General features: G+C 39.2%; 1 protein-coding gene across 9 annotated transcripts; it reads left to right on the top strand.

The window, feature by feature from the left end:
* Nucleotides 1-5,584: 5,584 nt before the first annotated feature.
* FASTKD1 (FAST kinase domains 1) lies at nucleotides 5,585-49,877 on the top strand. 9 transcript variants are annotated; one of them, XM_016949985.4, is made up of 15 exons: nucleotides 5,585-6,530; nucleotides 7,351-7,869; nucleotides 10,272-10,340; nucleotides 16,189-16,314; nucleotides 18,875-19,273; nucleotides 22,363-22,473; nucleotides 24,404-24,535; nucleotides 32,944-33,430; nucleotides 34,821-34,935; nucleotides 39,455-39,583; nucleotides 41,493-41,621; nucleotides 42,293-42,406; nucleotides 48,137-48,275; nucleotides 48,925-49,039; nucleotides 49,700-49,877. In XM_016949985.4, exons 2-15 carry the CDS (start codon nucleotides 7,493-7,495, stop codon nucleotides 49,799-49,801), a joined length of 2,544 nt encoding a protein of 847 aa, XP_016805474.2. In that variant the 5' UTR covers nucleotides 5,585-6,530; nucleotides 7,351-7,492; the 3' UTR covers nucleotides 49,802-49,877. The 9 variants fall into 9 exon arrangements, 8 of the variants coding, with proteins under 8 accessions (XP_016805474.2, XP_016805473.2, XP_016805479.2 ...); XM_016949984.4 differs by having other exon boundaries at nucleotides 5,595-5,842; XR_010150128.1 differs by having other exon boundaries at nucleotides 5,599-5,842; nucleotides 41,909-42,406.
* The last annotated feature ends 1,659 nt before the right edge of the window (nucleotides 49,878-51,536 follow it).

The following is a 51,536-nucleotide window of genomic DNA, read 5'->3' as shown; positions in this document are numbered from 1 at the left end:
GGGATGTAAATGAAATCTCAGTAAAGCTGTTTAAAAAAAAAAAGTGTGGGCTGCCAACTGTCAGGAAGTGAGCATCCAGAAGCTAGACGTGTCCCAGCTGCCCAATTGCGTTTGCTGCATTGGCATCATTTGCTACAGGCATGAGGTTGGGTGCAGGCGGTTGTCTGAGCTCTGAGGCATGGACCACTGGACAGACTGACTGATAATGGTGGACTCCCACAGGCTCTGCCAATCATGCAGTCACCGCCGTGGAGCCCAACTCTGTTGGCGTTCTGGCCATGACTTTCAAGATTTTTTTTCCTTTTTGCGGGGTTTATGGTTAATATTTCTGTGGGGTTACATTTTTCCTGTAGATTACTTCTCCAAAGTCTGATGTTAATGTCCCGTGAAGACAGTGCCTTTTAGTGGCCATTATTGCAGTGGTCGGGCTTCACCTGGTGTTGGTAATTTATGTCTTCATAGTGTGGAAGGAGGGCTTGCCTCAGTGGTGGGAAAACAAAACTGAATAGAGCAGCTTTTCCTTTGGAGTGGCAAACGTGGGGGGTAGGCAAGTACCTAAAGGGTTTTTCTTTTTGTCTCTTGTTCACATTAAATGTGATTTACCTCCCACCCCCTGAAAGGTGGATGGGGAGGACAATTAAGTATTTACTGCAGCTAAGATTTTAGAAAAAATGAGGGTGGGAAGGGTGACATTTTTCAACCATCTGTTAAGTGCCAAGTGCTTTTTGTTAATGACATATTTTTGACTAAGGATCATGTTTGACTGATGTAATTTTTTTTTTTTGAGACAGAGTCTCACTCTGTTGCCCAGGCTGAAGTGCAGTGGTGCAATCTCGGCTCACTGCAACCTCCGCCTCCCAGGTTCAAGCGATTCTTCTGCCTTAGCCTCCTGAGTAGCTGGGACTACAGGTGCGTGTCACCACTCCCGGCTAATTTTTTTTTTTTTTTTTTTGTATTTTTCAGTAGAGACAGGGTTTTGCCGTGTTGGCCAGGCTGGTCTAGAACTCCCAACCTCAGGTGATCTGCCTGCTTCAGCCTCCCAAACTGCTGGGATTACAGGTGTGAGCCACGGTTCCTGGCCTGGCTGATGTAAATATTAATGCCAAAATTGGAAGCTAAGATGAAAGTAACACTAATTAGTAGGAGTAGAATTTATTTCATATTAAAATGTATTGTGGTGTAATTTTTTTGTTGTCGTTGTTGAGACAGAGTCTTGCTCTGTCGCCCAGGCTGGAGTGCAATGGCGCCATCTCGGCTCACTGCAACCTCCACCTCCTGGGTTCAAGTGATTCTTCTGCTTCAGCCTCCTGAGTAGCTGGGACTTCAGGCATGCACTACCATGCCCAGCTAATTTTTGTATTTTTTTTTAGTAGAGATGGGGTTTCACCATATTGACCAGGCTGGTCTCAAACTCCTGGCCTCATGATCCATCCACCTCAGCCTCCCAAAGTGCTGGGATTACAGGCGTGAGCCACCACACCCAGCCTGTGTTGTAATTTTTATGGCTTGGCTAAAGCAACAGTTTTCAGAGTGCACCCTCCTTGGTGCTACTCACAGAGATGTGATGTGCTGTTGCTGCTTTCTAACTCTGCCTACTTTGTGACCTCTTAAGACGATGAAGTTGATAAAGTAAACCAGTATCAGTGGCTAAGTCTAGAAGACCTAGAAAACATAGGAATAGGTCCTGAACCTATTGCTCTTGCGATTGCACTGCAGACATCAAGAAGCAGGTGGCTATTTCCACACATTGAGATCTATAATTCGCAATCCCGAAGATGATGGAAAAAATACCCCTTGGTGCATTGCAGAGATGCTACAAATCACCAAGCAAGCTGTGGGATTGGTTGTACCTTTAATTGAGAAAAAAAACTTGAGAAGAAGAGCAATAAAACTCACGAGGACATCATTGGTATCAGATCTCAAAACCACGGCTCTTTGGTTGAGGGAAACAATTTTTTAATGAGTAAATGTTCATCTCCAAACCAAAAAGTGAAGTAGACCGTATTCCCCAATGTAAATATTGGCAACCTAAGAAAGCTAGGAAATTTTACAAGACTTGAAACGAAAGTTAACTTTTCTTTTTTTCTTTTTTCTTTTTTTTTTTTAAGACCCAGCTATCAGAGACTCTCTATGTCTTAGCAGGCTCGTGATAAAGGAAGTCAAATGACCAATCAAGTTTTTAGTGAAGAAATCCAGTCAGGCCAGGTGCAGTGGCTCACGCCTGTCATCCCAGCACTTTGAGAGGCCAAGGCTGGGGGATCACTTGAGGTCAGGAGTTTGAGACCAGCTTGACCAACATGGTGAAACACCTTCTCTACTAAAAATACAAAAATTAGCTGGGCATGGTGGTGCATGCCTGTAGTCCCAGCTACTTGGGAGGCTGAGGCAGAAGAATTGCTTGAACCCAGGAGGTGGAGATTGCAGTGTGCTGAGATTGGGCCACTGCCCTCCAGGCTGGGTGACAGACTGAGACTCCGTCTCGAAAAAACAAACAAACAACTATTTTAGTTTTGATGGCTTAACCATTCATTCCCTATGTCTTCATGGTTAATTGAAGGTTACTGACAGTAGACAAAAAATGTATTCTCATTTGACTCTAATTTTTCCCATATTCTACTTGAACAAATTTAAAATGTTCTGCTGCCTATACACCCCGAAATCTAGGAGTATTAAGACTAGTCAGTCATAAAATAAACCTGATACATCAGATGAATGCCAGCACCTATTCAATTTCATTTTGCTCTGTTTTCAGAAATGTCAGAATAAATATATATTGGTTACTGGACATTCTAGAAGGAAGTCTTCAAGTTTTAATTTTTTTCCAGTGTGAGCATGCCTCAACATTTTGCATAGACTGTCAGAACTATTGAAAATTTAGGCTGGGCAAGGTGGTTCATGCCTCTAATCCCAAGCACTTTGGGAGGCTGAGGTGGGTGGATTGCTTGGGCCCAGGAGTTGGAGACCACCCTGGGCAACGTGGGGAAACCCTGTCGCTACCAAAACTACAAAAAGTTAGCCAGCCATGGTGGTGTGCACCTGTAGTCCCAGCTACTCGGGTGGTTGAAGCAGGAGAATCGCTTATACCCAAGAGGCGGAGGTTGTAGTGAGCGGAGATTGCACTACTGCACTCCAACCTGGGAGACAGTGAGACCCTGTCTCAAAAAAGAAAAGACAAGAAAATTGTGCTAAAACTGGTTTTATGACAATAACCATGACCACATAAACCAAGAGTCTCCTCTGTAACCCACACAATAAGAAAGTTGCCCCCTCTCCCTCTCCCTCTCCCCATGGTCTCCCTCTCCCCACGGTCTCCCTCTCCCTCTCTTTCCACGGTCCCCCTCTGATGCCGAGCCGAAGCTGGACTGTGCTGCTGCCATCTCGGCTCACTGCAACCTCCCTGCCTGATTCTCCTGCCTCAGCCTGCCGAGTGCCTGCGCGCTGCCACGCCTGACTGGTTTTCCTATATTTTTGGTGGAGACGGGGTTTCGCTGTGTTGGCGGGGCTGGTCTCCAGCTCCTAACCGCGAGTGATCCGCCAGCCTCGGCCTCCCGAGGTGCCGGGATTGCAGACGGAGTCTCGTTCACTCAGTGCTCAATGGTGCCCAGGCTGGACTGCAGTGGCGTGATCTTGGCTCCCTACAACCTCCACCTCCCAGCCGCCTGCCTTGGCCTCCCAAAGTGCCGAGATTGCAGCCTGTGCCCGGCCGCCACCCCGTCTGGGAAGTGAGGAGCGTCTCTGCCTGGCCGCCCATCGTCTGGGATGTGAGGAGCCCCTCTGCCCGGCTGCCCAGTCTGGAAAGTGAGGAGCGTCTCTGCCCGGCCGCCATCCCATCTAGGAAGTGAGGAGCGTCTCTGCCCGGCCGCACATCGTATGAGATGTGGGGAGCGCCTCTGCCCCACCGCCCCGTCTGGGATGTGAGGAGCACCTCTGCCCGGCCGCGACCCCGTCTGGGAGGTGAGGACCGTCTCTGCCCGGCCGCCCCGTCTGAGAAGTGAGGAGACCCTCCCCCCAGCAGCTGCCCCGTCTGAGAAGTGAGGAGCCCCTCCGCCCAGCAGCCGCCCCGTCAGGGAAGTGAGGAGCGTCTCCACCCGGCAGCCACCCTCTCCGGGAGGGAGGTGGGGGTCAGCCCCCGCCAGGCCAGCCGCCCCGCCCGGGAGGGAGGTGGGGGGGTCAGCCCCCCGCCCAGTCAGCCGCCCCGCCCGGGAGGGAGGTGGGGGGGTCAGCCCCCCGCCCGGCCAGCCGCCCCGTCCGGGAGGGAGGTGGGGGGGGTCAGCACCCTGCCCGGCCAGCCGCCCCGCCCGGGAGGGAGGTGGGGGGTCAGCCCCCCGCCCCGCCAGCCGCCCCGTCCAGGAGGGAGGTGGGGGGGTCAGCCCCCCGCCCGGCCAGCTGCCCTGTCCGGGAGGTGAGGGGCACCTCTGCCCGGCCACCCCTACTGGGAAGTGAGGAGCCCCTCTGCCCGGCCGCCACCCCGTCTGGGAGGTGTACCCAACAGCTCATTGAGAACGGGCCATGATGACAATGGCGGTTTTATGGAATAGAAAAGGGGGAAAGGTGGGGAAAAGATTGAGAAATCGGAAGGTTGCTGTGTCTGTGTAGAAAGAAGTAGACATGGGAGACTTTTCATTTTGTTCTGTACTAAGAAAAATTCTTATCCTGTTGATCTATGACCTTACCCCCAACCCCGTGCTGTCTGAAACATGTGCTGTGTCCACTCAGGGTTAAATGGATTAAGGGCGGTGCAAGATGTGCTTTGTTAAACAGATGCTTGAAGGCAGCATGCTCGTTAAGAGTCATCACCACTCCCTAATCTCAAGTACCCAGGGACACAAACACTGCGGAAGGCCGCAGGGTCCTCTGCCTAGGAAAACCAGAGACCTTTGTTCACTTGTTTATCTGCTGACCTTCCCTCCACTATTGTCCTACGACCCTGCCAAATCCCCCTCTGCGAGAAACACCCAAGAATGATCAATAAAAAAAATAAATAAATAAAATAAAAAAAAAAGAAAGTTGCACAGCATATTCCAACAAATATCAGTTTGGTACCTTTAGAGCCTTACTTTGTTGTAGTGATTATCAGCTGAAAATTATGTCTGTTGTAACTTTGGTAAGCATTCCACTTTGGTTATTTATTAGTGGTATTTTTTTTTAAGTGTCAAGTGTCAAATCTTGGGACTATTAAAATACCATGGTAAGTAAAAAAAAAATATGATCTGAGAACTGGTACCTATCCACGACATAAGTGCAGAAACTGAGAGTAAGAGTTTGCATACTTTCAAAGCTACTCGACAGAGTTATTTCGTATACGCTAAAAAATAATAAGAAAAATCTGTACGTGTCTTTTCCATGTTTACATTTTAAAATTTCATTTTCCTAAGTATATTTTTGTGTATATTATAAAAGTAGTAGACTTCCAAGGACTAGGAGAACAACCTTAGATAGTAGAGAATCACCTAAACGACCTATATCTTCTTCAACAGCTTAAGCTATGTACTGCGCTAGAGCCTCCCTCAATGAGGAACTACAATGCCCAGAATTCCCCCAAAATGCGTGAGCGACGTCCATTTCACCCACCTCGCCGCGACCCACCCTGGGATATGTAGTGCGTGACTTCCGCAGTGCACGCTGTGCCTGCCGGGCATTTTTTCCTGGTTTGGGGGCAAGGTCTCATGGGAAAGGTCATGTTTCTCGAAGAAAGGTTCTAAACCCTGGGATATGAGGGTTGGGCGAGACATCTGAGCCTGTTGCGTTCCGTGTTGGTACCAGGAATAACCCTGACTTCTGAGCTTTCATAACCCCAGGATCCTCCAGAAAATTTGCGGCGCGCTGAGGGAAAACCTTGCTGGCAAGTCGGGACCGTGTGGCAGCGGCTATTTTTCTTTTCCCACCCAGCACGTTTTCGGGCTGGGGACATAGGGTTCAGTTGAGATACGGAGGCTCCCTTCGGGATATTGGGTTCTCTGAAGTGCAGATGGACTAGGGCAGGGCTGAGACCCCATTCATTCACTCATTTGTTCAGCTCTCCTTTATGCCCGGCGCAGAAGATACCCCTTAGGGTCCCAAGGCCCCTCCTGTAGTTAAGTTCCTTCCTTAAGGTCATTCAGCTGGGGCAAAGCTGGGGACTCGACACCTTTCTATGCTAACCATTGAGCTGCCTCCACTTTGAGCAGCTCAGTGGATGAATATAGTATCTTGAGGATACCTTTGATTTGTGCAGGGTTTTCTTGTGCAGGGTTTTCTTGTGCAGGTGTGTGACCCAGGTCAGCTTAGGTCAGGATGCTGTACTGCTTGCCACAAAATAGCCTGTACTGTCGCGTCGTTTTTTCTTGTGAACAGACTGTTTGGCATAGCCGTAGAGAGGGGTCTGAGACATGCATTTAGTGATACAGCGTTGATTTGTTTGTGTAATGAAGCTGTTCAAGTGGAAAGAACTGAGTTGTAGTCCCTGCTTCACTAGTACTAGAAGAATTTTTTAAACCTTTTTGAACCTGTTTTGCCTTATCTGTAAAATGGAAATAATATCAACCTGGAAGGTTAGCTGAGAGAATTTAATGAGATAATGTGTTTCAAACGTTCTTTGTAAATGGTAACATGTTGCAGAAATATTAGATTATATGGCTTTAGTCCCCGCTTTTCTAACCATTACTTCTCAATTATAAATGTAAACATTTATAGCATATTTTTAAAACAAATTATTCTTTTTTCATAATTATCTTTAGTTCTTTTATTGTTTCAGCATGACTTGAAACATTACTTAATTTCTTAGTATTTCTTGATTGGTGCTTTAATTGTGTCGTTCATTGGTTAAAACCTATCCAAGGCCGGTAATGATTAAATTATATGACTTCTTTTATTTATTTATTTTCTAAAGAAAGGAATTATTTGAGCTCTTTAAGGGCACAAGAAAAAGGGGCAAGAAATTATCCTGAAAGCAAATAAACCAGAGACCATACTTCTGAAAAATTAAAAAAAAAGTATATATATATGTATGTATAAATATATATGGCTCTGAATTAATGCCTACACTTTTTAGAAACTTCGAAGGTGATTATTTATTTTAAACAATTTTCCTCTTTTTCGAAAAGACAGCTCTGAGTTTGTGGGCTTTTTTTTTCCTTTTATGGTAAATTTGAAAACTTTATGTAAATGTCAGATTTAAAACACTTAAAATGGGGTGCAGAAAGAAGCCCCTTTTTCTGGACATTTATTTTTGGATCAAATTCTGCTATCTGGTTTAGACTAAGAAAAAGTCTTTAGTTAATGCAGAAAAAATGTATTACTTTAATTTGAATTTTGGAATCATTTTGATATTAATGATGTAAGCATAACCATGTTAAACCAATTCTTTTATAGAAGCTGTACATTGGAATGGGTTTACAGTCATTGTAATGGAAGCAAAATACATGAAGGAAAAACTGTTATTTGTATCCCTGCTTATTGCACCTGACGACTAGTTGCAGATGGTTTTGTTTACCTAAGAAAACTTGTGATATAAATGAAAAAAACACCTGTTTTCCTAGAGTCATTGGTTACAAATATGCTTCGTCTAAGAGCTATTTGTCCATTCTCCTGGAGAGTGTTTCAATTTCGACCCATCAGTTGTGAACCACTAATTATTCAGATGAATAAGTGTACAGATGAGGAGCAAATGTTTGATTTTATTGAAAGAAACAAAGCCATACTTTCAGAAAAGCAAGTGGGATGTGCATTTGATATGCTTTGGAAGCTTCAAAAGCAGAAGACCAGCCTGTTAAAAAATGCTGAGTATGTCAGAGACCATCCTCAATTTCTTACTCTTCATAATTTAGCTACAAATAAATTCAAATTAATGAATGACGATACCCTGGTGAATGTGTTATACGTCACACAACAGTAAGTAATTTACTTTTATATTTTGTGGAATGATTATATAGTTTACATTTTAATTTTCTAAAAATCTCTTTATTTTCATTTTATTTATTTTTTTTGAGGAGTCTCTGTCGCCCAGGCTGGAGTGCAGTGGCATGATCTCGGCTCACTGCAAGCTCTGCCTCCCAGGTTCACGCCATTCTCCTGCCTCAGCCTTCCGAGTCAATGGGACTACAGGCGCCTGCCACCACGCCCGGCTAATGTTTTTGTATTTTTAGTAGAGACAGGGTTTCACCATGTTAGCCAGGATGGTCTTGATCTCCTGACCTTGTGATCCGCATGTCTCGGCCTCCCAAAATGCTGGGATTACAGGCGTGAGCCACTGTGCCAGGTCTAAAAATCTCTTCAAAATGAAAAATAATTTTTTTCACCAGTAGTTTTCCTGATAATCTAATTTTTTTGTTTTGTTTTGTTTTGAGGCGGAGTCTTGCTCTGTCACCAGGCTGGAGTACAGTGGCACAATCTTGGCTCACTGCAACCTCCGCCTCCCAGGTTCAAGCAATTCTCCTTTAACAACTGTAATACTATTGTTAACTGTGGGCATTTGAAATTGGATTATTGTGGAGTTTTGTGAAAATGTGGTTGGCTGCAGATGAGGATATAGTAGGTAAGCAGTTAGATTTAAGATTAATGCCAGTCGGGTGTGGTGACTCACACTTGTAATCCCAGCACTTTGGGAGGCTGACGTGGGTGGATCACCTGAGGTCAGGAGTTCAAGACCAGCCTGGCCAACATGGTGAAACCCTGCCTCTACTAAAAATACAAAAATTAGCTGGGCGTGATGGCAGGCACCTGGAATCCCAGCTACTCTGGAGGATGAGGCAGGAGAATCTCTTGAATTCACGTGGTAGAGGTTGCAGTGAGCACAGATCATGCTACTCTACTCCATTCTGGGCGACAGAGCGAGACGCTGTCTCCAAAAAAAAAAAAAAAAAAAAAAAAAAGTAATGCCTAATAACAATCAGCAATTAGTAAATTTTGTCTGTGATAACTTGTTTGCAATCTCGTTATTGTAATTAAATGGATGGCAGATATGTTTTCTAGGGGGTATTGGTACAATAGGTTGTTTCTCAATAATAGCCCTTAAAAGGAAAAAGAAATAAAATGATTTTGTAGATTCATTTATATTTGATAACAATGTTATACAAATTATGTGGATGGTTGATAGGTGTTACGTAAAAAAGGGCTTCCTTGGTGTCAATGGAAAAACTCAGAGATAAATGTTAAGAAATATTACATTCCAGTTTTGGGATTTGTGAAGAAAAAATGAAGAGAGCAAAGAAAAAAGGAAAAAAAATAAAAAGAAATATGTTGTTTGCAAGGAAATCCAGCCTTCAAAAGAACTGGGTTCCCTGAATGAAGACTTCAGCAGTTGTACAAGGGGGAAAAACAAAAAAGTTACACCTAATCTGTTTATTAGTCTCATTGATGAAAAAGAGCAGTTTTCTCACATGATGACCCAACCTTCAAAGGTTATTTAAATGGCTGTAAATATCAGCATTACGTAAGTTAGAGACGTGTAAGTTGTTTTTGTAAGAGAATTAGCATTTATAGGAAAGGGGCTTAGGGCTTATATTGGGGATTGATGTTAAACTGAAAAAGGATGATTCCATGTTTTTTGGTGGTCTTTCTCAGGTTACAAAGTTGTTTTCTCTGAGGTACTTGAAGGGGATGCTTAAAGTTATGTGAATAAGGTGATTGATGACTATTAGCTTTTTAATTTTTTTACAAACATTTTCTTATAAAAATATTTTATTTATTTATTTATGAGGTGGAGTCTCACTCTGTCACCGAGGCTGGAGTGCAGTGGTGCAGTCTCGGCTCTCTGCAACCTCTACCTCCAGGGTTCAAGCAATTCTCCTGCCGTAGCCTCCTGAGTAGCTGGGATTAAAGGCACATGCCACCACGCCCAGCTAATTTTTGTATTTTTAGTAGAGACGGGGTTTCACCATGTTGCCCAGGCTGGTCTCGAACTCCTGACCTTAAGTGATCCGCCCGCCTCAGCCTCCTAAAGTGCTGGGATTACAGGTGTGAGCCACCATGCCTGATCAAAAGTATTTAAATCAGAAAAAAGACATATTATATGTACTTTTAACATAAATATATTGTTGAACATTATCAATGGTCAGTAGCATGGGTATTGAAATAAGCAGATAAAAGGGTGAGAGGGCATGGGATAAAGTATAGATGTTTATTAGGCTGTACCAAAAAATCAGAATATTGAAATAAGAGTGGACCAGAAATAAGGACTGCCTATATAAGAGGAAAATAACTTGAGTTTCACTTTTGCATTATAATTCGTATTGCATATGTTTTTAATGATTTTAAAATGATTATGTATGGAGGATTCTTTCTTTTTTATTAAGGTTTGCTGGTGAGGCCCATGACCCGCTAGTTGAAGCACTAGTTACAGAAGCATGGAGAAGGCTAGAAAGGCAAGTACCCTGGGTTCATCTTGAAGGTCAGGGTTATTCTTTTCAGGGCTAACAGAGTGAAATCTTGAAGGAAAAGAACAGGGAACTGATGCCTGTCAAGCTTCACTGAAAAAAATGTATTTAAACTCAGTTTAGTTTTAAAGTTTTTGATTGTGTAATGTGTTGTTGTTGTTTTTTTTTTTTTTGAGATGGAGTCTCACTCTGTCGCCCAGGCTGGAGTGCAGTGGCATGGTCTCAGCTCACTGCAACCTCTGCCTCCTGGGTTCAAGCAATTCTCTGCCTCAGCCTCCTAAGTAGCTGGCATTATAGGCACCCACCATGACACAGGGCTAATTGTTTGTATTTTTAGTAGAGATGGGGTTTCACCATCTTGGCCAGGCTGGTCTTGAACTCCTGACCTTGTGATCCACCTGCCTCAGCCTCCCAGAGTACTGGGATTATAGGCGTGAGCCACCGCTCCCAGCCATGTCTTTTCTTTTTTCTTTTCTTTTCTTTCGTTCTTTTTTTTCCTCTCTTTTTCTGTCTCCTTTTTTTTTTTTTTTTTTTAATGGACAGGGTCTTGTCATGTTGCCCAGGCTGGTTTTGAACTCTTGGGCTCAAGCAATACTTCCTCCTTGGCCTCACAAAGTGCTGGGGTTATATGCATGAGCCACCATGCCTGGCTGTGTATTCTTTAAGAGAGAAAAGAAAGTATTTCATATTTTTCCTCTTTAAGAGTGGGGAATAGTATACTTTTCCACACATGTAATTAGTTGAAATATAAATAAGATAGAGTCACAGCTATTCATGAACTGGCCTTTTTGAACCTTCTTTTCTAGAAGAATACTTCAGAAAGGAAAGATTCTTGATTAATTGGCTATCAATAAAAACCTAGAAGTGCAGGAGCCAGGAAAGGAGAAAAAAAGAGACCCTAGTTTAGTAGAGAGGAAGGCCATTTAACACTGTTTAGGAGCATCTGTAGCTACTTGTCTGTTACTCCATTTTTATGGAGAGGCAATGACCAGAGCTTATAGGTGACTTAGAAGCTTTTTAAAGAAAGTGAGTTTCAGGTCCACTGCTGTGGACAGTATTAATTCAGATATATTTCCTATATTGTACACAGCTCTATTTTCAGCATGTTGCCTTACTTGATAATCATTCAGAAAAATGGGAAATCTTGTGAGTACAGAGAAATTTATTCTCTAATTATATATCAGAAGCTCTTTATTTATAAAAGGGCTGAGATAATAGCAGACTCATTTTGGGAAATCTTCATCTATTTCTGAAAACTTTGAATTTTTTAATCTAGGAACTCTGGATGATTATAGTCTATTGTTAGTGGAATAAGGCAAATGTTAGGGAGGAAAGAAAAAAATCAGGGTGAGGAAGAGATAGGAGGATATTAAAAACTACAGAGCAACTCTCCCTCTAAATCAAATAGAAACCAGACAGGAAAGTCTTGACTAAGATGAAGGAGAAACAACAGGCTATTTATTTGTAGACAGAGAGGAGCGACCATTCTGATTTTTAAAATATTTTTAACATATTGCCTCTTAAAGCTTAAACTATAATAAATACTTATATATTGGTAAACTCTGTAGGCCTTTATTACATGGGCTGGATTAAATTAAGGGACAGAACAGTTCTCCAGATTTAGAAATTCTGTATTAATCTACTAAGTTGTGATTTTAAGTTAATCTTATTAGCTAAACCCATCTGTCTTCTTTTATACTCTCTACCTATAACTATATTGAGGGTAAGCAGAGTAATCTTATTCCTTTTGCTAACAGTACAAATTATCTATTTACTGGATCTTTGGGGTTAGATTTGTTGATAATAGGTCACAACATTTTATTTCTCTTCAAAGCAAGGATACGTTATGTGTATTATGCAGCTTGAACAAATCACTTGTAAAATAGGTGGTCTTTTGTGTTTTACAATTACTGTATTAATTAAATTACATGTATGATTGTATTTTATAGTGAATCAAGCATTTCTTTTAAATTTTTCTTTATTTCAAAATAACTCAGAAGTACAATGATCTTGCTAAAATATCTATAAACTTATTTATTTATTTATTTTTTGAGACAGAGTCTCGCTCTGTTGCCCAGGCGGGAGCATAGTGGTGTGATCTCAGCTCACTGCAAGCTCTGCCTTCTGGGTTCAAGTGATTGTCCTGCCTCAACCTCCCAAGTAGCTGGGACTACAGGCACCTGCCACCACACCTAGCTAATTTTTGTATTTTTAGTAGAGACAGGGTTTCACCATATTGGCCAGGCTGGCCTCAAACTCCTGACCTCGTGATCTGCCCACCTTGGCCTCCCAAAGTGCTGGGATTACAGGTGTGAGCCACTGTGCCCAGCCTGTTTTATAAATATAATTTGTAATGATTTAAATGGGGTAGATTATTCTGGATTAGTACTATATGATGAATCATGGCAAGGATAATTAACATGTATTTGAAATCCATATATATTTTTTTCTTTTGGGATAGGGTCTGGCTCTGTTACCCAGGGTGGAGTACAGTGGTACAACCAGGGCTCACTGCAGCCTCAGACTTCCAGGCTCAAGCCATCGTCCTATCTCAGCCTCCCAAGTTTCTGGGACCACAGGTGGATGCCACCACGCCCAGCTAATTTTTATATTTTTAGTAGAGATGGGATTTCGCCATGTTGCCAGGTTGGTCTTGAACTCCTGGGCTCAAGGAATCCTCCTACCTTGGCCTCCCAAGAAATCCAAATTTTTTTAAAAAAACTTTTTATTATAGAATATTTTTAACATTTACAAAAGGAGAAAGAGTAGTACAACGAATTCCCATGTACCCATCCTCCAGCTTCAACAGTTGTCAACACATAGCCAGTCTTGTTTTATCTATATCCCCTCCCACTCTCAGTATACTTCAGTATATTTTAAATAATATCATTTCATCTTTAAATACCTCAGTATGTTTCTCTAAGGACTTTTAAAAAATATAGAACCAGCTGGGCATGGTGGCACACGCTTGTAGTTTCAGCTACTCAGAAGGCTGAGGTGGCACAGTAAAGGATACAATCAACAAAGTGAAGCGAGAGTACACAGAAGGGTAGAAAATATTGGCAAACTACCCATCTGACAAGGGATTAATAACCAGAATATATAAGGAGCTCAAACAACTCTAATTAGGAAAAAGTCTAATAATCCAATCAAAAAATGGGCAAAAGATTTGAGTAGAGATTTCTCAAAAGACCCGTGCAAATGGCAAACAGGCATATGAAAAGGTGCAACATCAGAAAAATGCAAATCAAAACTACAATGAGACATCAGCTCACCACAGTTAAAATGGCTTATATCCAAAAGACATGCCATAACAAATGCTGGCAAGGATGTGGAGAAAAGGGAACCCTGCACACTGTTTTTGGGAATGTAAATTAGTATAAGCTCTATGGAGAACGGTTTGGAGGTTCCCCCAAAAACTAAAAATTGAGCTAGCATGTGATCCAGTAATCCCACTGCCTGGGTATATACCCAAAAGACAGGAAATCAATATATTGAAGAGATATCTGTACTCTTACGTTTATTGCAGCACTGTATACAATAGCTAAGATTTGAAAGCAACATAAGTGTCCATCAACAGATGAATGGATAAAGAAAATGTGGTGGCTGGGTGCGGTGGCTCACGCCTGTAATCCCAGCACTTTGGGAGGCCAAGGCGGGCGGATCAAGAGGTCAGGAGATCGAGACCATCCTGGCTAACAAGGTGAAACTCCGTTTCTACTAAAAATACAAAAAATTAGTTGGGTGTGGTGGCGGGCGCCTATAGTCCCAGCTACTCGTGAGGCTGAAGCAGGAGAATGGCGTGAACTCGGGAGGCGGAGCTTACAGTGAGCCGAGATCGCGCCACTGCACTCCAGCCTGGGTGACAGAGCGAGACTCCCTCTCAAAAAAAAAAAAAGACAAAAAAAAAAAAAAAAAAAAAAAGCCGGGTGTGGTGGCTCACGCCTGTAATCCCAGCACTTTCGGAGGCCGAGGCGGACTGATTACCTGAGGTCAGGAGTTCGAGACCAGCCTCAACATGGAGAAACCCTGTCTCTACTAAAAATACAAAATTAGCTGGGCGTGGTGGTGCATGCCTGTAATCCCAGCTACTCGGGAGGCTGAGGCAGGAGAATTGTTTGAACCTGGGAGGCGGAGGTTGCAGTGAACCGAGATCGCGCCATTGCACTCCAGCCTGGGGCAACAAGAGCGAAACTCCGTCTCAAAAAAAAAAAAAAAAAGAAAAGAAAAATGTGGTATATATACACAATGGGGTAATATTCAGCCGTTAAAAAAAATGATATCCTGTCATTTGCAACATGGGTGGAACTGGAGATTATTATGTTAAGTGAAATAAGCCAGGCACAGAAAGATAAACGTCGCATGCTTTCACTCATTTGTGGGAGCTAAAAATCAAAACAATTGAACTAATGGACGTAGAGAGCAGAACGATGGTTACCAGAGGCTGGGAAGGGTAACGGGCGATTGTGGGGGAGGTGGGGATGGTTAATGGGTAAAAAAAAAAATAAAATGAATAAGACCTACTATTTGACAGCACAACAGGGTGATTATAGTCAATAATAACTTAATTATACATTTTAAAGTAACTTAGAACGTAATTGGATCGTTTGTAACTCAGAGGATAAATGCCTGAGGGAATGGATACTCCATTTTTCATGATGTGTTTATTTTGCGTTGCATGCTTGTATCAAAATATCTCATGTACCCCATAAATATATGTACCTACTATGTACCCACAAAAAAATTTTTTTTTTAATTTTAATAAAAATGCTGAGGTTGGAGGATCACTTGAGCCTAGATGTTCAAGTCCAGCCTGGGCAACATAGTGAGACACTGTGTCTTAAAAACATAATAAAATTGATAAAGTTAAATTTAAATTTTCGATATTACCTAGTACCTTGTCTGTGTTCAAATTTTGTTGATTGTCTTATAAAGGTCTTTTTATAGGCAGTTTATTTAAATCAGTTTCTGAGTAAGGTTCGCAATTACTGTGTCTCTTAAATTTTTTTGTTTCTTTTTAAGTAAACTTTACAGAAAAATAATGTATAAAAATTATACTAGTCATAAGCATACAGCATGATGAATTTTAATATACTGATCACTGCTATGTAATAGCACCAAGATAAGGAAACAACATCATTAGTTCTTTTCATGTTCTCTTCTAGTCCTCTCACCCAAAAAGGATCTTGACCTCTAACACCATAAATTGTTTCTATAGAAATGGAATCCTATAGTATGTACCCTTATAGTTTAGTTTGCTCAGTATGTTTTAAGGATTTATCCATTATGTTGTATGATTCCATAATTTTATTCTATTGTATGAATATGTGCAGTTTATCCATTGTACTCTTGATGGACATTCGGGTTTTTTGCAGGGTTTTGCTATTACATATGTGTTGCTGTGAATTTTCTTATGCTTGTTTTTTAGTGAATTCAAAGTCATAAAATCTGTAACAGTTCCTTTTTCCTCTCTTTTGTCTTGCCATTTTCTTGTGGAAGAAATTGGATCATTTCTCCTATTAAAAAAATTCATAGCACTGTTGTAGTAGCAGCCATTATATTTGTTAATATGCAACCTTGAGTCAAAATTGTTCTGTCATCTAAAAAAATTAAGTAAATCATTCAAATAATTTTTAGTGATTTTCCCCCTTTCAAAACCTTTCTACAGTATCTGACTTTTTAACTGTTGCCATGTTACTTTTATAATAATAACATTTTAGAAAAAAAAATTTTATGTAATTTACTATTTTGATTGCTTTTAATTTTATAACTATGTATTAGGTGTTTTAAGTGAAAGTAAATACTAATGTTCTCCTTTGTATATTTCCTTTAATAGGTTTGATATTAAACTGCTCTCAGAATTTTCCTCTTGCCTAGCAGATCAGCATTTGTATTTTAGTCCATTAATGGGAAAAATAGCTGATATTGTTCATAGGAACTTGGAAACCACACAGGACTTAAGGTAAATTTATTTAGGGAATCTTGTGTTGTGGTGGAAATATCCTGGGCTTTGGATGTGGATGCAGTCAGATTTGCTACTCTTAGTTTATGTGACTTAAGGGTAATTTACTTAAGCTCTTGGAAGTTCGTTATCCTCATCTGCAAAAGAGGGATAGTAATAGCTACTTTGCAATATTGCTGTGGGGATTAGACATAAGGTACATAAAGTGTAATACAATATTGTTGAGGTCTGTGGAGGATCTGAGTTTTTACCTATTTGCAAGCTAAGTTTGCCTGCCACATTTTCCTACGTGTGCCGTAGGAAGGCCTGAGACTCCGAGGTCAGAGACAGAGGACTTTGTTTTTTATAGCAATAGCAGTAGCAGAGTACCAGAATTTTCTTGTGTTGATTCCCTGAGCTCTCGTTCCCATAATGGGTTGTGATCCAGGAGAGGAGCTCTGAGCTTAGGAAACCTGAATCTTTTATAATAAAGCATGCCTACTCTGCTCCAACAGGAGACATTATCTCTATTCTCCTAGGCTGTTTGCTATGCAAACATCCTTGAAAAGATAGTTCTGAACAAAGGCAGTCAGAAACCCACTGAAAATGGCCTCTGAATAAGTATCTAGAACATAGAAGTTTCTCAGTAATGGATAGTAGATATTATTATTATATCATGAAGTAAACCCAAGAAGTATTTAAATTAAGTATGAATTCACTGGCCAGGCATGGTGGATCACACCTGTAATCCCAGCACTTTGGGAGGCCGAAGTGGGTGGATCACTTAATGTCAGGAGTTCGAGACCAGCCTGGCCAACATGGCAAAAATCCCATCTCTACAAAAAATACGAAATTAGCTGGGCATGGTGGTGGGCGCCTGTAATCCCAGCTACTCGGGAGGCTGAGGCACAGGAATTACTTGAACCTGGGAGGTGGAGGTTGCAGTGAGCTGAGATTGTGCCACTGCACTCCAGCCTGGGCAACAGAGCAAGACTCTGTCTCAAAACAACAATAACAAAAAACAAAAAAAACCCAGCAACAAAACTTGAAACAACAACAACAAAATCCAAAAAAACCCCAAAAATAAATTAATAAATAATTAATTTACAATAAATTAATAAATAATTTATAATAAATTAATAAATAATTGAGTTACAATAAATTAATAAATAATTTATAATAAATAATCAATTTACTATAAATTAATAAATAATCAATTTACTATAAATTAATAAATAATCAATTTACTATAAATTAATAAATAATTAATTTACTATAAATTAATAAATAATTAATTTACTATAAATTAATTATTAATTTACTATAAATTAATAATTAATTTACTATAAATTAATAATTAATTTACTACAAATTAATTAATTTACTACAAATTAATAATTAATTTACTACAAATTAATAAATAATTTACTATAAATTAATAAATAATTTACTATAAATTAATAAATAATTTACTATAAATTAATAAATAATTTACTATAAATTAATAAATAATTTACAATAAATTAAATAATTTACAATAAATTAATAAATAATTTACAATAAATTAATAAATAATTTACAATAAATTAATAAATAAATAATCGATTTATAATAGATTAATAAATAATTAATTTATAATAGATTAATAATTAATTTATAATAGATTAATAATTTATAATGGATTAATTTATAATTAATTTATAAACAAATTCACAAATTTTACATACAATTATGTCTTTTTTATTCTTTCCATCTGGGAATACTTTCTTTTCAGTTTCATAAAGGAGAGTTAATAATTACATTTGCTGAATGTCAAGGAACTATTAATTTGAAACTAACATTTAAGGAGTTTCTCTGGTTTTCATACCAGTGGTTTGAGGGTTTGTTTTGTTTTTAACATAAGATTACTTACTGTCAATGCTAACCTTCATAATCCAGTACTATGATTGTCTTTGGCATTTCAGATACAGCTTTTTCTCTCATATTTACAAAGTGATTAGCACTTTGGTAAAATTAAATTATAGTAGTTTCCTGCTTTTCTTGCCCCACTCCACCCTACTTCCCTGCCTTTTTTTTTTTTTCTTTTGAGATGGAGTCTCCCTCTGTTTCCCTGACTGGAGTGCAATGATGCAACCTCTGCCTCCTGGGTTCAAGCGATTTTCCTGCCTCAGCCTCCTGAGTAGCTGGGATTACAGGTGCTCGCCACCACGTCCAGCTAATTTTTATATTTTTAGTGGAGATGGGGTTTCACCATGTTGCCAGGCTGGTCTCGAACTCCTGACCACAAGTGATCTGCCCACCTCGGCCTCCCAAAGTTCTGGGATTACAGGCATGAGCCACCATGCCCAGCCCCCTGCCTTTTTAAAAAAAAAAATACACTTATGTGGCTGGGTGCAGTGGCTCATGCCTGTAATCCCAGCACTTTGGGAGGCTGAGGTGGGAGGATTGCTTAAGCCCAGGAGTTTGAGACCAGCCCTGGCAACATAGCAAGACTCTGTTTCTACAAAAAAAAAAAAAAAAAAAAAAAGAATTGATCATTCTTAATTGATGTAAAAATCTTTGCATCTTTTTTCTTTTTCAGTTCCTTGTCTGTCTTGATGGTCAACATATCTTCTTTAATATCACGACATTTTCAACAACAACTGGTGAACAAAACAGAACTTCTTTTTGACACCATAGATTCTTCTGAGGTCAACGTTGCAAAAAGCATAGCAAAGTTTCTTCGAAATGTTAGATATCGTTATCAACCACTATTAGAAAGATGTAATAATGTATTTTTAAGTAATGTGGACCACCTTGATTTGGATTCCATCAGTAAAATACTTAGTGTATACAAATTTCTACAATTTAATAGTTTTGAATTTATTATAATGGCTAAAAAGAAGCTAACTGAAATGATTCCTCTGTGTAATCATCCTGCTAGCTTTGTAAAATTGTTTGTAGCATTGGGACCCATTGCAGGACCTGAAGAAAAGAAACAGTAAGTTCAGTTTAAAATGCATTACTTTTTTTGTTGTGAATACGTGGAGCCTTCAAGCTTAGGTCTCCTTGCAGCTCTGGAAGGTACAAATATCACCCTATTAGGTTGTGGAAGGGAAAATAATCTCTTATGCTCTGCTCCGTGATTCTTTTTCTGATTATTCTAATTTACATCTCAAACTCTTAGTCTGTTGCTGTGTTCTGAAAGGTAAACCTCTGATACTGGGCCAACATGAAAAAAAATGAGGGGAAACGCCATGTGTTTTTATTCTCCCTTTCGTGCTACGTGACTGGATTTACACACATAAGACTCCCCCACCCAGTGTAAGTCTGTGGAATATTTAGAATTATAGTAGTCATAGCAGAGGGCCATTTTATGCTTTGCTGTCTTCATCACAATAATCATCAAAGCATTTATTATGCACTGGGCATATGTTCCCATGTCAGGTTTGAGCAAATTTTGTGTGGCGCCTCTCATTTAGGAATTTCCAGTTTTGCTAGATATTGATGTAGGTAGTAATATTTGAAATATAATGATGAGCAAATATTAAATTAACATACAAATACGGTTAATAGATAAGAGTTTCTCTTCCTAGGCCATGTGACTGGATTTATACTAGACATAAACTTCCCCCACCCAGCATAATTGTATGAAATATTTAGAATTACAAGCTGGGCACGACGTTGCACGCCTTTAATCCCATCACTTTGGGAGGCCGAGGCAGGTGGATCCCTGGATCCCAGGAATTTGAGACCAGCCTAGGCAAGATGATGAAACCTTGTCTGTACAAAAAAATACAAAATTAGCCAGATGTGGTGGTGCCCACCTAGAGTCCCAGCTACTCATGAGGATCACCTGAGCCCAAGGAGGTTGAGCCTGCAGTGAACTGACATTGCGCCATTGAATTCCAGCCTGGGCACAGAATGAAACCTTGTCTCAAAAGAAAAAGTAAAAGAAAAAAATAAGAATTTTATATAATAGTCCTAACACATAAGTATGATTAGTAGATTCACTTAAGCAGGGGTTCCAAGACTTGCACAATAGGGGAATCTGTATCATTACTCTGTTAGGGAAAACTTTACGGAGAAAGTTTTATTTTTTAAGAGTACTTTGTGGCTGGGCGCGGTGGATCATGCCTGTAATCCCAGCACTTTGGGAGGCCAAGGCAGGTGGATCACCTGAGGTCGGGAGTTCAAGACCACCCAGACCAACATGGAGGAACCCCGTCTCTACTAAAAATACAAGATAAGTCGGGCATGATGGCAGTGCCTGTAGTCCCAGCTACTCGGGAGGCTGAGGCAGGAGAATCGCTTGAACCCGGGAGGTGCAGGTTGCAGTAAGCCAAGATCGCGCCATTACACTCCAGCCTGGGCAACAAGAGCGAAACTCTGACTCAAAAAAAAAAAAAAGTACTTTGAATTATATGAAAAAATTTAAGAGCACATCTTAAGACTATATCAAGATGGAAACAAGGTGATTATTAAAAAAAACTATTGGGGCCCAGCATGGTGGTTCACACCTGTAATCTGAGCACTTTGGGAGGCCAATGCTGGCAGATCACTTGAAGTCGGGAGTTTGAGACCAGCCTGGCCAACATGGTGAAACCCCGACTCTACTAAAAATACAAAAAAAAAGGGCCGGGTGTGGTGGCTCATGCCTGTTATCCCAGCACCTTGGGAGGCTGAGGCGGTTGGATCACTTGAGGTCAGGAGTTCGAGACCAGCCTGGCCAACATGGTGAAACCCCGTTTCTAGTAAAAATATAGAAAATTAGCCGGGCGTGGTGGTGGGCACCTGTAATCTCAGCTACTTGGGAGGCTGAGGCAGGAGAATCGCTTGAACCTGGGAGACTGAGGTTGCAGTGAGCCAGGATTGCGCCATTGCACTCCAGCCTGGGCACCAGGAGCGAAACTCTGTCTCAAAAAACAAACAAAAAAATAAAAAAATAATTAGCCGGGAGTGATGGCAGGTGCAATGGTGGACATCTCTAATCCCAGCTACTCTGGAGGCTGAGGCAGGAGAATCGCTTGAACCTGGGAGGCGGAGGTTGCAGTGAGCTATCATGCCCCTGCACTCCAGCCTGGGCAACAGAGTGAGACTCCATCTCAAAACACGAAGAAACACACACACGAACAAACTTTATTGGAACCGTTTTTTGTCACCAAGTACTGTTAAAATCTCAGTGCTAAAGCAATAAAACAGTTGGTTTAACTGAGTCTGTCTTCAAGGAATTTATATTGCAATTGAGAGGATAGATATAATTGAAATATGTAAATACTGTAACAACATAGTTTATGAAGAAACAATAAAATTAGTGATATGGGTAGTGCTGTGAGCAGACAGAAGTGAGAGAAAAATATAGACTGAAGTGGTTGGGAAAAGTTTGTGGAGAAACTGGGTTTGAAACCTTTGAAAAGGTTGGTGGAAAGGATGGCATGGAGTTATCCAGTGTGAATAGACAATTAGTTTATCCTATCCTCAGATGTCACGTTTCGAGCTTGCTTTCTAAATGATTCTAAAAAACACACGTATCATGGTACTTAACATTACTGCACTACTTTGGATAGTTCAAATGACAACTAATCATAGTCAAAATGGACCAGCTTTGTTAATTTTCAGTTTCTACTGTTATATCAAGTGCTTAGTATATGAGATTTCTGATAATATGCAGGTTTATTGACTCCTAAATGTTCCTATTCAGTTTTAAAACATTTGGGAAATTGCCAGAATATCAACTGTTCATTTCTTAGCTCTCTAGTATTGAATAATTTCACTGAATCATTGTATTTTATAACCATTATAACCTTGTATTATTTGAAAATCTTAAAATATCTTTTACCTGTATTTTTCAAACAGTTTAAGATTGGATTATAATGAGGCCTGAATTTCATTGAAGAAGACAATACATTTTTCTTTATTCAGTAATATTTTATATTCGAGTAATGTGGGGAGAACACTAGAATTATATATTGGATTCAGTTTTTGTTTATTTTTTTTTTTCCTATTTGTTACCCAAGAACTGTTATTTAAAAAAAATTGCAAGCTAATTTTCAGTCTTTCAACCAAAAACTTTTTTTTTTTTGCTTCTAGACTTAAATCAACTATGTTATTGATGTCAGAGGACCTAACTGGCGAGCAAGCCCTGGCAGTGTTGGGAGCAATGGGAGATATGGAAAGCAGAAATTCATGTCTGATTAAAAGGTATCTTTTCTGAAATTTACGACGTTAAGTTTGTTGTCATTCACAAGCACCTATTTTTTTCTAAGGAAAAATGGTTTTCTTCTTTAATCTACCAGTTGTTTTGAAGAAATAAGGAATTAATGCTTAAGCCACTGTTTATGTTCTACTTTGTTTTTCTTTTCTTTTTTTTTGTTTTTTTTGAGACAGAGTCTCACTCTGTTGCCCAGGCTGGAGTGCAGTGGCACTATCTCTGCTTACTGCAACCTCTGCTTCCCTGGTTCAAGCGATTCTCTTGCCTCAGCCTCCTGAGTAGCTGGGACTACAGGCGCCCACCACCATGCCCCAGCTAATTTTGTTTGTTTGTTTGTTTGTTTGTTTTTGAGACAGAGTCTTGCTCTGTTGCCCAGGCTTGAGTGCAGTGGTGCCATCTCGGCTCACTGCAACCTCTGCCCCAGACGGGTTCAAGCGATTCTCCTGTCTCAGCCTCCTGAGTAGCCCGGATTACAGGCGTGTGCCACCACGCCTGGCTAATTTTTGTATTTTTAGTAGAAGCGGGGTTTCACTGTGTTGACCAGGCTGGTCTGGAGCTCCTGACCTCAAGTGATGCACCCACCTCAACCTCCCAGAGTGCTGGGATTACAGGCCTGAGCCACCGCACCCAGCCCTCCAGGCTGGTCTTGAACTCCTGACCTCAAGTGATCCGCTCACTTCGGCATCCCAAAGTGTTGAGCCACTGTGCCTGGCCGTTTTTTTTTTTTGTTTTGTTTTTTTGTTTTGAGACAGGGTATGGCTCTGTTGCTGAGGCTAGAGTGCAGTGGTGCCATCACAACTCACTGCACCCTCCACCTCCCAGGCTCAATTGATCCTCCCGTCTCAGCCTCCTGAGTACCTGGGACTACAGGCACGTGTCGCCATGCCCACTAATTTTTGTATTTTTTGTAGAGATGGTGTTTTGCCATGTTACCCAGGCTGGTCTCCAACTCCTGGGCTCAAGGAATCCATCCGCCTCAGCCTCCCAAAGTGCTGGTTTGTTTTTCAAAGTAGAAATGACAATTGTTTATAGCTTTTTCATTTTATTTGTGCTATTACACTCAAGCAGAGCATCATAACCTTGTAAAATAGAGAGCATAAAGACCCTCCTTTTATTTTTTTCTTTTTGTTTTCTTACTTTTCTTTCTTAGTTTTAAAATTTTTTGTAGAGATAGGGTCTTACTATTTTGCCCAGTCTGATCTTGAACTCCTGGGCTCAAGCAATTCTCCCAAAATTACCACCAAGGCTGTAATTTTCAAAAGGAAAGTTTCTGCAGCACAGTCAATGTCTATATGAACTTGAATTGTCTCACACCACAATGTTACCTTGAAGTCATACTGCCATTTGTCGGCTTTTTGGTAACTTGAGATTTCAGAAGAAAAAATATATACTTACATTTTTACATATGCTTAATTGTACATGCCTAATTTTTCATGACCTATTATATGTTCCTTTATTTTAATATTTCTTTGTCCCATTTTTTTCCAACTTACTGCCTCTTAGCATTTCCCTTTGCTTTTAAGCATCTTCATTTGAGGGCCAGTGGATTTACGGAAGAAAATTAAATTAGTTTTGCTAATTATTGGTAACTCTTGGTAAAGATTTTGTTATGGGGAGGATGTGGAAGTTGATGCTGTGTGAGATTTGTTTAATTGAGGAAGAAAAACTATGCTTTTCTCTTCTTGTACTATTGATAAGTGAATGTTATTTTATTCACACTTAATTGATTGCTTTTACTTCATTCTGTTTTAGTTGTTTACATTTCTAGAGCCACCTTGAGACATTTCTTCAAGAATAGAGAATCTCATCTCATTCATTGCCATTTCTCCAGCACAGAACGGAGTGTCTGGTGTGAAAGCACCATAGTAAATGTGTAATAAATGAATGAACTGGTTATAATATATGCTCTATCCTTTTTAGAGTTACTTCAGTTCTGCATAAACATTTGGATAGCTATAAACCATTAGAGTTGTTGAAGATAACTCAAGAATTGACTTTTCTGCGTTTCCAAAGGAAGGAGTTTTTTGTGAAACTTAGAGAATTACTGCTTAGGTAAGATTAAAATAGAAATTTTGTTTAGTGTTTCGTTTTCTAGCCACAATATTTGTTTTGTTTAACTATGTACAGTGGTGCTAGAAGTTATGGAGGCAAAATTGTGAAGCTTATTAGTAAAAATGTTAAGACACTTTATCTCCCTCCGTGGCCATTCTGCCAGTGCCCATGCTGGGTATATTTTGAAACGGAAATGAGGCCAGCAGGGTGATGAGTTCCCTAGGGGAGGAATGGCAATAAACTGATGAATAGCAAAGCCATTCTCCTTTCCTGCAAAATGGAGTCACCATGAAAAGATTGGGACTGCTGACGAAAGTTAAACTCCATTTGGGAGCATTCATATTTAGGGCCTTTCGGTCTTGCATTCATGCCTATTTTAAGGCTTATTAAATTTTTGAGAATAAGACATAATGGTGATGTTGGGGAAAAAGTGTTTTATTTTCTTTTCCTCTTTTTTTTTTGAGATGGAGTCTCACTTTGTTGCCCAGGCTGGAGTGCAGTAGAGCAATCTTGGCTCACTGCAACCTCTGCCTCCCCAGTTCAAGCAATTCTCCTGCCTCAGCCTCCTGAGTAGCTGGGAATACAGGTGCATACCACCACACCCTGTTAATTTTTGTAATTTTAGTAGAGATGGGATTTCACTGTATTGGTCAGGCTGGTTTCGAACTCCTGACCTCAGGTGATCCACCTGCCTCAGCCTCCCAAAGTGTTGGGATTACAGATGTGAGCCACCATGCCCGGCGAAAAAGTGTTTTCATGTAGAATTTTCCCTTTATAATTTAAAATCACCTTATTTTCTACAGGTGTATTTTTTTTTTTTTTTTCTTTTTTTTTTTTTAGAGACAGGGTCTCACTCTGTCCCGTGGGCTGGAGTGCAGTGGTGCAATCATAGCTCACGGCAGCCAATCATAACTTGCTGTAGCCTCGAAGTCCTGGGCTGAAGTGATCCTCCCGCCTCAGCCTCCCAAGTAGTAGTGCTACCAAACTTGGCTAATTTTTTTTTTTTTTTTGTAGAGATGGGGGTCTCACTTTGTTGCCCAAGCTGGAGGGCAGTGGCATGATCATAGCTTACCACATCTTCAAACTCACGGGCTCAAGCAATCCTACCACCTCAGCCTCCTGAGTAGCTGGTTTTACAGGCTTGAACCAGCATGCCCATCTAGTTTGATTTCTTACCGTTATTTATTTATTTTTTTTGAGATGGAGTCTCGCTCTGTCGCCCAGGCTGGAGTGCAGTGGCACGATCTCAGCTCACTGCAAGCTCTGCCACCTGGGTTCACGCCATTCTCCTGCCTCAGCCTCCTGAGCAGCTGGGACTACAGGTGCCCGCCGCCACACCTGGCTAATTTTTTGTATTTTTTTTTTTTTTAGTAGAGATGGGGTTTCACTGTGTTAGCCAGGATGGTCTCGATCTTCTGACCTCGTGGTCTGCCCGCCTCAGCCTCCCAAAGTGCCGGGATTACAGGCGTGAGCCACTGCGCCCGGCCTGATTTCTTACTGTGATTTCTGAAAGACCAAGCATATAGTTGAAAATGATTTTTATTATAATAAAGTGATATGCCATTATGGTTAAAAAGGTTTTGAACTGAGTAATATGAAATAACATGTTATCAGATGAGAATTTAGCGTATTAGGATGTTATAAGAAAGTTTATCTTTTTCTTGAAAAATAACTTTCTTCTTAAGATGGTAAGATGATAAGATGCTTATTGTTTCTTCACCCTTTCCATATTTAGTCTAGAATTTCACATAGACTACCTCTCAATTATGAATTTTATGTTCTAAATTAGAAATTATACACTAGCCCAGGCATGATTTATGTCTGCACAGTGGGTTTGGTTTTTTTTTTTTTTTTTTGCATGCTTTTAAAAAATTTTCTATATTTTTATGTTTTTATTTATTTTTATTTTTGTATTTGTTGTTTTTTGAGATGCAGTCTCGCCCTGTCACCCAGGCTGCAGTAGAGCATGATCTCGGCTCACTGCAACCTCCGCCTCCCAGGTTCAAGCGATTTTCCTGTCAGCCTCCCAAGTAGCTGAGATTACAGGCATGAGGCACCATGCCTGGCTAATTTTTGTATTTTTGGTAGAGACTAGGTTTCACCATGTTGGCCAGGCTTATCTTGAACTCCTGACCTCAAGTGATCTGCCTGCTTTGGCCTCCGAAAGTGCTGGGATTACAAGCATGAGCCACTGCACCTGGCCTATGTTTTATGTTTTTAAGAAATATTTCAGTAGCTTTTGGGGTACAAGTTGTTTTTTGTTACATGGATGAATTGTATAGTGGTGAATTCTGAGATTTTAAGTGCACCTATCACCTGAGTAATGTACTTAGTACCTAATGTGTTGTTTTTTTGTCCCTAGCTCGCCTACCAACCTCTCTTTTCTGAGTCTGTAACGTCCATTATATATCACTCTGTATGCCTTTGCGTACTCATAGCTTAGCTCCCACTTGTAAGTGAAAGTATACAATTTTTTATTTTCCCCTCCTGTGTTACTTCACTTAGAATAATGGCCTTCAGCTCCACCCAAGTTGCTGAAAAGACATTATTTTGTTCCTTTTAATGGCTGATTAAAGGTGTATTAAATATACACCATGATATCCATGGTGTATATTTACCACATTTTCTTTATGCACTTATTAGTCAATGGGCATTTAGGTTGGTTAACATCTTTGCAATTGTCAATTGTGCTGCTGTAAACATACATTGCACAGTGTTTTTTAAAAAAATTAAATTATTCAGTACTGATGAATACTTCTAGGTATGTTAACAGAAAAATAAGAGCAGGAGTGGGAGCATCAAAGAAGATTTCATTTTCCTGTAATGTTTTGTTGCTTTTATGAAAAGACTTGAAGCACATATACGATAATGTTAAAGCTTATTAAATTCTGAGTAAGGAGAGCCTTTATGTATCTCTGTAGTTTAAAATTATATCAAAAGTGTTTGAGTTACTAACATTTGAAAGTTTGGTGTTGTTATATAAAAATCATAGGCACTTCATGTTTCAGAATTACCTTCTTCCACTTCAGTGCAGATAATCTGAAGTAGATATTAGAAGGAATGTAGTCTATTTGAACTAATAATTTACATAAATTCTTATGTAAATAGGTCCTAGGTCCTGAAACAGCTCAAAGAACCCAGAGTTTTCATGTACTGGAATAATGTCTGTTGTTGTTTTTTAACTTATTGAAATATAATCTACATAAAATATACATATGCCTTCCTCATTACCCTGTCCTCACCTCCAAGATTAACTATCTCTGTTTGTAACTGCATGGATTGGTTTTGCCTTTATACTTTATATAAATGGAATCATTAGTATGATTTCCTTTATTTTTTGAGATAGGGTCTCATTCGTTTTCCCAGGCTGGAGTACAGTGGCGTGATCTCGGCTCACTGCAACCTCAAGTGACCTCAAGTGACCCTCCTGCCTCAGCCTCCTGAGTAGCTGGGACTACAGGCACGTGCTACCACACCCAGCTACTTTTTGTATTTTTAGTAGAGATGGGGTTTTGCCATGTTGCCCAGGCTGGTCCCAAACTCCTGTGCTCAAGTAATCTGCCTGCCTTGGCCTCCCGAAGTGCTGGGGTTACAGGCATGAGCCACTGCGCCTGGTCAGTGTGATTTCTTTTGTGTCAGGCTTCTTTTGCTCAATACTAAGTTTATGAGATTTGTTTATGCTTTTGTCGTATAGTATTCTCTTGTAAGAATATAACAAAATTTATTTATTTATTCTATTGTTGATGGATATTCGATTTATTTCCAGTTTTTGGTTATTATCAGCAGTACTGTTTATGAACAAATTCATGTATATTTTTTAGTGAACATACATATTCATTTCTGTGTGCCAGCGAGTGTAATCATTGGTTCATAGGGTATGCATGTCCTCATCTTCAGTAGATGCTGCTGAACATTTTCTAAAGTGGTTTTACCAGTCCCTACTCCCACTAACAGAATGTACACATTCCTATTGCTCCATATCCGTGCCAACACTTGATATTTTTTTACTTTTTTTTCCCTATAACCCAGGACAGTGCTCATGCTTTTTAACTTGAGCTGTTCTGGTGGGTATGTTGTGGTATTGTAAATAAATATACGCAAATATCTAAGCTTTGACAATTGAGGAGGTATCACAAGGAAAAACACCAAGTGGAGGTTGGAGAAATAGTATCTGTTGGGGGTTTATTTGTAGAAAAGTATCTCAAGATTGGTAGCTCCACAATGATGCAGCTTTTTGAAGGCTTTCATTTCTTAATATAAAATAGTGTATTAATTTTTTGTGGTTATAAGAATTTTAATGCAGTACTAACTAAGTGCCTGGTTGTGTCAGGCACTGGGCCAAATATATAAAAATCATTTCAAAAATTTTGGAAAACAGAAAAAAGTATATTTGAGAGGCTGAGGCAGGAGGATCATTTGAGGCCAGGAATTCAAGACCAGTGTGTTCAACATAGCAAGCCTCCGTCTCTACAAAAAACTAAAGAATTAGCAGGGTGTAGTAGTTCATGCCTGTAGTCCTAGCTACTCAGGAGGCTGAGGCGGGAGGATCACTTGAGCCCAGGACCTCAAGCTTACAGTGAACTATGATCATGCCACAGCACTCCAGCCTGGGCTATAGAGTGAGACCCTATCTCTAAAAAAGAAAAGAAAGGAAAAAAAATATAAAGAAGAAAATAAAAATTATTCATAAACTCATTCATCCACTGTCAACAATATAGTTTATTTCCTTGTTGTATACTACATATATGTATTTTTTTTCCTAGTTGACCATACAATTTTGTTTGTTTGTTTTTGGCCATTTTACCTTGTACATCATTAAGAACTACATCATTAAGAACTTTTTATAAACCTTTTATAATGGCTGGTTAATACCCATCATATGACTGTACCATAATTCACTTATTACTATTCCCCCTCATTATTTAGATTGTTTTCACATTTTAGCCATGTAAAAAATATGATAAGGCATGGTGGTGTGCACCTGTATCCCAGCTACACCCAGCTATGTTTGGGAAGCCGAGGCAGGAGGATCACTTGAGCCCAAGAGTTGGAGATCAGCCTGGGAAACATCGTAAGACTCCCTCTTAAAATAAAAAAAAAGATGAATAACAACACACATCTTTTACCTGGATTTTATATTAGTTTATTAGGTTAGTTTCCCAGACAGGGATTGACCATGTCAAATGATAAAATTAAAATACTTTTAAAGTTTTCAAAGCCGTACTGCTAAATTACTTTCCAGGAAGTTACACCAACTTTTTAAGTTTACTAATAGTGAATGAGAATGCCTGTATCAGTACACCCTTGCTAACACTGAGTATTAATATTACGATTATTTTAGTATGCTAATTTAAATATTTTAAATGGCCGGGCATAGTGGCTCATGCTTGTAATCCCAGGACTTTGGGAGACTGAGCTGGGAGGATTGTTTGAGCCCAGGAGTTCAAGACCAGCCTGGGCAATAAAGCAAGACCCTGTCTCAACAACAAAAAAACAAAAAATTAGCTGGGCGTTGTGGCATGTACCTATATCCCCAGTGTGTAGAGAGGCTGAGGCAGGAGGAGTACTTGAGCCCAGGAGGTGAAGGCTGCAATGAGCTATATTACGCCACTGCCCTCTAGCCTGGGCAACAGAGTGAGACCCTGTCTCCAGAAAAAAATTAATTTAAAAAATCTTTTAAAAGTAACTCAATGTATTTATTTATTTATTTTTATTTTTTATTTTTTTTTGAGATGGAGTTTCGCTCTTGTTGCCCAGGCTGGAGTGCAGTGGCACAATCTCGGCTCACCGCAACCTCCGCCTCCCAGGTTCAACCGATTCTCCTGCCTCAGCCGCCCGAGTAGCGGGGATTACAGCGCATTACGTGCGCCACCCCACCTGGCTAACTTTTTTGTATTTTTAGTAGAGACGGGGTTTTTCCATGTTGGTTAGGCTGGTCTCGAACTCCCGACCTCAGGTAATCCGCCCACCTCGGCCTCCCAAAGGGATGGGATTACAGGCGTGAGCCACCACGCCTAGCTATTTATTTAATTTTTTGAGATGGAGTCTCGCTCTGTCGGCCAGGCTGGAGTGCAGTGGTGCGATCTCGGCTCACTGCAAGCTCCGCCTCCCGGGTTCACGCCATTCTCCTGTCTCAGCCTCCTGAGTAGCTGGGACTACAGGCGCCCACCACCATGCCCGGCTAATTTTTTTTTTTGTATTTTTAATAGAGATGGTGTTTCACCATGTTAGCCAGAATGGTCTCGATCTCCTGACCTCGTGATCTGCCCGCCTTGGGCTTCCAAAGTGCTGGGATTACAGGAGTGAGCTACCGCGCCCAGCCTCAATTTTGTTTTAATTTAGATTGTATTATTCCTTCCACTACTTCTATACCTAAAGTTTTTTTTTTTTTTTTTTTTTTTTTGAGGCGGAGTCTTGCTCTGTCACCCAGGCTGGAGTGCAGTGGCGTGATCTCGGCTCACTGCAACCTCCGCCTCCTGGGTTCAAGCGATTCTCATGCCTTAGCCTCCCTAGTAGCTAGGATTACAGGCATGTGCCACCACACCCGGCTAATTTTTTGTATTTTCAGTAGAGATGGGGTTTCATTATGTTGGCCAGGCTGGTCTCGAACTTCTGAGCTCAAGCTATCCCCCGCCTTGGCCTCTCAAAATGCTGGAATTAAAGGTGTGAGCCACCATGCCCGGCCCCAGTTTTTCAATTTTTTTTTTTTTTTTTTAACAATTATTGTCCTGGTGGTGGGACTCTTGCCATGGGGATTTGGGAATGAAGTAGAGAATGGGGTCAACTATGTCCTGTTTCTTTTGTTGTTGTTTGTTTATTCATTTGTTTTAAATGTTGGATTGTGTATCGGAAACAAAAAAGGAACCAATTTTATTACGTGATCACTGTATGCCAGGGCCTGACAGGTCATATCAGAAATTAAACCCAAGTTCTTTCTTCAGCAACAGCACTGGAAACATTGTTCTGACATGGACCTTTTGTTTCCCTGGGACTGTGGTTTTATTTTTGAATAAAAAATTTTGACCTGTGCTTCAGAACAGGTCTTCCTGTTTTATTCCTTTATTCCTTCCACTATTTCTATACTGAAAGATTTTTTTTTCTTTTCTTTTCTTTTTTTTTGAGACGGAGGGCATCAGGAAGTCTTAGGCTTTCCTGAATAATCCTTTATGGACCTGTCATCTTTGAATTTATCAAACTCTCTCTTTTTTTTTTTTTTTTTTGAGATGGAGTCTTCCTCTGTCGCCCAGGCTGGAGTGCAGTGGCACGATCTCGGCTCACTGCAACCTCCACCTCCCTGGTTCAAGAGATTCCCCTGCCTCAACCTCCTGAGTAGCTGGGATTACAGGTGCACGTCACCATGCCTGACTAAGCTAATTTTTTTGTGTTTTTAGTAGAGACAGCATTTCACCATGTTGGCCAGACTGGTCTCGAACCCCTGTCCTCGGCCTCCCAAAGTGCTGGGATTACAGACATGAGCCACCGTGCCTGGCCTATCTAACTCTTCTTAAATTAACTTGTATTATGCCCACCTGTGATGTTATATATATTGGCTTTTGTCCTAGTTACTAGTTCATAACTTCTATAGCTCTTGCTATAGCCTTTTGTTAACAATGTTGGGTATGTTAGGCCTCTGGAAAGAGAATCTCTCTCCTGCCCCAAAGCAGGACTCTAATCTCCCTCCACCTTTCTGATCGTGGGTCTTAAGACGCTCCCCTGAGAGATCCCACCCTACACCCTGTGTGAGGAAATGTTGATGTCACGAAGCTCATAAAAACCCAAGAAGACTGGGTTTGGACTGCTTCCGGATAGCCGAACACGTGGAGGTTCCTGGAGGGTGGCATGGTCAGGGAGGGCATGGAAGCTCTGCACCCCTTCCCACATACCTCACCCTACTGTCCCTTCATCTGCATTCTTTATAATATCATTTATAATAAACCTGTAAACATAAACAACTGCTTCCCTGAGTTCTGTGAATCACTCCAGCAAATTAATCAAACCCAAAGAGGAGGTCATGGGAAACCCAACTTGAAGCCGGTTGCTCAGAAGTTCTGGAGGCCTACTTTTGCAACTGGAGTCTGGGGTTTTTGTGGGAGAGGTTAGTCTTAGAGACCAAGTTCCCAACCTGTGGGATCTGACACTGTCCCCGGGTAGATTGCGTCAGAACTGAATTGGACACCCAGCTGGTGTCTGCTGCTTGGAAGAACTCCCACACATTTGGTCACAGAAGTCTTCTGTGGTTGATGATTGTTGTGGTTTGAGATTAGAGGAGAAACATAGTTTGAAAGAGGTTTTTTTGAATCATCATCTTACCTATTAATTGTAGTACTCATATGTATTCATATTTTAATACATATATATTTTGGGTTTGTTGCTGATGTATTTTATTCTTTTCGTTTTTCATTTTGCAGTTATTTGAAAAATAGTTTCATACCAACTGAGGTGTCTGTTCTGGTCCGTGCTATTTCCCTGCTCCCTTCTCCTCACTTGGACGAAGTGGGGATATCCCGAATTGAAGCCGTTTTACCACAGTGTGACCTAAATAACCTGAGTAGTTTTGCCACATCTGTTTTAAGATGGATTCAGCATGATCACATGTATTTGGATAATATGACTGCGAAACAACTGAAACTACTTCAAAAATTAGATCACTATGGTCGTCAGAGACTACAACACAGCAACAGTTTGGATCTGTTACGGAAGGAACTTAAATCTCTCAAAGGAAACACGTTTCCTGAGTCACTTCTTGAAGAAATGATTGCTACTTTACAGCATTTCATGGATGATATTAATTACATAAATGTTGGGGAGATTGCATCTTTTATTTCTAGTACTGATTACCTCAGTACTTTGCTACTTGATAGGATAGCCTCAGTGGTTGTTCAGCAGATTGAAAAGGTGAAATTTAAATGGTAGACATTAATTTTATAGAGTTGTCAACTTCTGCAAGCATAATTTTTATCATAGGCACTTTGAGAACTTGGATTGGAATTTGAGGTTTAAAAATTAAATAAATTCTGGGTCAAATGTGGTAGCTCAAGCCTGTAATTCCAGCGGTTGGGAGGCTGAGGTGGGAGGATTGGTTGAGCCCAGGAATTAAGGCTCAGTGAGCTACGATTGCACCACTGCACTCCAGCCTGGGTGACAGAGTGAGACCCTGTCTCTTAAGAAAAACAAAGAAAAATCTGGTTTCTGTTTCAGCGATTTGTTGTTCCTCTCCTTAAAGTCACTTTCTTATTCCGGCATTGTAGATTTGGAAAGATCAGCAATCATTCTTTGGTTCATTACAGTATTAAGATTAGTAATCAATTCTTTGAGGATACTCATATTAGGACAGTGGAGTATGAATGATTTTTGGTTTTACTTTTTCTTATTTCTGTAATCGTGTGGTATTATTTTTACCATTTAAAAGCAATTATATTCAAAAGTGTGAGATAAGCTTGAAAACTGAGAAAATTATAAGGTATCCATTGGCAACTGTATTCTTAAATTGTCATTGGATCTTCTTGCAGATTTATTTCTGGGACTTACTTGTAAAATGCCGCTTTATGGATTATGTGAGAAGCAGCTCACTTACAAAATCACTATCATAAATATATCAGGGCAAGGCCTTTATTTAAAAGACAGTGTTTCTCACAAATGAAAATAAAAAGTTTGTCTTAACTTGCTTAGTATAGTGCCTGGAAGTCATTAAGTATTGGATGAATAAGTGAAAAATGAAATAAAAAAGCAAATGAAAGAAAAATAAATGCTAGTGGTTATAATTTAAGAAACTTCTTTAATTATATTATGATTATTCTATAAAATGTACTGATTATCATGGAAATTGCTGATACTGTTTCCTATTCAATTTAGTGACTAATGAATTCTGAAACAGAATTTATTTACTTATTTTAAGTTTAAATAAAGACAGGGTCTCACTATGTTGCCCTGACTAATCTCGAACTCCTAGCATCAAGCAATCCTCCCACCTCAGCCATCCAAAGTGTTGGGATGACAGGCATGAGCCACCACTCCCAGCCAGAACAGAATTTTACACCTAACAAAATAAATTTGTAAATTATCTGATTTACTTCTTTTTTGTTACATTAACACTTTTGGGGTTATTAATAATGTTGGTGGGGTTAAATAAATTATAGCAGGATGGAAAAATTAATAAGCAGGGTGATACATTTATTATTTAACTGTAGCGATGATAGGAAAAGATTTCTCCTAAAAAATAATTAGGTTAAAATTTTGTCTTATTTTCCTAAAGTTTAAACTATAAATTTTTTTTCTTTTTATACAGATCCATCCTTTTACAATCCCTGCTATTATTCGTCCATTCAGCGTATTGAACTATGATCCACCTCAAAGGGATGAATTTTTGGGAACTTGCGTGCAACATCTTAATTCTTACTTAGGTAGGTATATTGTTTGGTAATACATTGAGTGAATAAGTCAGAGGATACTTGTTGCTGCTGAGCTAGGAGATGTCCCTCATTTAAAGGGTAGCCATAATAGCCATGAATTATCTACCTAAAAAAAGGTTTTTTGTTTGTTTGTTTGTTTTTGAGACAGAGTCTTGCTCTGTCGCCCAGGCTGGAGTGTAGTGGCGCGATCTTGGCTCATTGCAACCTCTGTCTCCTGGGTTCAAGTGATTCTCCTGCCTCAGTCACCCCAGTAGCTTGGACTATAAGCATGTGCCACCACACCCGGCTAATTTTTTGCATTTTTAGTACAGACAGGGTTTCACCATGTTGGCCAGGGTGGTCAGGAACTCCTGACCTCAGGTGATCCACCCGCCAAGGCTTCCCAAAGTGTTGGGATTACAGGTGTGAGCCGCTGCGCCCGGCCCTATAAAAACTTTGTATCCATTTTAATTATGAAAAATGTCAAACTTGTATAAAGAATTAAACAAAGAACACATATATACTCACCGTGTAGATTCAATAATGTTAACATTTTACAGTGTTTGCCTTATCCGTTTGTTTCTCTCTCTTATTTTTTTTCTGAGCCATTTCAAAGTTGTAGGCATTGTGACCCTCCATCCCTAATTACTTTAGCATACATCTCCTAAGAATAATGACATTCTTCTGTACCACCACAATACTGTTGCCACACCTAAGAAACTTAATCATAGTCCCCTAATATCTAATACACAGTTCATGTTTCAGTCTCCCTAAGTGTTACCAAAATACATTTTAGAATAGTTGTTTTGCACCCAGTATTCACTCATTGTGTTTGGTTGTTATCTCTTCAGTCTCTTATAGTTTCGAATTTTGTTTCCTTTTTTTCTTTTCTTGGCATTGACTTGGTTTTTTTTTTTCTTAACTTTTTGTTATCCAGGTTTTCAAATATACAGAAAAATTGAACAATACAACAAACATCTGTATAATAATAAACTGTAGCCCCACAGTCGTGATTGAGTATTGATTAACATTTGCCACATTTGCTCTGTGTATGTGCACAAGCGCGTATGCGTATGATGAACCTTCCAGTTGTCAGCTCTATGTACTTCAGGTTATAAGGACGTTCTCCTATGTAACTACAATACTGGTATCATTACCAGTACCAAAGAAAATGAACAAGTACCATCTACTACCTAGTCCGTAATCAAATTTTCCCGAGTCACCAAATTATCTTTTATAACTTTTTTTTTTGAGACAGAGTTTTGCTCTTGTTGCCCAGGCTGGAGTGTAATGGCGCAATCTCGGCTCACTGCAACCTCCGCCTCCCAGGTTCAAGTGATTCTCCTGCCTCAGTCTCCCGAGTAGCTGGGATTACAGGCATGCGCCACTACACCCAGCTAATTTTGTATTTTTAGTAGAGATGGGGTTTCTCCATGTTGGTCAGGCTGGTCTCGAACTCCCGACTTTAGGTGATCCACCCACCTCAGCCTCCCAAAGTGCTGGGATTACAGACGTGAGCCACCATGCCTGGCTATAACTTTTTTTTAAACAACTAGCATTGAGTAGTTATGTCTTTTCCTCCATCTTTTTTGCTTGATATTTATTTTTATAAAATGATTGGCCATTTATTATAAATTGTGCCACATTCTGGATTTGTCTGATTGTTTTCCTTTAACTTGCTTCTCCATCTCCTGCATTTGTAGTAAACTAGAAATTAGGTATAGATGCTTGGTTAGGTTCAGATTAAACATTTGCAGCAAAAATAACTTGTATGTAGTGCTGTGTACCTTATATTTAGATCACATCTGGAGGCACATAATGTCTGATTGTTTCTGTCTATTTAGATTTTGGGTTTTTTTTGAGATGGAGTCTTGCCAGATTGTTTTTTAAAAGTAAAAAAATTAAGGTTTCTTAAGAACCTTAATAGATGTTTGTGAATTGTTTGAAGGGTTGCTGCTCTTATGCTGATTATTTTGCATCTCTTAAAAAGGTCTTTAAAAAAATTATCTTTTAAATTTAGAGATGGGGTCTTGCTACGTTGCCCAGGCTGATATCAAATGCCTGGGCTCAAGCGGTCCTCCCACCTTGGCCTCCAAAGTGCTGGAATTACAGGCATGTGCCACCACACCTGGCCAGAAAAGTCTTTTGGAAATATTTCAGTACTAGAAAAAAGTAGAATAGAAATAGTCCTTCCTGCTGTTAGCCTTAGCAGAAGCAATATGTGAGGACAGCAGAGACAGGAAATTACTTTTTCTTTTTCCTTTTCCTTTTTATTTTGGGTCCTGAGTTGTGTTTGGAACAGTTTGACCTTGAAGGATTAGAGCTTTATGAGACTTTTCTTCTCAGACTCACAGTATGTACTTGTCAGTATGATATAGAAGCTTTAGAGGAGAAATGCTCAGTAACCGTTCCTTTTCAGTCAACACTTTCCATGTACTTACTGTCAGGTATTCTTCTAGGCACTGGAGATACAGGAGAGAGTAAAAACAGATAAACTACCATGATCGAGTTTACTTTCTGTTAGGGGGAGATTGACATAAACAATAAACAAGGCTCTAAGGTCAGATGGTGATAAGTACCTTCAAGAACATTAGAGCAGGGTAAGTGTGTAGGCTGGAGCATCATGGTAAGTGTGAGATGGAGTGCTATTTTGGATAAGGGATTCAGGGACTGCCTCTCTGAGGAGATGTCATTTAACCATGGATTAAATGAATTGAGAGAGTGATGCATGTCAAGAGATAGGGAAGAGAGTCCCAGGATGAAAGAAAGGGAACTGGAAAGGGCCCTCAGGTGAGAGCATGTTTGTTTTTTTCCAGAAACAGTGGATTCAGTGTGGCAGGAGTAGATGAGGGAGACCGAGTTGGTAGGAGATAAAGTTGGAGAGACAGCCAGAGACTGGTTTCCTCAGATCTTTTTGCTCTGCCTGGAGAGTAAGAATTACCCAGTTATCTACCAAGCAACAGATACTGAGAGCTTCCATATCCAGCATAACATGTTAGGCTCTACATTAGGGATTTATATAGATCTTTAGAACTCTGGTGAAGCTGGTGTGAAACAAGTATAAATATATTAATTGTGTCTGCATCATGCTAATGGACTTTGCTACATTTTTGTGGGATCTATGGGCCAGACAGCATCTAACCATGTCTGATACTACTGTGTCACAGCCTACAACGTGAGGCTGGGATATGTATATGTATATGTGTATATGAATGTGTTGCATGTATGGTATACATTTATACCCCTTTTTAGTAACACAACTATATGTAGAAAGATGAGACTTTACATTGAGACTTAGACTGTATTCTCCTGGTTGTTCAGTCATGTGTCGACAACCAGAAGGAAATGAAAGTGCATCTCTTTCCAGGTTCTCCAAATAGAGTCTTAGAAATTAGAAAATTTTGTTGCTAAAGAGTATAAGGAAAGAAAGATTGAGAAGTACAGCTTTGAGTTTTTAAAACTTAATCAGAGAAAGTTTTAAAAATTCCTAGGGAACTTTATAAGTAAAATTTTAAATAACTAATGGAGTAATAATTTTCATTGTTTTGAGTAAAGACGAATTTTGACGGATTAGTTTTGCTGGTAGAAATCATTACTATTAACTTCATTTATGATCTGGTCTTTCTTTATTAAATAAACTTAGAAAAAATTGAAAAGGAAAGATTTAATGTTGTCTCTTCTGTCCTTAGTAAGAATACCTATGCCAGTCAGGCATTTTAGGTGACCCTTTCCGCCACATTAGAAATGTCTCTTGGATGAGGCAAATCAGGTAAATAGTTGAAGCCTTATACTGTGGGGCATCTGCCATGCTGCTGGGTGACAAGTAAAGGAGGAGGTGCTAGGCAAGACCTCAGCCTCAAACATGTGTACACTCTGCTTGGAGATCTGAGATTCCCAGAGAGCAGCATAGTATAATAATCCAGGCTCCAGAGCTGGACATTCTGGGTTAAACCCTACTCTCCGCTGCCAACTCTGATCTTGGGCAAGTCATTTAACCTCTCTGCTTCCTAATGCTTATTTATAAGGTGGAGATAATTGTTTCTACTGATATAAGATATAAGTGAGTTAATATATCTAAAGTGTTTAGAATGGTATGTAACATATTCTGAACACTATTGTATTATTATCATCAACACTGGGATCACTTCTTTTTACTTGCACCACTGTCCTTTTGTTTTGGATTCTTTTTCCAAGGCTATTTTTAAAACTTCTTACTAAAGTGTAATAACAAATGTTCGTATAACTTTAGTATAATACTGTGAATTTATTCAAATTGAATCACCTAGGGAATCAGTACTGAGATCAAGACACAGAGTATTATCACAGTACCCTTCTCCTCTTGTCCCCTTTTCCTACTTGGCCCCCACCCAAAGGTAACCACTTAACCATTATCCTGTCTTGTAACAGTGTAGATTAGTTTTGTCAAGGCTGTGTATCTTTTTTTTTAAAACCTGGCTTTGCCTGAATAAATTATAAGTGTATATATAAGTGAGGCAGCTATACCTTTAAAAAAATCTTAATTTTCTTTTAGGTATATTGGATCCTTTTATATTAGTGTTTCTTGGTTTCTCTTTGGCCACACTTGAATATTTTCCAGAAGATCTGCTAAAGGCAATTTTTAACATCAAATTCTTAGCTAGATTGGATTCTCAACTTGAAAGTATGTATCTATCTTTTAATTTATTTAATTATCTGTTGTACTTTATATCCAAGTCTCAGGTCTATCTATACTGAAGAATTTTAATGTTAATAACTTTTTTTCTGTTTCTAATAGTATTCATGCTTATTGTAGAAATTTGGAAAACACAGGAATAAAATAGAAAATAAAAAATTACCCATCTTACTAACAAGTAAAACTACCACTTTTAATGTTTTGGAGTATTTCTTTTCTGTCTTTCTCCTTCTCCTATGTGAATGTTTATATATCTGTGTTTTTTTGTTTTGTTTTGAGACAGGGTCTCACTCTGTTGCCCAGGCTGGAGTGCAGTGGTGCAGTCATAGCTCACTGAAGCCTTGGACTCCAGGATCAAGTGATCCTCCCACCTCAGCCTTCCAAGTAGCTGGGACCACAGGCGTGTGTCACCATGCCCAGCTAATTTTTTTTTTTTTAAGAGCTGGGATCTCACTGTATTGCCCAGGCTGGTCTCAAACTCTTGAGCTCAAGTGATTCTCCCTCCTTGGCCTCCCAGATGCTGACATTATAGGTGTGAGCCCCCACACCCAGCCTGTATTTAATTTTAATTTGTTAAATTTTTTATTTTTATATTTTGAGACAGAGTTTTGCTATGTTGCCCAGGCTGGTCTCTAACTCCTGGCCTCAAGTGATCCTCTTGCCTTGGCCTCCCAAAGTGTTGGGATTACAGGCATGAGCCACTGTACCCAGTCCCTATATGAATTTTATTTTATTTTACATTTCTTTCTTTTTCTTTTTCTTTTTTTTTTGAGATGGAGTCTTGCTCTGTTTCCCAGGCTGGAGTGCAGTGGCTCAATCTTAGCTCACTGCAACCTCCGCCTTCCCATTTCAAGTGATTGATCCTCCTGCTTCAGCCTCTCGAGTAGTGGGGATTATAAGTATGTGCCACCATGCCCGGCTAATTTTTCTGTTTTCAGTAGAGATGAGGTTTCACCATGTTGGCCAGGTTGGTGTTGAACTCCTGACCTCAAGTGATCTGCCCACCTTGGCTCACAAAGTGGTAGGATTACAGGCATGAGCCCCCATGCCTGGCCCCTATATGAATTTTAAAACAAAATTTGGATTATTTATATATTCACTTTTGTATGCTGCCTTTTTCCATCTAACTATATTTTGAGCAATTTTCCATGTTATTAAATATTTTTTGATGTCTTTTTTTATTGGCTACATAATATCCTGTTACATGGATATAATAAAATTTGTCACAGATTGTTTCCAATTCCTCATCATTGTAAGTAATGATTTGTTATACATGAATCATTGTTTCCTTAGGATAAAATCCTAAGTGTGGAATATTAGGTGAATGAAAAATCTTGGGAGTATTTTTTTTTTTTTTTTTTTGAGACGGAGTTTTGCTCTTGTTGCCCAGGCTGGAGTGCAATGGCATGATCTTGGTTACCCAAAACCTCACCTTCCGGATTCAAGCGATTCTCCTGCCTTGGCCTCCTGAGTAGCTGGGATTACAGGCATGCACCACCATGCCTGGCTAATTTTGTACTTTTAGTATAGATGGGGTTTCTCCATGTTGGTCAGGCTGGTCTTGAACTCCCGACCTCAGGTGATCCGCCCACCTCAGCCTCCCAAAGTGTTGGGATTACAGGCGTGAGCCACCGTGCCCTGCTGGGAGTATTTTTTTAAATGTACTTTTAACATTCATGATTAATGAGAACAGTGCAGGAGTTGGTCCTAATCATGTCACTGAATGTAATAATTTAAAAATATAAAGCATACGTTTGTAAATTAGAAATGTAAACAGTTCTAAATACTGTTAGAATAAAAGCATCTACTAATAGTGGGGATAAATGAATGTGAAAAAAATGGGTTGTCTTTCCTAGGTCTCAGCTGTCAAAATTCATTAGTATTTTATTAATTTCAGTTTTATCTCCATCTCGAAGTGCAAGAGTCCAGTTTCATCTTATGGAGTTAAATAGATCAGTCTGCTTGGAATGCCCTGAGTTTCAGATTCCATGGTTTCATGACCGCTTCTGTCAACAATATAATAAAGGTTTGAGTTTTCTTTTAGTCAGATAGCAAAGTTTGATTCTAAAGTAAATTATTAGGTAGTACATTGTTAATCTTGTTATACTTAAACATGACACGAGCCTTCCCAAGAGTGCCATGACCTGTTTAATATTTTATATGAGATATTGTAGGTGAAACATTATAAGAATTTCTTCATATTTGGGACATAACCCTCCTAGTTGAGAGCAAAGAACTTGTATTGAATTTAGTGTCATTATATAAGACACTACATTGAAGCTCTTAGTGAAATTATTAATCTTTATTTTTCAGTTTGTAGAACTGGGATGATTTTCATTAAAAAACTGATTAAGTCCGGGCGCGGTGGCTCACACCTGTAATCCCAGCACTTTGGGAGGCTGAAAGGCGGGCAGATCACCTGAGGTCAGGAGTTCGAGACCAGCCTGACCAACATGGAGAAACCCCATCTCTAACAAAAATACAAAATTAGCTGGGCGTGGTGGCACATGCCTGTAATCCCAGCTACTTGGGAGGCTGAGGCAGGAGAATTGCTTGAACTGGGGAGGCAGAGGTTGCAGTGAGCTGAGATCGCGCCGTTGCATTCCAGCCTGGGCAACAAGAGCGAAAACTCCGTCTCAAAGGAAAAAAAAAAGAAAAAAAAGATTAAGTAGACTAATTATTTATTTTTTTATAAAGGTATTGGTGGCATGGATGGAACACAACAGCAGATTTTTAAAATGTTAGCAGAGGTACTAGGAGGAATCAATTGTGTAAAAGCCTCGGTTCTTACGCCTTATTACCACAAAGTAGGTAAGTTATTGGGTAGGTTATTAGTTACTTTCAGAAAATCAAACTAATTTGAATAGAATCATCTTATCAGTTGGAATTTTAAAAAGTTTTTTGAATATTTTTCAAGTTGTTATTATTATTAAAATTTTCAAACGGAGGTAGAAAGAGCAATAGAATAAATCCTCAAGTTCCCGTGGCCCAGTGTTGATAACCAAGAGTGTTTTCTATTCTTTAGAAAAAAAAAAAAAAAATTAAGGTCAGTCCTCCACCAATTCTAAGTAAAACCCAGATTCAGATTCACTGAACATTTCTGGATCTTCAAAAGATTCTGTCCTCTCCATTCAGTGTGTGAAAATAAGGGAAATGACTCTTTAATTTCTATTTCATTGTTTTAAGTTCATCTGAAAAACTAAGTTGGTCTATCAGCCTGGATGAAGATTTCCAAAGATACTGTGCTTGATGCTAACCTGATTAATCTTGTTTCTCAACTGGTCTAGTTGTAGAATGCATTCTGATTGAATTGTGGATCACATAAAGCTGGTGGACTAGCTTACGTTGATGGCAATATAAAATTTTCAAAGATATTGCCACATTCAAGTGGTGATCTTAAATGAAAAAGATAAAATTTCAAGATAATTAACATAAACTTTCTAAATTTAGGTTTAGAAAACCTCTGCATATACAGGATATTTAAAAGGATTATAAACTTGGTATAAACTAACAGTGTAAATGGTAGCCAAAAATCAAATACTATTTAAACTATATTGTTAATAATAACAAAAAAGTTGGTAATCCCATTGTATTCTATTTTTTAGACACCTTAATATATATATATATATATTTTGCATGTTGTCCTTTTTAAGAGACAGTGACAATTAGGGTCTAGAAACAAAGGAGGACAGATAGTGAAGGATCTTGTCTAATCATGTCGTAGACAGAACTAGAGAGGACTAGGATTGCATGGATTTCAATCCTTGAGCAAGTTCTTCTGAACCTTGTTAACTTCTTCATCAGTGAAATGGGGATAATAATGCCTACTTGATAGGATTAACTGAGATATTGCATGTAAAGCATTTAACACTATCCTTGGAACATAGTAAGTGCTCAATGAATTTATTTTTATTTTAATTTTTTTATAGAGACAGGGTCTCACTATGTTGCTGGTCTCAAACTCCTGGGCTCAAGCGATCCTCCTGCCTCAGCTTAGCCTCCCAAAGTGTTGGGATTACAGGTGTGAGCCACTGTGCCCAGCCCAATAAATCTTACTTGAAAAAAAAAAAAAAGGATGTTTAGTCTGAAAAATAGAAGTCTTATGGGGACCATAATGTTTTAAAATGTTTGAAGGATTGTTAAGTAGAAGAACTAGATATCTCTACCTCAAAGATGAACAAAATGGTAAAAATGAAAGGAAGCAGACTTTAACTTGGTATAATGAGAATTATTGACTGCTTTCTGAAGAAGTAATGTTGAGGCAGAGGCTGAGTATTCAGATGATAGATGTGTGTGATTTTTGCACTGGGCAGGAAGGTGAACTAGATAATCATTAATGCTCTCATCTTGTGCTATAAAACACAACTTTCCTTTGATTTTATGTTAATCAGGATTGAGTTGGGTATGAGTGACAAAAATCCATAAATTGGCTGGGCACAGTGGCTCATGCTCATACACATAGTCTCAGCACTTTGGGAGGCTGAGGTGGAAGGATAGCTTGAGCTCAGGAGTTTGAGACCAGCCTGGGCAATGTAGTTAGATCCTGTCTCTAAATAAATAAATAAACAAACAAATAAATAATAAATAAATAAATAGCAGGCATGGTGGTATGCCCCTCTAGTCCCATTGCTCAGGAGTTTGAGACCAGCCTGGGCAATATAGCAAGACCCTGTCTCTAAATAAATAAATAATTATCAGGTATGGTGGCATGCCCCTGTAGTCCCATTAGGAGGCTGAGGTGGGAGAATCTCTTGAACCCAGGAGTTGAGTCAACAGTGAGTTACAGTCACGCTACTGCACTCTAGCCTCAGTGACAGAGCAAGACTCTGTCTCTAAAACAAAATAAAACAAAACAAAAAACAAACATTGAAGCTGGGCATGGTAGTGCAAGCCTGTAATCCTAGCTACTTTGAGAGACAGAGGTAGGAGGATCACTTGAGCCCAGAAGTTTGATACCAGCCTGGGCAATATAGTGAGAAGCCATCTCTTTTTAATATTTTTCTTTTTTTCTTCAGAACAATATGAATATAACCCCATCTCTTAAAAAAAATTACATGAGACATGCTTAACATAGAAAAACTAGAAAAGGAAGATAACAAAAAAGAAAAATTACCCATGATATAGCCGCTGTTTGCTTTTGGTGTCTGTTTTCCTAACTTAAAAAAAAAAAGACAAAAAGGTTTTCTTCTGTAGTGTTTGTGTTTTAGTCCTTTTCTGCTGCTACAACAAAATACCTGAGACTGGTTAATTTATAAACAACAGAAATTTGGCCGGGCGCAGTGGCACACGCCTGTAATCCCAGCACTTTGGGAGACAGAGGCGGGCGGATTACCTGAGGTTGGGAGTTCGAGATCAGCCTGGCTAACATGGTGAAACCCCATCTCTACTAAATATACAAAATTAGCTGGGCGTGGTGGCGCACGCCTGTAATCCTAGCTACTCCTGAGGCTGAGGCAGGAGAATCGCTTGAACCCGGGAGACGGAGGTTGCAGTGAGCTGGGATCGTGCCACTGCACTCCAACCTGAGCGACGGTGAGACTCTGTATCAAAAAAAAAAAAAAGGAAAAAAAAAACAACAACAGAAATTTATTTTTCACAGTTCTGGAGGCTAGGAAGTCCAAGCTTGAGATACCAACAGGTTTGGTATCTACTAAGGACCTAGCCTCTGCTTCCAAGATGGTACTTTGAATGCTGTGTCCTCCCATGGCAGAAGGGACAGGAAGGCAACAGAGGATGCTCTTTTATAGGGTCACTAATCTTATTAATGAGGGCTCTGCCCTCATGACTTAATCGTCTCCTAAAGGTTCTGCCTCTTTTTTTTTTTTTTTTTTTTTTTTTTTGAGAAAGGGTCTTGTTCTGTCACCCAGGTTGGAGTGCAGTGCAGGAGTGCAGTGGCATGATCACGGTTCATTGCAACCTCTGCCTCCAGAGCTCAAGTGATTCTCCCACCTCAGCCTCCTGAGTAGCTGGGTCTACAGGCACACACCACCACACCAGGCTAATTTTTGTGTTTTTTGTAGAGATGGGGTTTCACCATGTTGCACAGGCTGGTCTTAAACTCCTGAGCTCAAGCAGTCCTCCTGCCTCTGCCTCCTAAAGTGCTAGGATAACAGATGTGAGCTACCACGCCTGGCCTAAGGTCCCACTATTATTATTAACACATTGATGATTATGTTTCAACAGATGAATTTTGGGGGACACATTTAGATCATAGCAGTTTATAACTTTATATGTTGTGAATATTTTTCTATGCCAACAGATATGCTTATACAACATCTTTTTTAGTTACTGCACATTTCATTAAGTATGCTATGATTTAATCAATCTGTAAGATTTTTTTGCTGGTATGTCCATCTGTCAAACAATGCTGCAATTTCATATAACAACAATAATAGATTTATCTTTATATATTGCTTATTATGTGTTAGACACCATTTTAAGTACTTCGTAAGTACTTGTGTGGGTGTATGCATATAGTAAACTTATATCCCTATGATGTATGTAAATTATTTGCAGATGAGGAGACTAAAGTCCACAAACATTATTGATTGCCCAAGGTTATATACCTGGCAAATGACAGAGCCAGGATTTGAGCTTGGCATTCTGGCTCTAGAATTCATTCTCTTAATGAATTTTATATATTTCATCTTTCATAATTAACTTAAAGATGGTTCAGTGCCTGAGTTTTTCACCAGAGTTCCATCTGATTCTTTTCAAATCACAGACATCATTTCAGGAAGTATATTTAAAAGATAAGAATGACTTAAAAAACATAACAACAATATCATCTTTATCATCCTATAACCATTAATAATAATTTCTTAATATCTTTTAAGAAATGTTCAGCAATATGGGAAATTTAACGTAAGTAGAGAGATATGGGAAATTTTAGATAAAATTTAACATTTTATTGAAATGTTAGATTTGGCATACTATAATGAACTCAATGATCAAGGATTGAAGGTAGTAGAATTATGGGAAATGTCACATAAGTAGAGAGATATGGGAAATTTTAGATAAAATTGAACATTTATGGGAATTATGGGAAATGTAACATAAGTAGGGAGATATGGGAAATTTTAGATAAAATTTAACATTTTATTGAAATGTTAGATTTGGCCTACTATAATGAACTCAATGGTGAAGGATTGAAGGCAGTGGAACCTATTCCTCATACGTCTCATGCACTGCACCCCTATACCTTTGCTTTTCCTGTTTTAAGTGTCTTTTATGTTTATTTTATAGTTTGTTTGTCCAAATTGGGATCTTAACATTCCACTTGGTTGGTTTGCAGTTTTTGGTTCAACTTTTCCTTTCCTACTTCTTTTTTTAACTTAAAATTTGAGAATAAGTTTTTTTTTCCACATTTCGAACTTTTCTAATTGCAGCCCTGTGATAACATTTAAAATGTCATCTGATAGTTTTTAATGTTTTTACTGTAAACCTGGGTTTGCTGTAAACCATTAGTGATATCTAGAGATTTGATTAGATTTTAGGTTTTTTTTTTAGGTTTTTCTTTTTGGCCAAAAACTTCATAAGTGGCTTGTACTTCTTTTTGCATCCTCTCAGGAGGCACACAAGGCTGGTTGTCTTTTTCTTTTTCTTTCTTTCCTTTTTTTTTTTTTTTTTGTCTGGCTCTGCTGCCTAGGCTGAGGTGCAGTGGCACAAGCATGGCTTACTGCAGCCTTGACCTCCTAGGTTCAAGGGATCCGCCCACCTCAGCCTCCTCAGCCGGAGTAGCTACCACTACATCTGGCTTATTTTTTAAGTTTTTTGTAGAGATTGGGTTTTGCCATGTTGCCCAGGCTGGTCTGGAACTCCTGAGCTCAAGCAATCTGCCTGCCTCGGCCTCCCAAAATGCTGGGATTACAGGTGTGAGCCACTGTGCCTGGCCTGGTTGTCTTTTATACATTAAGACTCATCAGTGGGTTCGTATGTTGTCAGCTGATTCATTCAACAGAAAGTTCCCCTGTCAGCTTTTCACCTGCTGATTTTAGCAGTTATTAATGATCACTCATTGCCTAAATCCATCATTCAGAGGGGTGGTAAAGTAGCGATATTCTACATCTATCATGCCTTCTACATTTATTAGCTGGAATTTGTCTCAAAAGGACTTTCCCATATCAACTGTTTAGTTACCCTTATGTACAATTCATGTAGAAAAGACAGGATAAATGCTTGTATCTTTTTCTTTATTAATTTTCAGATGAGTTGGTTTAGCTTTCTCCAAATGTAATCAAGAGCCTTAAAGAGATTGAAACTCTTTAATGTGATTTGGCCTAGCCCAGTGCTAAATGTAGCCTAGTACTTAATATTATTTTGTAATTCTTCTGGTTGATTTTTTTATTGATTGATTTCCAAAGAGAGGTGCCATTGGACCAGATCTTATAAAAATAACTTGGATAATTTGAGAGGTTCGTCATTCTTTTGTGAGTGTGTGTGTGTACAAATATTATATGCATATATATTTCAAATATATCTTAAACTTTTATCTGTAAGACTTTACCTAATTCATACTACCAGTTTCTATGCTTCCTTAAGATTTTGAGTGTATCTTGGATAAAAGAAAAAAACCTCTTCCGTATGGAAGCCATAATATAGCACTGGGACAACTACCAGAAATGCCCTGGGAATCAAATATCGAAATAGTTGGATCAAGGCTGCCACCAGGGGCTGAAAGGTAATTTATTTCTTAGTTTTAGATTGTATTAATATCTAAATGTTAAATTTGGTGTACTATACTGAAGTCAGTGATCAAGGATTGAAGGTAGTGGAATCTGTTCCTCATATGTCATGCATTCCACCTTTGTAACTTTGCTTTTCCTCTCCTTTCTGCTTTAATGTTCTCCCTTCTTCTGTCCAAAGCCTAGCAATCTCCCTAACTAAAGTGCTAAAAGAATTGTCCTCCACTGGAAGTAAAATAGTATCTTCTTTTGCGCTCCCATACCTCTCTACTTTTCTCATAGCACTTAGCCACTTCCTACACTGCATTACAGTAACTTACTATACATCATGTGTTCTCTGTTAGACTATAAGCTGTGTTGCTTCATATTTGTACCCCTCACAGTGGTTTACATATAGTAGGCATGTGTAAATATATATTGGACCAAAAAAATGGATGAAAGCAGACAAATATTTACAATAATTTTGTGTAACTAAATAGGTTTGTCATCAATTACTAATTTCTTAGTAGAAACATAACTTGATATACTCATTTATATTCATTGGCTTTTGTTAGTTTATAAAGATGCAATCTTGTTTCTGAAAAGCTTGTAATTATTCAGTTTCTTATTCTGATTTTAGGAGTAAATATTTTTTATCTTATGTAGGATTGCTTTGGAATTTTTGGATTCAAAAGCACTTTGTAGAAATATCCCTCACATGAAAGGAAAATCTGCTATGAAAAAACGACATTTGGAAATTCTGGGGTATCGTGTAATTCAGGTATGAAATACTCATGTAATTCAGCCTCTAAAAAGCCCAGAGACACTAGCTGTACATGTGCTTCCTTTTAATGTGAAAGTTCCAGAATTACCTTTTTAAATATATTTTTAAAAATGTATCACTCAAACAGGCCAGATACAATAGCTCATGCCTGTAGCTACTTGGGTGGCTGAGGTGGGAGGATTGCTTGATCCTAGGAGACTGAGGCTGCAGTGAGCCGTGATCATCCCACTGCACTCCAGCCTGGGTGACAGAGCAAGACCCTGTCTCATAAAAATAAATAAATAAAAGTTGTCATTTATTTTATTGTCTTTAGAATATCCATATCTTATGATTTCTATATCTTACAAAGGAGAGAGGCACTGTAGAGATGGATAGAGTTATCAGAGGAAACAACTAGGTATGAATATAGAAGACTACGTAGGAAAAAATGTCCATCATTGGTATTGTAGGAAAAGGAGGATGAAAGGAGCAGAAAAAAGTATTCTAGGCAATGTCAGAAGGACCCACTTGTCTTCCAGTAGAGGTTCACAGGCTATCCTTATGTAAACTAATTTCATAGGATTCCTACAGCTTTGATCAGTAGTGCTTATATGTCTTCCTCAATGTTTTTTGTTGTTGCTTTAAAACTTTCATTCAAACCACATTACTTATTTTCAGATTTCCCAGTTTGAATGGAACTCTATGGCACTGTCAACAAAGGATGCTCGGATGGACTACCTGAGAGAATGTATATTTGGAGAAGTCAGGTCATGTTTGTAGTTTTTATTTAAAATGAATGTTATCATGTGTTACATTTGGACCTATTTTAATAAAGTGGCCTGTCTCAATTAAAAAATAGGTACAAATGTCCTAAGGTGGGAACATGCCTGGCATGTTTGAGAATAACAAAGGATCCAGTGTGGCTGGAGCAGAACAAGTGGGGAGTGGGGTGGGAGTGTATAAGAGAAAAGATAAGAGATAACAGAGTCAAATACAACCTCTTGGCTACTCTGAGCGAGATGAGAAGCCATTGGAGGCTTTTCAAGTAAGGAATGATATGAACTCACATTTTAACTGCGTTACATTGGCTACCTTGTTGAGATAAGAAAAGACTACGATGAGGCAAATGTGTAAGAAAGAAAACTCTTTATGAGGTCATTGCAATAATCCAGACAACAATGGATGGTGGCTTGGAGAGAGTGGTAGCAGTGGAGGTAATAAGAAGTAGTCAGATTTTTTGGATGTATGTTGAAGATAAAGGCAACAGAATTTGCTCACTGATTGGATATAAGGTATGAGACAAATAGGAGTCAAGGATAATTCTAAGTTTTTGTCCTAAGCAACTAAGAGGATGTCATTAGCATTAACTAAGATGGGGATAGTCTACAGGAAGAGCAAGATGGGGGGCAGGTGGTGGGGGTTGATCACAAGTTTGTTTTAGATATGTTGAGTTTGTGATGTCTTTTAAACATCTAAGTGGATATATCAAATAGAGAATTCAGTAAATGAGCTTGGAGGTCAGGGAAGAGGTCCAGGCCCCAGATATAAATGTATAAATGTCAGCAGTATTCAATGCCATGAGAGTAGATGAAATCGCTTAAAATGAGATTAGAGAAGAGTGTGAATGGAGGAGAGGTCTGAGGACTGAGTTTTCAAGTGCCCCAACATTAAAAGATTAAGAGGAAGAGGAGGAATCAGGAAAGGAGACTGAGCAGGGATGGCCAATGAGGTAGGAGGAAGGAAGGTAAGTAATACTTCCTAGAAGCCAAGTGGATAAAGCATTTCAAGGGGGAGGTGAGTAGTTGTATCAGATGCTGCTGATAGGTCAGGAAAGATGACAAATGGGAAATGGCTATTAAATTTAGCAACATGAAAATCATTAGTACTTTGAAAATAGTCGTTTTGAAGTGGTGCATGTGAAAGCCTGACTGGTTCAAGAGAAAATGGGAGGAGATACATTTTTTCCTAAATGGAAGCAAAGAAATGGGGTAGTAGCTGAGTGGACCATCTTGACCTGGTGTAATCCTACACATTGAGAGAATAATGGCTTCTCCCTGTCTTACAACACATTTATTCAATAAAATGGTTACTAAGGGCCTACTGTGTGATATAATCCCCAACCCTTCCTCTAAGAGTGATGGTTTTGTGCTCAGCAGGCCACAGCCTAACTACTCTCACTTACGCCACCTGGTGGTGGTGGAGGTAATTGACCATCTGAACCGTGGCTATCTTCTGACTCCATGACCCTCTCAATTCATACTATCTCAAAATAAGTTGGTAGCTGGAGTGCCTTCAATCATAAGCATAGCTTTAAAATTTGTGTCTTGCATGTAAATTGCTTCACTGATGTTTGGCTTAGGCTTAGTTGAAGTACATGTTTAAAATATCCAATGACTTTGCATGATTTGAACTCCAATACTTAATGATTTTGTGGAATATTAACTTCACAAAACGTTTTGTGAAAAACAAAATCAGAATAGTAAGTGAAAGATGTCTCATTGTCTCTTCCTCTTTC

This window comes from Pan troglodytes, chromosome 13 (genome assembly GCF_028858775.2).
Source record: "Pan troglodytes isolate AG18354 chromosome 13, NHGRI_mPanTro3-v2.0_pri, whole genome shotgun sequence".
Taxonomy (NCBI): domain Eukaryota; kingdom Metazoa; phylum Chordata; class Mammalia; order Primates; family Hominidae; genus Pan; species Pan troglodytes.
Note: the sequence above shows the minus strand (reverse complement) of the source record. Positions and strands in the feature narration are given on the sequence as shown.

Bases quoted from the DNA above. Each gene is read 5' to 3' on its own strand.
- FASTKD1 (XM_016949985.4), top strand. From the start codon at position 7,493: ATGAAAAAAACACCTGTTTTCCTAGAGTCATTGGTTACAAATATGCTT. The intron at 7,870-10,271 runs GTAAGTAATTTA...TTTTTTATTAAG, and splicing joins GTGTTATACGTCACACAACA to GTTTGCTGGTGAGGCCCATG. The intron at 10,341-16,188 runs GCAAGTACCCTG...TTCCTTTAATAG, and splicing joins GCATGGAGAAGGCTAGAAAG to GTTTGATATTAAACTGCTCT.